Genomic DNA, 72,089 nt, shown 5'->3' on the forward strand with positions numbered 1-72,089 from the left:
GATTGGCTGACACGGTCATGGAGGACTATTGATACCGACCGGGCTCCATCCCCCTTGGTCGAGCGGAGCCTATGGTCGATGTATCAATAGGGGGGAAAAGGAGTGCGTTCATGATCGACACTGGTGCTGAACATTCAGTGGTGACTAATCTGGTTGCTCCTCCATCTGGAAGGACTATTACTGTGATAGGAGCAACTGGAAGAAGTGCTGAAAAACCGGTTCTTAAAAGTCGACTCTGTACATTGGGAGGCCACGTAGTAAAACACCAATTCCTTTATATGCCTGAATGTCCAGTCCAATTGCTGGGACGTGATATGCTATCAAAATTACAAGCGCAGATTACGTTCCTACCAAATGGAACAACATCTTTAAAGTTTAATGGACCTTCAGGTATTATGACTTTATCCGTACCAAAGGAAGAAGAGTGGCGACTCTATACAGTGTTGACTAGCCAAAACCCTAGGAGTGATGAGACATTATTCAACATACCAGGAGTTTGGGCAGAGAACAACCCACCAGGACTGGCCCGCAATATTCCACCTTTAAAAATTGAACTAAAACTTGGGGTTTATCCAGTAAGCCTACGACAATACCACATCCCACAGAAGGCTAAGAAGAACATCCAATCCTATCTGGATAAGTTCATACGGTATGGTATCCTAAAATTCTGTACTTCCCCCTGGAACACCCCATTGCTGCCTGTTCAAAAGCCCGGTACAGATGAGTATCGACCTGTGCAGGACTTAAGAGCAGTCAATGATGCGGTTGTTAGTATACATCCAGTTGTACCCAATCCATATAACCTGCTTGCTTTAATTCCGGGCGGGGCTACTTACTTCACAGTCTTAGATCTCAAAGATGCCTTCTTTTGTCTCCGAATTGCCGCAGAAAGTCAATGTATTTTCGCTTTCCAATGGGAGAACGCTGTAACGGGCTCAAAACGCCAAATGACTTGGACAAGACTGCCCCAAGGGTTTAAAAATTCACCTACCCTATTTGGTTCAGCCCTAAGTCAAGATCTATTGGATTTCGAGTCCATCCCAGGAGAGTGTGTATTGTTACAGTATGTAGATGACTTGTTGATAGCAGCAGTTACAAAAGAAATCTGTCAGCAAGCAACGCACGATCTACTACACATTCTCTGGAAGGCAGGATACAAGGTGTCTAGAAAGAAGGCTCAGTTGTGTTTGCCAACTGTCAAGTATCTGGGATTCCATATCTCTGAAGGTCAAAGGATTATGGGGCCAGAGAGAAAAGAAGCTGTCTGCCAAATACCAATACCCAAGAATAGAAGACAAGTGCGAGAATTCTTGGGGGCAGCAGGCTTCTGTAGGATATGGATTCCCAGCTATGCGATACTAGCAAAACCTCTGTACGCAGCCATCAAAGGTACAGAGCACGACCCCTTCTTATGGACCCAAGAACAGCAAACGGCATTTGAAGATGTAAAGAAGGCTTTGATGAGTGCCCCAGCATTAGGTCTACCTGATCACACACGACCATTCTACTTATATGTACACGAGCAAAGAAGAATGGCTGTGGGAGTATTGACACAGTACTTGGGATCATGGCAAAGACCTGTTGCCTACATGTCTAAGCAACTGGATGCAGTGGCCAGCGGACTTCCACCTTGTCTAAGAGCCGTAGCTGCAGCCGCCCTGCTAGTAGCTGAAGCCGATAAACTCACTCTGGGTCAAGAACTTTATGTACGAGTCCCACATGCAGTACAGACGTTGTTGGATTACAAAGGAAATCATTGGTTTAGTAATAGCCGTATGACCAAGTATCAAGCAATGTTGTGTGAAAACCCAAGAGTGCATTTAGAGACTGTAAACACCTTAAATCCAGCTACCCTTTTGCCACAACCTACTGAAAGTCAACATGATTGTTTGGAAGTAATGGATGAAGTATTCTCAAGTAGACCAGATCTTCGTGATTTTCCCATCCAGAACCCCGATGTTCAATATTATACCGACGGCAGTAGTTATGTGAAAGAAGGGATCCGCTATGCAGGATATGCAGTAACAACAATAGACAAGGTGATAGAAGCTCGGCCACTGGCGAAAGGAACATCAGCACAAAAGGCAGAATTAATAGCACTAACACGAGCGTTACAATTGGCTGAAGGTTTAAGAGTGAATATCTATACGGACTCTAAGTATGCGTTCTTAACCACTCATGCCCACGGAGCTTTGTATAAAGAAAGAGGACTACTGAATTCAGAAGGCAAAGAAATCAAATACGCAGCCGAAATCCTACAACTATTGGAAGCAGTGTGGGAGCCGAAAGAAGTCGGCATCATACATTGTCGAGCGCATCTGAGAGGAGATGGTGATGTAACCAAGGGAAATCGGATGGCAGATAGTGCAGCTAAGCGTGCTGCTGAATCAGGAAGACAGGAGTATGTGGGGCATATAGCTGCTCTAATACCAACCCCACTGTCTCAATGGACTCCAGTTTATACAGCTCAAGAAGAGGAGTGGTTAAAGACTGAACCGGGAAAGTATCTGGAGAACAAGTGGTATCAGCTAGAAGATGGAAGAATAGTTATACCAGCATCACTAGCGGTAGAAATTGTCCAAAATTATCACAACGGGACACATTCTGGGAGAGACAGTACTGAAGAATCTCTCAGGAAACATTTCTACATACCAAGATTGTCCAACTTGACTCAGGCCATTGTACGAAGATGTGTAACGTGTGCTAAGAATAATGCAAGACAAGGACCAGTAAAGCCACCAGGAGTCCAGTTTATGGGGGGACTCCCCATGTCCGATCTACAAATAGACTTTACAGTGATGCCTAAATCGGGTGGACATCGTTACCTGCTGGTAATTGTGTGCACCTATTCAGGCTGGGTAGAAGCATGTCCTACTCGTACAGAGAAAGCAGGAGAAGTTGTGAGATTCCTGCTACGAGAAATAATACCCCGATATGGACTACCCTGTTCTATAGGATCGGACAATGGTCCAGCTTTTGTTCACCAGTGCCTACAACAACTGACTCATATGCTTGGTATAAAGTGGAGGCTTCATACTGCATATAGACCCCAGAGTTCTGGTAAGGTAGAGAGAATGAATAGAACTATAAAGAACCAGTTGGCTAAAATGTGTCAGGAAACCCAACTTAAGTGGAACGTTCTCTTACCCATAGCTCTATTGCGAATCCGCAGTACCCCTACCAGAAGGATGGGCCTCTCTCCTTTTGAAATTATGTATGGGCGACCACCTCCCGTTCTTGGTAACTTAAGGGGGGATTTGAGTCAGTTGGGAGAAGGAATTACCCGGCAGCAGGTTGTAGAGTTGGGTAAGACTATGGAGGAGGTACAGAAATGGGTACAAGATAGATTACCTGTGAATATTTATCCCCCTGTTCATAGTTATCATCCAGGAGACCAAGTGTGGATTAAAGAGTGGAATAATGTACCGTTAGGGCCCAAGTGGAGAGGTCCTTATGTTGTTCTTTTGTCTACCCCTACAGCGATAAAAGTAGCAGAAGTGACTCCGTGGATACATCACTCCAGGGTTAAACCAGCAGCAGTCGATTCTTGGCAAGTTACAGCAGATCCAGAGAATCCCTGCAAGATCCGGTTAAAACGCACTACTCAGTCGGAGTAACGAGGAATTATTGTGGATTACAAATTTTATTGTTACAGGTGTGAGTGAGAAGGCCATAATAAAGCCTGTCCGCTTACCATCACATAGTGTATAAGCCAGGAAAGTCTCGAAGGGACACCTGTGAAGACGAGCAGAACTCCATTCCCTGCAGCCCTCACATCCTGGAAGCTGAGGTTCCATCGCACGGACGAAGACTGAGGATGACGGCGAAAGATGTGCTTTTGATTGTGTTTATTTACATGTGTTTTTATATTCAGGAAGGTAGAGGTACCGACACTCCTAGCTGTGAGGTATGCATTAAGACTACGAGAACAGGTAACCATATTTCCCAAACCCTAATTTGGCATTCACAATACGAGTGTAAAGGAGATGTATCGAGATGTAGATACCTAAATATAGATTATAGTGTGTGCCATTTAGGAGTAGGAGAACCTAAGTGCTTCAGTCCGGAGTATCAGCCTCGTACAATTTGGTTGACTCTCAGGAATGGAGATCCTCAGGGGACCCTAATTAATAAGACGGTATTAGAATCCGTACATTCTTCGGGTGTTCTGCTATTTGATGCGTGCAAAGCGATATCGAGTGGTAGAAAGCCGTGGAATGTATGTGGGGATCTTAGATGGGAGAGGACGTATGGGTCTAATGATAAATATATTTGTCCCAGTAGTAAAAATAAATATGTAAGTCCTAGATGCCCAAATAAAGACTATAACTTTTGCCCATATTGGTCTTGTGTGGGGTGGGCGACTTGGGGACAGACAGTAGACAAAGACATGATAGTGACTAAGTTGCCGACTAGCCCATATTGTAAGTCTATGGAATGTAATCCCATCCATATACTTATAAATAACCCTGATAAGTTCTTAGACAAATATGGCAATTTATTTGGGTTTCAGATATACGGGACGGGTTTAGATCCTGGGACATTATTGTTTATAGGAATAGAGACTGATACGGTATCCTCCCAGACTCATCAAGTATACCATTCCTTTTACGAAGAGATGAGTATAGATAATAAGATCCCCCATAACGCTAAAAACCTGTTCATCGATCTAGCTGAAAGTATTGCCGGTAGTCTTAATGTTACCAACTGCTATGTGTGTGGAGGTACTAACATGGGAGACCAATGGCCATGGGAAGCAAAGGAGGTAATGTCCGGTTCTGAGGCAGTTGACCAATTAATATCTACACAAGCCGATTATCATATGAGTGTTAGAGGTAAATCTGAGTGGAGATTAAAGACCTCCATCATAGGTTATGTTTGCATAGCAAGGAAAGGAATAATGTATAATACTTCTGTAGGAGAATTAACTTGTCTAGGGCAAAAAGCTTATGATGATGATACAAAGAATACAACTTGGTGGTCGGCTTCAAATGTCTCAGAACCATCAAACCCGTTTGCTAGATACGCCAATTTAAAGGATGTGTGGTTTGATCTATCCATCACATCTACCTGGAGAGCCCCAGCAAATTTGTACTGGATCTGTGGTAAGAAAGCCTATTCGGAGTTGCCACAGGACTGGGAAGGGGCATGTGTGTTGGGTATGCTCAAACCATCCTTCTTCTTGTTACCAATTGAAACAGGTGAGACTTTAGGTGTTAAAGTATATGATGTGAATCATAGGAAGAAAAGGGGACCCATAGAGATAGGCACTTGGGAAGATAATGAATGGCCTCCCCAGCGTATCATAGACTATTATGGGCCAGCCACGTGGGCTGAGGATGGTACTTTTGGTTATAGAACCCCTATTTATATGCTCAACCGTATTATAAGATTACAGGCGGTGGTTGAGATTATCACAAATGAGACATCACAAGCGCTCAATCTTCTAGCGAAGCATAACACCAGGATGAGGACAGCAGTCTACCAAAATAGATTAGCCTTGGATTACCTTTTGGCAGTAGAGGGAGGTGTATGTGGGAAGTTTAACCTAAGCAATTGCTGTCTTCAAATAGATGACGAAGGGCAAGCAATAGCTGAGCTTACTAGCCATATGGTTAAACTAGCGCATGTGCCTACTCAGGTATGGAAAGGGTACAATCCAAGTAGTTGGTTTGGTAGCTGGTATGAGTGGTTCGGAGGGCTTAAGGCAGTGGTAGGTGGAGTCCTACTGATTTTACTGTTGTGTCTACTCCTACCGTGTCTTATACCCTTAGTAGTTAGGTCTGTGCAAAGCCTGATAGGAAGTATAGCAGAGAGGAAGGCTGCTGCACAGATACTGGCGATATATAAATATAAGGCTCTAGATCAGGGAGAACCAATGCAGGAAGATGAGTGTTAAAAGATTCACATCATAAGATAAGTCTGGTCTGGTTCAAGGTAACTTGCGGTGTAAGCAAAACTAAGGTTAAGTGATGCCTCAAGTAATTGTAAAATATCAAGAGGCATCAAAGGGGGGAATGTGGTGGAATCTCGGTAAAAATAAATTTAGTAGGCCGAGATTACCACGTGGCATGTGTACGTGCATATGCTGACGTATCGATCAGTTGGTTGCACGAGGCAAGATACGATCAGTAGTGTACGGAGCATGTGCAAGAATACAGGATATAGTATTCCCCCTCCTCCATTGTGCTGGACAAGCCATGCGGTCAAACAGGAAGTTAATTCTTATTTGTGTTGATTGGTTAAGAGAATGTGCGGGTGGAGCTTAATATGGGAGGAGTTATATGCCTATATAAGGAGCCTGCACTATTGTCCGGGGCTCAGACTTTGCTGTATTTTGGTGACGCTAGTCCCTCTGAGTCCCGATCGGTGATCCAATAAAGAATCTCTTCCTTCCTGAAGAAACCTGTGTCCATCTCTCTGTGCTTGGCTTCCGTCAGTTTCTCCGGTATCACCTTGACTTTTACTTGTATCTGACCACTCCTTGGTCTTTTTTTTTATCTATCTTCTCAATAAGTCTCCCCACCATAAGGACCAGTAAATCTTATCTATCCTGTCATTTCTTACTTTTTTTTAGGATAACGGTCAGTTTTAAGCTCTGAATCTTGGGTCTTTTCAATCCCTTGACAATGAGAATCTCCAGTATGGTTAGTTAACTATTCAGTGTAAGTTTCCAAACCAGTAGGCTTGCCTCACTATCTTGGTTCTAGGAATCACTATCGGTAATTAGTAGAACTGGTATCAGTAGTAAAACCAGTTGTTGATTCTGGGAATATGGGAGTTAAATACCAGAAAAGATGCATGTTTTAATTCCAGGAGTTAAATTTCCTCCCAGTTCTCACTTGCTCTATATATTTGACTTTGTGAAAAGTATCTACGCTTGTCTCCTGAAAGATTGAATTGCATTTGAAAGAGTACATAATCCTGACAGGTTTAGATCATGCAGTGAGGTAAATCAATGCTGAATGCATCAGATAAGTTAATTTCCCACTTTATTCTAATAGCCTACAAAAGGTGATTGATTAAGTTCTCAACTGATAAATCAATAAACTAATGAAACTAAATTTCTCGCACTGACTATAGGCTTTCCATATTTTAAAAAAAGAAAAGAAAAATACATTGCAATTAATTTAAATTTTAATCAATATCATGATAAAATGTTCTTCCTAATGTAAAGTTGTTTTGGTAATTTTCACATATGTTTGTGCAATCTGCCAATTATAATTCAGATTGAATGGGACATGTGGACACTACCATGGAAATTTTTAGATAAATATTTCATTGAGAAAATGATGCATAATATGTCTACGTGCAGGAAATGTATACATAAACACTTGAATACATACAATTCAAAGACAGAAAGTTAATAGAGTGTCGCACACTGGTAGAGCATAGCACTGGAGCTCAGTAGTAGAGGTCTGCTATCCCCCAAAGTACATCAAAAGTGAGAAGCAACAGGCTACACAGTGTATCATGTATTCATGATTAAGGCTGCACGGCTGAAACGTCATATTTATGTATTGTTCTTTGGATTAGTCTAAATAAATTAATTCTTCACCCTACAATGTGAAGCCTGTGGCTTCTCACTTTTGATGTACAATTCAGTGACAAGTAATGCCGCATCAAAATTATTTCAAGTGTACAGTAATGTTGTAATAAATTCAATCGAAAAAATATATGTTCGCTAAAGTATAACATTTTAATTTTAGATTAAAAACATACTTTCAGATAAAAAAAAAATTGGCTTTAAACTGGCCTTATCAAGTGCTATGCATATTTAAATGTAAAGCATAGCTCCCAACATTGGTGTCCCGAGAATTAGGAGGCAGGTGGGTGGGTTAAAAGGGGGAAGGTCAGTGATGCGTATCGTGTCACTGGTGCAGTTTAAAGGGGGCAGACCTGTTTGGATTCGAGGCAGGTCTGACCGAATTACATGCAGGTCATCCAGGACCCTAAAAGGGGAATAATTGGGAGGCCTGTAAATTGGAAATATTTACTCACATTTGATTACTTGAAATAAATGCACGTTATGAGTCCTCTTGAGGATTTACAGTAGCTTTTAAAAAAGACCTGTGGACTTCTAGATATTGGCGGTCAAATAGTAGTTTTTCAGCACCAAGTGCTTTTAGAAAAAATATCTTACAATATAAGAAGTGGGTGTTTACACTTTCACTGACAAGTGGTTTGCAGAAAAAACATCCCCAGAATCTGAGTATTTTGAGCGTCTTGGAAAGTTATGTTTAAAGGTATTTTTCATTTCAGTATTGCTAGATAGCACATTATTTCGAGGAAACAAAATGAAAAATGTTATGTGAACAGAAATTAAAAAGAAAACATTTGCTAATTAATGAGGTTACAGATAGGAAAACAGAGTTTTAAGTAAATGTTTTTTTTTCTACACATGGTCTATAATCGTCTCACCTATACTTTGTCCGATATACACTCAGTGCTCAGTTGTGTGTATGTATGCATATACAATATCAGCCAATATCTAGAAGTAGGCTGTCAATTAGTATTATTTTAAAGACTATTGAAGATCATTCTTCCAAGCTATTTCTTTCCAGTGACCCAGAAGTTCCTATAAAAAAAAAAAAAAAAAATGAATGAATTGCATTATACTTACAAGGCCTGTTGATGACAGGAGTGGTAGTTTGTTTGTCCTTGTAGCTGTCCCATGTTAATGTCAGGTGTGACTCAGGAAGCAATGGTGGCCTTGTTGAAGGTCTACCTGGAGTTCCATGGCTCGGATTTCCTGGAGGCGATTCTTTTTTTAGTATGATATGTGTCTTCCTATTGGATTTGCAATCTCCTGTTCTTTTTTATTAAGGTTTTTAGGTTGTTTACAGAGGATATTAAGGAGCTGGAGAGGAGTGGACCATCTTTATCTAATTTCAGTGGAGTTGCTGTGGTAGATGCGGTCGGTCTTACCTAAGGTATGTTTCATGGATTACAAAGGCTTGGTGTTTCGGGTGGCATTTTCCTTATGCTTTTTGGGTGGGTGAGCTAGTTGCACCGAATTCAAGTTCTGCATCGCCATCTTTGTCATACATGAAACAACCAAAAAATTTTGGTTTGGCGATCTAAAACCGATCGTTCTGGTAGCTTGAGTTCATATTGGGTCTTTTGGCGTATTTTGCCCGGTGGGGTTATTAAGTAAATATTTGGATAGTAGACGTGGGTGCGGTGGTTCTCTTTTGATTCATCAGAATGGGACCCCCTTGACACAGTGGCATGTGGAGTGGATGCTACTAATTGTTCGGCGCATTCATTCCTCATTGTGGCTGCTACTTTGACCAGTGTTTTAGGTTATTCCTCAACTGCAATTAAGCATTTGGGAGTTGAGTCAGTTTCTGAATGTATTCTGTATTCTGAATGTTTGGATCTTCGCCCAGGTTTCGAAAGGTGTAACTAATAAAGTGGCCACGTAGGGTAAAACAGCAATTTATGAACAATAATATACACATAAATGCAAAATACAACATGCTACACTCTAAAACAACTGTTAAATATATGAAGTTTCATAAGTCACATATATCAAAAATAATGAGATAAAACAAACTAGATGGTAAAGAAGAAGAAAAGAGTATTTAAAAAAACCAAAAAAACATATTGACTTTACCATGAATGTTGGGAGATTCACTTGAGTATTCAACATTTGTTTATTGTACTCAAATAGTTAACCAATAGTATAACCACATTATCATTGCTAATATTTAGTCAATGCATGTTTTTTATCAACCAATTGAATAAAAAGCTTAATTTCTGAAAAGAATGTGGAATTACACCATTTGTCAATTGTTCAGAATTTATACATGTAAAATAATGGCATGTTTTAGCTAATTGTAACATCTGCTAGAAAGGTTGCCATTATGATATAGAAAGTACAATTTTTATGCAATATTATTTATAATTCCTTTCTTTAAATACAAAATTTGGCAAATGACCCAATGCCCTACAATGAGATATCACAGGCAATTTCATTCTGATCATAAAACATATATTTTAAGTGAAATGGCTCTTCTGATAAATGACAAACCCATTAGTACTCGTATAATTGCATAAAACTGTCATAATATACTTTACCAGTTTAGAAGTAAAATTAATCATAGTGGCCTCTTTTACCCAAGTTCTTCGATGGATTGTTATTGAACATGCATATTTTTGCATCCGAACTCTTGACATCTTTTAATTGCTGAGGCTGCTTTTTTAAGATTCTTGCCTGAAGACATATATTATCCAATGTATTCAATCATAGCATTTTTAATATATAGATAGCCAAATGTTAACATTTGTTACTAAAGAAAAGTATGTACCATAATAAATGATGAAATACTTCCTGAAAATGTTTTTTAAACTTAACGGAAGATAAAGGGGGTAAAAGAAGACTGCTCAGCTATTGGATGGATGGTGAGGTCCAATGGACCTTTCTATTAATTGAATTATTTTACTTTTCCAGCACCATGGAAAAATAACTGCCGACTGCACAGATGTCTTCTGTATCACTGAACAGGTTTACTTGACTTACGGTCAGGTGGCTTGGCTTTCAGTGCAGAAACAAAATCTTATGTAAGGTCTTAAGATGTACAGAATTTCCATCAGGAAATTGGCTTGTATTTGTACCTGTAAACTGCTATAACATCTAATAAACATGGTATGCCACTTATAGTTTTATGGTTTCCCGTGGTTGTATTTGGATTTTAAACTTGAACTTTTATGCTGACATAGTCTACACACTTTGTAGCAGTAGGTGAAAAAAAAGACCTCTTATAATTGACCCAAACATGTACTTGAAATTGTCACTTGCAATAACAATTAAAAGTTAAAGTTCCACTGAAACTAAAAGCTACTAAACATGCAGTAAATACTTTACACTACGGCAAACGTGATTTATATCATTAAATAATTAAATCCCATTAGGTCAGATTCACACTTTCTTAGAACTGCCATTGTAAACATTTTACGGCTGAGAAATTAAAAAAAACAATCAATAAAAATAATAACGGTTCCTAAAAAACCTTGTTTTAAAAGTAGAACCTTTCAAATGAGTAAATATAACTTTTGACAGCTTCTTGTTGGGATCATTTTAGCTATTGATGCATTAGGTCATTATTACAATAAGTAACTTGTGTTTTATGCAGACACGTCGCCTTATCTGAAGTTGCAAGCTTTGTTTTAAAGACTGGAGAAATAGAAAATGTTGGCAAGCAAAGTTAGTTCTTATGCATTGGCTTAGTCTTACAGAAATATTACTAATGGCGTGGGCTATGATGAGAGGATACAACGTTTTGCCCCTGGCTGTTTTTTTCCCAAGAACAGAGCCAAAGCCGCTCTGTTTCCTGCTGTTTTGTGGCTGTAGATCCTTAAAGACTGGCATTATTGTAGCTGATGAACAGTTTGTCCCTATTCAAATGGCTGGCGTAATGACCCACAGGGGAGGTAACTGTTAGGCGGTACTAACAATGTGACCAGGTGTTGCAACATAAGCATTTCATTAAATATTGAAAGAATGATTTCCTGTTATAGTCGGTGGAAAAAAAAGGGAATCTGGTTTAAATCCAAATGAGTGGCCATGTTTTTTTCCCTTTCATACTTATCTAATCATATTTTTTGCCTGACCTTTCTGTTGTTAATTATCTTTCTTCTTGAAAGGCATCATAGGCAATAATATCCAAGATTAACCAGTACATTATTTCATGTTTCATGTTGTTCATTCATTCTTAATGTATGGTATAAATAATGGATTAAGTGAATAGTTTTTCTGTGAATATGAAATAAGCCAGTCATTTAAAACAGCTCTAACTTGAGAATTCAAGATTCACAAAGAAAAAAGAATGGAAACTTCATAAACCCATTCCTATAACCTCTATACAAATAAACATTGATACAAACAATGATGCTAGCAAAGCAGAACGTGGGTGTAAGAATGTAATACGAAGACGTTTATTATTTTCATTTTAATTCATTTTCTCTTTGTTTTTTTTTGTTTTTTAATGTATTTCTTTAGATAACTCCATCTTGATATCTTTCTGAATTTAAAGACATACTCCACAATGGCTTTTATCACCCATTCTTAATGTGTAATAAATATAAGTAATGCAGTAAAAAATATGCATTCATTTATAAATTATAAAAAAAAAGATATTACTTATGAATATCTGTAATGAACAGGTCCCCCCCTAGTCTTTAATTTGTTTCATCTGCTGTCCAGTTCAAAGTAAGAGCGCGTGAGATATATCAGTCATTAAATAAAATATTTTTCAATTACATTTATTTGAACACATTATATGTATTTTTGCATATATGGAATATTTTATTTGAAAATGACTCAAACACCTGCATGCTCATTATAGCATGTTCAAGAAGCACTTATGGGTCAATTTACAAGTGTTTTTTTTTTTTTTTTAAACCCAATGTTGTGGACATAAAATATTAACCTAATTCATGTTAGTAAAATGTCTATTTACTTAGTATAACTTCAATCAGTATTATTCAGTTTATATGTGATTTACCCAAAATGGCTGCTAGGGCCAGGGAGTTTCCCTTTGACATCGACTAACACCCTTACTAACAAGATGGCGCTGCAATCTGGGGGAGACCTGCAAGATACCAGTGACATCACACCCGGTAGGAAGAGCAATAAATCAACCACTTAACACATAACCAATTATTGATGAATTATTTCATGTTATCTCTGACAAAGCATATGATGTAATTTTGCTTTATAAGGGGCATGCCACCCCCCCCTGAATAAACATTCCTCAATTTTTTCATTAACCTGAAACCTGTGTCTGGTGTGAATTACTTCAGGAGCGTGCACACATTATTTCTTTAATTTGGCCGGGGGCAGATACACAAGATAATCAATTGATTGAATTGATATCCACTTCACCCAAAGACCCATTGAAATCACACATAAAAAATTTACTGCAAACCACAGATGCTCCTTTAGATTCAGCAACATCCACAGTCAAATCTTGTTCTACCAAAACATTTTGGCAAATTTTTTATTTATTTTCCTCGGCAGAACTTTGTCCGGCTTGGACAAATTTTGATACTGAAACAAATTTAGAAAGGCCATTCAGACAGCCAGAACAGAAGGAAAAATTCTACCTTTGAATATGCTGGCATGCAAAAATGGCTCCACTATCGCATGGCCAGATGGCTATGCAACATCAACCATTTTTGCAATGCTAATTCTGGATTCCTTACCTAACTTATTTCTATAAGACTATTTGTAATTGTTTTGCTCTCTTGTATTAAAAAAAAAAAAATGGGAGCAAGCGCCATGTTCAAAAGAGGGGATTTATTTCCTAAATAAAATAAAAAGTTAGTGGGCAATTGACCACCCACTAACCTGAGAAGAACAAAACCGTCCCACACCAGTCCAGTCTGTAGCACCAGAGACAGTTTTTCATTTATATTTAATTGAAAAGAGGGTATTTTTTTTTTTTTAATTCTTTATTTTTGGTATGACATTGTTACTTCTATTTGTAACACAACACGCTTTACATAACAAGTTCCTCCGAGTACATTGGTTTGGTTACAATTTGCATTGGAACGCACCGCGTCTGCGGTTCAGGTATAGTTTCTCGGGTTTGTTAGTGTTCGCTAATTGGTGTCATATTTATACATTACGAAGATTGTACATTGGAAGAGTACAGTGAAAAAATGGAAAAATTCAAGAAAGAGAACGACAAAAAGAAACACATTATAAAGGAGCACAATATAGAGGTGCATAGTTAAACTTAATTAAACTAGTTAGGATCATGCCCGGAGGGTCAAGCCTCGTAGCTTAGACCTTTTCTCCGAGTGTAGCGTATCCACTCATATAGCATCAGACAATGCGCGTTGGCTGGATACTTGATGAGCATATCCTCTCGATGTTGTGGATGAGTAGACTTAGTCTGTCCCTCATCTTCTCAGTTATGGATAAACATAGGGGGGGAATAGTCTGGGGGGGGGAGCATATTCTCATGGTGAGGGTCGGAGCGCCGTATAGGAGGTGGCTCCCTTTATATCAGTTTAGGATGGTGCCGGCTAAGGGCTTTGGGTCTGTGGGGTGGCCCTAGTATGGACTGCTTACGATCCCCAATCGCCAGCCATCCACATTTCCCAGATTTTTTCGTAGGTTTTTATATTACCTCTCACTCGTGCTGTGAGGTTGTCCATAACCCGTATGTCTTTTATTTTATGAATTACTGCGGTTACCTGGGGGATTTCTGGTTTCAGCCATGCCTGTGCCATGGTAAGTCTGGCCGCTAATGTGATTTTATGTAGCAGTTTTTGTTCTTTCCTTGGCCAATCGTCTAGAGTTCTCGAGAGCAGGAACACCCATGGGTCTATTGTTATGTGTCTGTGAAATACTTGTTGCAATAGGTTCCCTATATCTCTCCAATAAGCCTGTGCTTTTGGGCATTCCCACCACATATGAATGTAAGTCCCTTTATGTCCGCACCCTCTCCAGCACAGGTCGTCTGGGGATTTTCCCATGCGGTATATTTTTACCGGGGTCGTATACCATCTCAGCATGGTCTTGTAGGCCTGCTCTTGTTGGGTGACGCATACTGAGATAGCTCTGTTCGCTTCCCAGATTTCTCTCCAGTCTGTGCCCTCTAGTGTCTCATTGAGGTCGGTTTCCCATTGTGTGGTGTAGTGGAGGTTGCCCCAATCGGAGCTGTTTGTGCAGAGGTGTGCGTAGAGGTTAGTGATAAGACCCTTTGGGGGATTTTCTTTGAGGCACATTCGTTCGAAACCTGTGAGTGCAGTGGTTGCTGCCGTTCTTGCTAATTTATGTTGTGCGAAGTCTCGAATTTGGACGTATCTAAAGAAATCTGAGGGGCCCAACCTGGTCCTTTCTGTCAGCTTTTCGAATGGCACTATTTGATTCCCTTCATATAAATGTATCGCCCTCTGTAGACCCGCCTCTTCTATGTTTTTGAAATCTTGGGCCCTCATTCCCGGTAGGAAAGCTCTATTTCTTAACAGGGGCATCATTGGGGAGGGGGCCGTGGTCAGTTTAAATTTCAGGGCTGTGGAGTCCCACACCCGTAGGGAGTTCAGTATGGCTGGGCAGCCTGTGCGCAGGATAGCCCTGTGTTCTCTGGGTAACCAGATGTAGAATTGGGGAAAATCAGCTCCTGTTAAGCCAGCTTCTAGATCTGCCCATCTGCGGTCGCCCGGTGATGAATGCCACATGGCCACTTGTGCCAGTTGAGCCGCCAGATAGTAGTTATAGAGATGGGGCAACCCCAACCCCCCTCCATCTTTGGGTCTATATAATATGTTACGGGCCACTCTGTGTCATTTGCGTTGCCATATAAAATCTCCGATTGCCCTTTGTAAGGGGGCTAGGTCCTTTTTAGTAACGGGAATGGGGAGGGTTTGGAAGAGGAAAAGGAGCCTGGGGAGTATATTCATTTTTATCGTGTGTACTCTCCCTATCCAGGATATGGGTTTATCTGTCCATCTGTCGAGGTCCGCGTCCAGGGTCTTAATAAGGGGGGGTGTAGTTTGCCCCGTAAAGCTTTCGGGGTCAGCCGTCAGATGTATCCCTAGATACTTGATCGTGGTATGTGTTATGGGTATGTGGTGGTGGTTCCTAATGTGCGTTGTGTCGTTTGCTGTCATGGCTATTGGGAGGGCAGTGGATTTTGATAGGTTGACTTTGTATCCCGAGAGGGTTCCGTATTCTGTTAGGTCCCTGTCTAGTGCCTTCATTGAATTTCCTGGATTTGTAAGGGTGAGAAGGACATCGTCTGCATATCCCGAGACTTTATACGTTTGGTCGCCCACTGTGATTCCCTCAATGGACTTGTTTGATCTGATTGCTTGTAGTAAGGGTTCTAACGTAGGTACGAACAGGAGAGGTGACAGCGGGCAGCCTTGGCGTGTGCCATTATGCAGTGTGATGGGGGATGTCTTGGCGCCAGGGATCCGAATGAGTGCCCTGACGTCAGTGTACATGGCTTGGATTGTTTTTATATACATTTCGGGGAACTGGAGATGTCGTAAGAGTTCAAACAGGTATACCCACTTAACTCTATCGAACGCCTTTTCGGCGTCGAGAGAAAGAATGAGCGTTGGGGTTCGTGAAGTCGTCTGTGTCCAAATTAGGTTAATGTTGCGTCTGGTATTTTCAAATAGTTGGCGGTCGGGGATGAATCCCACTTGGTCGGGATGTACTAAGTCATGTATGTGTGGGGACAGTCTGTCTGCTAGTATCTTAGCTAGTATTTTTACGTCATGGTTGATCAACTAAATGGGCCTGTAATGTTCCGGGTACGATGTGTCTTTCCCCGGTTTAGGTATTAGTACAATGTGAGCTGTGGACATTTCTGGGTCGGGGCGTCCGCCCTGCATCAGGTGGTTGAACCATTCTAGTAGGTGGGGTATCAGTTCCTCCCTGTATGTCTTATAATAGCTGCCCTCGTACCCGTCTGGGCCCGGGGCTTTATGTCCTTTAAGGCGGGTGATGGCTCTATCTATTTCGTCTGCTGTGAATTCTTCCCCTAGGGTTTCTGTTATTGAGGGGGTCAGTTTCGGGAGGTTAAGTTTGTGTAAATATTGTCTAATCTCATCCTGCATGTGCGGTGTGTTGCCAGTGTCTCTTTGCGAATAGTCTCTTTAATAACTGGGTCTTGCAGAAGGGAGGTGTTTAGTTCCCAATTCCATTGGGTTCCCGTGCACAGGCTGCCCAGTTCTATGGTAATGTCAGCATGGTCGGACCAGGTGATAGATCCTATTGATGTCTTAGTGGTTCTCTGGATGGATTGGTCATTAACTAGGAAATAGTCTATGCGGGAATATGAGTCGTGGGGTGCGGAATAGAATGTGTACTCGACCTCCCCTGGGTGCTGGGCCCTCCACGCGTCTATCAGACCCGATGAGTTTATGAAGTCATGTACCAATCTATCTTGTCTCCCTCTGCCGTGCGAGCGTGGTAGACCCCTTATGGTCCCCCTATCTGTAGCTGGGCACGGAGCAGCGTTAAAGTCGCCTCCCATTATGATCATGCCGTGTTGTAGGGCCCGTAACTTGTCCGTCATTTGGTCCCAGAAATCTCTGGTTGGTTCGTTAGGTGCATATATATTAATCAGGTGTATGGTGTGTGCATATAATGTCCCGGATAGTATAACGTATCGCCCGTCTTTATCCTGATTAACCCCTGTGACCCGTAGTGGGCAGCGTTTGTGTATCAGTATCGCAACTCCGTTGCGTTTGGAGTGTGCTCTAGCTTCATAACCCGTGCTGTAAATATGGTCTTTGAGGGATAACCCTAGAGACTTTGGGAGGTGGGTTTCCTGTATGAAGGCTATGTCTGGGCTTAGTCTTTTAAGTTCCCTGTATAGGAGTCTGCATTTTTTGGGGGCGTTCAACCCTTTGACATTCAGGGAATTAATTTGTGTGGTCATAGTGGTGTGTGGATTGCGTGCGTGTGAGTTGACTTACGGGTGTTGCCTTCCTTCTGATTCTAGGGTATTGTCTTTGGGGTGTCCCAATTCTTTGTTGCCTTGACCTCTTAGGTTGAGACGCTCCGGTCACCATGAGGGGGGAGAGGGAGGGGAGGGAAAGAGAGAGGTTATTCATCTTAACATAGACATATTTACATAAACAAATACAAATAACATCTAATAAACATAAAAGAAAGATAAACCGTCTGGTCTTATCGTTTGCCAGACTCGTGTGGGGCGTCTGCATCGGTGCTGCTAATCCTGCAAAAATGGGACTAGTGCACCGATACAAGGTCCCGAACTTGTACCAATAAGTCCGATAGGCCCTGTGGTGAAAGCTTGAGCACGGTTGTGGGGGTGTCTCAGCGCCCTGGCAGTCCTGTCTGCCGATCTGTGTGCCGCTCTCGTGGACTTTCCGCTTCTCATCTCGTGTATGGCTGGGGAATGATCTTTTCGGGCATCTCGACACCCAGGAATCTCCCAATGTCGGGAAGGGGAGAAATGAACCTCTCAACCCTGTTATGTATGCGTCCACTGTCCAGCAGCACAGTTCCCTGTTACCCCAACGTACCCCCGATTCCCCCCACCCCAATCTGTCCGGGGTCAAATGACCAGGTGGTTTACTGCTTTCTCAGGTTAGCTGTGGATCATCTCTACCACTTGGCCGGGTAGTCCACTTCAATTTGTTAGATTTATTGTTCATAGTTTGTTTTTAGAAGTGGACATAACCTGTAATATTCTCGTTGTACTTCATGTCCCCTTTTTGTTTTGTTTGGTCTTTTTTCTATTTTTTTTTTTTTTAAAGTTAGTTTTCTGTAACTTTTAAAGTCGTTTTGGTTAACTTAATATTTTGATTGAGTTTGTAATATTTTTGTTTTTTGATTATATTTGCTTTTTTGTTTACAATGAGATACGTCCTGCCGTCTTTGGGTTTGGATACTCTGGGGAGATAGGTACCCTTTTAAACTTTCTCATCTTTTTTAATTAGCTAACTTTTTGTCATACGGACACATATTACTTTTTTTTTTTTTCCGTTAATTATAGTTCTCGGTTTGTAATTCAGGCTAACTGGGGGGGTGGGGCAAAAGGGTGTCCCGGGGGGGGGGTTATGTTTGCCCATGGTATCTCTGCATACCTCACCCTTCCGAGGTGGCATGACCATGCGGTGTAGACCTCGATGACAAAAAGCATGAGCATAGGTATTCAGTCATGGGGGTCGCCTCCTCTATTCCCCCGCTGTATACCATTCTCTGGGTAGCTGCTGGAGGTCCGTCGGGTTTGCGGTCTGCCATTGTATGTTTGGCGGGGCCTGTATGTCCAGCGTTCGGAGGAAGGCCGTTGCGTCCCCCTCAGGCGCCAGTGTCCTCGGTCTGCCATTCTTGAATGCCATGAGCTTAAATGGGTGTCCCCAAGCATATTTTATATTGTGTGTTCTGAGTATGTCTGTGATCGGCCGCCATTCCTTGCGCCTCTGGAGGGTCTCTGGGGCCAGGTCTTGGAACAGGAGAAATTTAGCCCCCTTATAGGTGACTGGGCCTTCCCTGCTGCGCTTCATTATGGCTTCCTTTGTCTGGAAGTTTTGGAACCGCATTATGACATCTCTCGGTTGTTTAGTTTCAGCTTTCCTGGTGCCCAGGGCTCTATGCACCCGGTCAAGATGCCATTGGTGTTCAGGGATGCTTGGTGCAAGGGGCTTTAAGATTGCCATAACTATGTCATGTAGGCTTCCCTCCCCCTCACCTTCAGGAAGGCCTCTCAGCCTAATGTTATTTCGGCGGTAGCGGTTGGCCAGGTCTTCAAGCGCGATTTCAGCTGTCCGCAGCCTCGTGGTGAGGTAATTTACCTGGCTGGTGACCTCGTTATGTGCTTTGACGGTAGTCTCCTGTCTCTGTTCCAGGATGGTCGTGCGGTGCCCCAGTGCCGCGATCTCGGCCTTGACCTCCGCTGTGGTTCTATTGATCTCGCCTGCCAGGTAGGTTCTCACTTCTAGCAGTTGTGCGAGGATCTGGGAGGTGTCCCCTTTTGGTGAGTTGGGGCTCTGGGGAGACTCCGGTCGCAGCGGCGTCGATGTGGCCTTAGGGCTGTGCCGGCCGCCATCTTGCTGCTCTGGCTGGGCCGCGCGGGAAGCTGCGAACATGTCTGCCACGGACGTACCCGCTTCTGTCGGCTTCTTGTTCGTTTTCCGCTGGAGTCTTTTGTCCATGCTGCTGCACCGGGTGAGTTTTTGCAGTGGTTTTTAGCTCTTTTAATAGCGATTGTGTGCTTTGGGGCCTAATGTCGGCGGGAGCTCAGCTTACATGCGTCCACTCGGCATCACGGTCAGGCCACGCCCCGAAAAGAGGGTATTTTTAAAACAAAAAATGAAAGGATAGAATGGGTGAGTGGGTCATCAATTGCCCAGTAACTTTATAGTTTAATTTGTTGAAAAATCCCCTGTTTTTAAATTAGATTAATCTTGCTGCTGCTCACACTTCCAAATGTCTTTCATTGTGGTGGGTTTGCCCTGCCTGGCTGAGTGGTGCCTGCTACTTTTACAGATGCAGTTAGTAGAAGCTGATGAGAGGGCACTGTTTTTTCCCCCACTGAAAGAAGGTCAATAATGCTACAGACTGGATGTATTGTAACATTTTGTTCTTCTCAGTATAGAAATGGTGAGAAGTTGGTCAATTGCCCATTCCCCTTATGTTTTCATTAGAAAAATAAGTGTCTGTCCTTCAGTGTGGGAAAAAAAATCAATGCCCTATTAATGTCTCCCAATTGCATTTGTGGATGTGTCGGGCACAAAACACAGTCAGGAAGGGCATAACCACAATGAAAGACATTTGAAATAGTGGGAGCAACAGCAGGAGAAATGTAATAATTGTTTTTATCTATTTATTTATATTTTTAAGATTGATAAACAGGGCGATGAACACCAGCACCACCAAATTTTGGAACACTTTTTTTTTCTACAAAGAGTTAAAAAAAAAAAGACATGCGTCATTCGGTATGAAATTTTTACACATTTTTTTGTTTTCTTTTTTAATTCACAGGATGATGAGGGTTGTGACCATTCTTGTCCAGCCAGCTTCATCATCTACTGACACTATCTTCACCATCCCCCTGTTTTAACTCAGGTGATAGTAGCAGTGGATGAGGTTGCACTGGTGGTAGGTTGTGACAACTGCACAGAATCAGATAAAGCACCAGTGGCTGCTGTGTTTCTTCCCTAAGTAATACAAACTTATATACATATATATTTGCAGATGTTGCCTCATACGAGCACTAGTGAGATGACTCTTCATTTGCCCTTTATTCACTTCCTTGCCAGGTAATTTGCACTTTACAAGAGGTGCTTGTTATGGTAACACTGACACTGTGTAAGCTATATATCTCAGTTGCAGCAGGAGTAGCCAGTTGATGTTTCCACTGTCTCTCTTGGGTAGACTTGGAGGTGGGCAAGATGCAGCACAAGGTATACTCTAGCCACCAGAGAAAATACTGGGCTGCCTCCTGTCCTCTCCACACTCTCTTCTTCTAATTCATGTGGCACATCATACTTATAGTTGAGTAGCTCCTGTGCTAGAAGTAAAAGTGCTATGTTTGCAGTAGTAGAGGAAACATAATTATTACCACCTGATTCATTACCAACACCAGCAACATCAGATATTAAGCAACATCAGACATTAGGGACCCTGCTAAGGTCTCCAGAAATTGTTGGTCTGATAACCCCCACAAAGAAGACTCTGCTTCATTGTCCTTTTGTTGCTTATTGGGGAGACAATTAGGGGTTATACACTGATTATACACTGATCAGCCACAAAGTTAAAACCACCTGCCTAATATCAGAGTGTTCTTAGCCTAATTGCAGGGCGGGGCAAGGCTTTATAAGCCTTCCCCCGCCCTGCGTAGCTCAGTCTGCGCTGAGCCCTCCATGGGCGAAGATGGATTTTTATTTTGTGCTCAGGTTTTTTCTTTTTCGTCAGGTTTTTTTTTGCGCTCGGGTTTTTTATTTTATTTTAAGTTCGTCGGGTATGATGGCTTTTTATTTGGCCTTTTTTGGGGCTGAAAAATGAAGAATTTAGAAAAAAGAAGATGTCAAATGGTAAGTGTAATTTTTTTTTACAAGTTAGTTATTTTATTCCCCCTCACTATTTTCAGGATGAGGGGGGTAGGTAGGGGATAGCTTGATTTGGGTGGTGGGGGGGGGGGGGGTGTGACTAGGGGCTTGGGACTCCTAGTCACCTTGATTGGGGGGGGATTTTCATTTAGGGCCCCCACCCGGCGCTCAGGGGTGGTAGCGTTACTCACCTTTCCCAGGGGCCGGCCGCGGTCCTCTCTTCAAGCCGCGTGCGGTCCTGCGGCTGCACGAGCCACGCGCGGCTCATCCGACGCTTCAGACAGGAAGGCGGGCAGTGACCGCGAGATGCACTCTGTTTTATATGCCCATACTATGACTTTAAACATATCGTTATTTGTATAGGTTATTTAAGCTCTATACTATGTCATTTTAGGAGCTCTGTATTGGATTTATACACCAATGTGGTGATTGGCATTGTGGCATCCATTTGGGGCATTGGAATTTCCATGCCCCATCCGTCTGCCCTTTTGCTTACCCATATTCTTGTATAATACTAGTATATATAGTTTAATTGTTTCCATAACTGTATTTCGTGGCGATAATTTGCCATTTTTTCGTTGATCTTTATTCTCTATTAATCTCTTTGGCGACATTCCGCCAGGTGTGTACATTTTTCTCTATCATTTAGATCCCCACGCATGCGCATTTAGGTACTGGTTCTTATAATATGTTTAGAACTCTTTTTCCGATTACGCATGCGCAATTCAGACGGATGGACGTCACAGGAAGTACTACTCTGCGTTCCAGTGTGGAACACACGCTGCCGGTGAACGGCATCAAGGAAGATTGAATTGGATATAAAAGTTCCCACATACTCGAATCCACTCATATCCCTGAAGAAGTCCTCCATTTACCACGGACGAAACGCGTTGGATATTGAACTTTTTCGGACTGTTTCTTGATTTTATTTGTTTTATAGTCCTTTATTGTTCCTGTACTCTGCTACTCCGATTGGATCTGTGTCTGGTATCTACTATTCTGCCTTCCAGTTCCACTGAGAGTGGAGACATGCTTACTACCACTTTATGTCTGTAAGTGTACCAATAAATTCTCTTTTGATATTTTTTTACGTACTTTCACTATGTATGGTTCTTTCTTTCTCATATCTTTGAAGACATTCTAACACCTGGATCTACTATCAAGTCCCATACTACATATACCCCAGGGGGGGTGAGAGGCCTGATTTACACTTTTGTTTGTGAGTGCATAACTTACTCCACATTTTATTATTATTATCTTACTGTGTTACGCTATGATATACACTTTTTTTCATTCCAGATTGTATAACATATTCATATAGAATATTCAAATTTTGGATATATTCCCCAGGTTGTATTTTATTATTTTTGTGAAGGTGGTTTCCGCTTTATTTCTTTCTATAGTGCAGATAGTGTCATGCTCTTATATTACCTCCTAATGATTTATGATTGATTTATATTATCTCTCTGATTTGTGCTGATATTTGGAGTTAGTAAAGAAAGTTCATAGCAAAATACTTGCCTCCTGTCATTACTAAAATTATGTCTAATGCTCACCACCTGCACAATTCACAACTGCGTAACCCACTCTCTGGCACTCAATATTCCGCCTTTGGAAATAAAAAAAAACTATTGCCAAATTCACAGGATATCTCTCTATATTTTTTTAGTAAATTCTAAAAGGAACAATCAATCAGAACAATGGGTCACATAAAGTAATATACGTTGTATCCTTGACTGCAGAATCTCTAACATTACTTAATATTAAAGGAATACAAACATCTATTCCTGACACTGTAGTGTTAAAAACAGCACCTACCCCAGACCCAGGAAGCATCTCTAGCAGCCGTCTGAGGAGTGGCCAATGGAGGTATCCCTAGGCTGTAATGTAAACACTGCCTTTTCTTTGAAAAGACAGTCTTTACTGAAAAAAGCCTGTAAGGAATGATTATACTCACCAGAACAAATACAATAAGCTGTAGTTGTTCTGGTGACTATAGTGTCTCTTTAATGAGAGTTTTGATGTTGGTCAAATACAGGAAGTACTGAGAAACTTATTAGAAAGATTATAGAAGTTTCCTGATATACTTCAAAGGAAGTATAGAAATGATGTGATCATTAAATCTTTGACACATACAGGTCAAATATTCCTGGAAGTCCCTGTTACCTTTCACACTACCACGGTCTACAGGTGAGTTATATGGCCCCAAACAGATGCAGAATATGTCATGCATCTTGATCCCTTGTATTAACTTGCTAAATTTACATGTATTATTATTGATATTTTATTATTATTAGTTTAATATTTTACACAAGAACATTGGACTATTAAACTATGGCAAGGATTGCCTCAATTCCCCACCTAATTAGATTAGATGGAATTAGAGTAGATCCTGGTGCCCTAGGTAATGTATTAGCCTAGATAAAATTATTTATTTTCCTGAACATATTCTTAGGAGTATTTTTCACACGGGACACAAATTGTAACAAACATGTGAAAAGATTTGCTGGAATATGATTTTAACTGAGGAATACATATTCTTTCTATGCTTTCAATAAAGACATTTTTCGAAGCAGGATGACAGATAGGAGGAAACTCTGTAGAAGTTACTGAGGGGCAGTGAAATTAAAAAGAATAATTAAAGATGATCTATCTGTACAGATCTGATTATTCCATTGAGTTTTGAAGGGAAATCTGTTTTTTTTTTCATGTCAAGTTCAGTATGGATGTTTCACGCTGACCACTGGGATTTTTTTACTGACTTGGGGTGGCTATAAAATTTGCCATTTTGAGTTATTTTAAAATAAACTTGATAATCATCTCGAGGTTATTTATCGGTTACATACTTAAAGGGTTACTACACCTAAAAATTATGTTGGTTTTTTTTTTTTTTTTTTTTTTTAGAAAACATGTTTTGGTTGGAGTAACCCTTCCTAGCCTGGATTGCTCCTCTCAAACAAACAAACTAAAACGCAACTTACTTTCCAACACTAAAGCCAAGTTCTTCTTCAGCCCTGCCGTCCTATGCTGGTGCCAATCCTCCTCACTCGAAGTGTAAGGAAGACAGGGAGGGTGGGCTGAGGGAAGGGCATAGACCACATCGAGGGAGGCAAAGCCACCATTGGCTCTCTGGCACCAGCATGCCGTGTATGCTTGGATTAAGATGCCATTTATGCACAGTACTGATGTTAACCAGACCAGAATTTTTTATTCCCAGCTGGATAATGATACCCAATGACGCTTCCAAAGGTGGAATTACACCTCAGACAGCTGAGAGTTTTTTATAGTGAACATCGGCACATGCAGACTCTAGTCACCATAACCACTTCAAATCACTTAATATTGGCTAAGTATGTGCAGCTACTCACCTTGGGTTTAACAGGAAACACCTCGTAACAGACTTATAACCATTATCTGCCTATCTCGCAGGTTATGATGCTAAAAGGGACTATACACACCAATTCATTCAAATCTAATTTTTCATTTTTATTATTTTAAAACATTGCTTGTCAGCAAGTGTTTACTTAAGATAATTGTTTAGAAATGTACAGCGGGAGTACAAGACATGAATAACCAATCTATGTTGGTTAAGCCAGATAATTACAAGCTAGAACTATACTTATAATAGCAAATTTACTTTTCTTTTAGTCCTACATGACTTTACTATTTAGGGCAGTATAAGTTGGTTGCGGGTAGCTTTGCAATTGACTTACCTATAGTAAGCAGCTGATTTGAGGACTTTTTACCATGACTACTAATTTTTGCAGCGTAGCATATGTTTTTTGTGCTCTGCTCAATAAATGCTAAGTTGTTAAAAAGTGATATTTGACACGCAAAATGCACACCAATGTTACTGATTTTAGAAAAGTAATTTTTTTATTTTTTTACATCTTGGCTATTTTGTGCTAACCTTCTTATAGTTTGTAAACAACTTATTTAGATATAGCCCAAGTTATTAATGTAACTATAGTAATATATTTTTCTTTATTTGTTAGTTTCAGATGCATAAAATATAACACAAAAATATGTTTACTTGAACATCTATGTTTTATAATTTTTTTATGGACTTATGTGTAACATATTTTACACTTAATTTATTAAAATAAGGATATAGGAAAGGGGCGCTTAAGAGTTAATCTTAAGATTTGCTTTGTCTTTACTCAATTTTTCTTTGCATGCCTTAAAGCCAAGTCTTGTTAAGGTTATCCTTATCATTCTGCTATTTTCTGTAGGCTATTGAGGAAGTGGTTGATAGTTCTGCAATTATGATACCAATACATCTTACATTCATGCAGGCGATTTTTATTAGATGCATAAAATTTTAGATTGTTTTTGTATGAAAATGCACTTTCTAGATTACATCATAAATGTTGAAATATTTCTCAAAATGAAAGGAAGTCAGATTTTTATGAAAACACTGTATAATACAATTTAAGGTGACAATATTCATTGCACATTTGCAGCTTTGTTTTTTTGGGTTCTCATTTTTATTGTTGTTTAAATTGTATTCATCTTTTATTTAAGTGATTTCCAAATACATAATTATATAAATTACATTTTATTTGAACATGTTTTTGTATAAATTGGTGTTGAGGAAGTGGAGCACTCACTATAAAATCGTTTTATTTTTCGGCAACCCAACGAAAATTTTTAGGGTTACTTTCATATTATTGTGTTATTATACACAAATTGTCTCAGTCACTCTTTCTACTGTCAAATTCTTTAAATAGTTCATAGATAATTATACAAGTGATTCTATGTATAAAACTTTCCAACCACAAGGAAGCAAAACTAAAAGCAAATGCTTTATTTCGAGAAATGTGAATAATAAAGTTTCTTTAGAGAAGTTTAATTATGTATAAAAATGTTATATAAACCTATGTGTCATTTTTTTTTTTTTTTACCTCTAGAAAATATTCTGTTTTAGCAAACCAGGTCTGTCTCAAATCTGTTATTATTCTTGTTTCCTAGATCATGGCTTTGACTTGTAAATGAATTGTGTTGGGGGGGAAAAACAATCTAGTTTTATTGTTACAATGTGATTTTGTTATCGTGTCTAGGTGCACCTTGCTATGCTTACGTATAGAAAGTTGTATACACCATTTCATATAATTAATTAATACTAAGATAGCGCTAATGGCTTAAGAGCATCACATACACTGATCAGCCGCAACATTAAAACCACCTGTGTAGTATCCCCTGTCAGTGAGTTTAATTGTGTGGCTACTCAGTGTATATAGTTTTGAGTAATGGGCCCATAAAAAGTCTTTAATGTTTATAGTCTGGATTCTCTTAGAGGAGTATGGTTTGCTCTACTTACTGAAAGGCAATTGTTCAATGTACTTCATTAGAGAATTTGCTATTCTCTAAATCAACACTTACTCAGATAAGAGAATCCAGCCCTATGTGCATTTGTGTATGTCAGGTTTTGGTGATTAATGTTAGTATCGTCGAAGGTTTATCAGATCTCACAGTTGTGTTCTAGATTGGATGGTACAGCTTAAAGTCTTGTATTATGGAAGATGCAGAAAAACTGCATGGATGCCAAGATCCCTGCTGATACAGAAGATACATTTAGTAAATAGATTCCAACGAGCTCAGATAGTAACATGATATTGACTGACATCCGTGGTCAGGTTCAAGGAGGAACAGGCATCAGGAGTGTTTATCCCCCTCTTCATATTGGCATTTTTGTATAATAATGAAAACTGCTTTTGCGTAGTTTTTACTATAAAATAGTCTCTGGGTTTGGTTTTCAAGAATCATGATCTGGGATACCCTTCCCATTTTGTGAGCCCAGGATGAAATACGCTTTCAAGTGTCCTCTGCTGTTTTCAGCCCTCCAAACTGTCAGCCCACTGCTTGAAACCAAGCATCCTCAGTAATTTTCCATTCATTCATATCTCAGCAAACATTAAAACATTCACACACAAACAAAGGCACAAACACAAATGCACAAATGAAAATAAACTGTTTACATAAAAATTAATGCAGGGACTGACTATACTCACCAGAACAACTTCATCAGGCTGTAGTTGTTCTGGTGACTATTGTGTTCATTGAAGACCAAAATAGCCAAACTCAAAGCATAGCTGACTTGGATAATTTTTTCAGTTCAGTTATTTTAGCCTAATTTTGAAACAGACACATATGCAAAAAAACTAATATTTATGATCTTAGTCTAAACAAAGTCTTAGAGCAATTGGAATTGTCGGAATAATTATCTATTATTCAGCAGTTGAAGAGCTTATGTTTAATTAGAGAAATGTTTACAATGTAGAAAAGGCAGATCAAGAGCCTACATTGGCACATATGGGTCACAGCTATCTACCCTTTGAGTACAGAAATCAAATCTCCTTGTGCCTCGAGAGTGTAATCTAGGTCATTTATAACTACAGACATATGACTGAAGGCCACCCAAAGTACACAAGGCCACAGGGATCATAATGATATTTTGTTTGTAGAATGTTTTCTTAATTTTCCAAGTTTAAATCCTGCCAAGACCTAATTTATTGAAACATATTGATGGATTTTGCTTCAGCTCTTATTTTTGTATAATATTGAATTGATCAATATTCATAATTATGTAGAAGCAATGGTGCTCACAGAATGTCCAGAATAGTGATATAGTACATATGGCAACATGGTAAAACATATTGAACATTTGTGTGCTGCAATTTCTTTAATTTTTATAGCAATAGAAATAACCTTCTTGCCTTTCTTTGACATTTTACAATGCAATGTATTAAACATTCAGAATGTCCTAAATGTATTATATCCATTACACTGCGTTTTTTTCTGTTTCTTACACATTATTTTTCAAAAACCAAAGATAGGTAGGTTTCTCTAGCGCTTGTTGTGCAGTGTGGAAGGCAGCTAGAACAACCCAAACCAGAGTCTCGCCTATCTGGTCACAAATGCTTGGTTTAGACGGGAAAGGGAAGTCCTCAGATCAAAGTCAATATGAAATGAGAGCTAGAGGACAAAAGGAAACAGCATGGTGTAGTAGGTTGATAATTATGATGTAGAGGAAAAAATAAGAATTGCACTTACTTTGTATGGAGCTATTAATTTGCTCCAATTGATGAGCAAAGGTGGTAAAATCCCCATCTGTGTGTATGGACTTGGTGTTTTGGTCCAAAAAGGTGTAGTCCAGGTATATAAAAAAGCAAGCAGAAACACTAATATAGTATAGTATATCAGGTATCCAAGCAGTGTATAAAAATATACAAGGTGCACACTCACATTTAATGGAGCCTTCTCATGGCTCCTTGTGCAAAGCTTGGAGTGGAATAATTCCCACTCTTGGATACATGTATGGTTCTCACTCTTTATATATGTAGGTTCAAATCCTCACTGTGATGTATATATATAAAAAAGAACTAAAATATAGTGCACACTGTTTAATAAAATGAATTAAAATAACAGGAGATATACTCAGAAGCTTAGAGCAAAAAGTAGTTTTGCTCAAACCAAAAGGCATAGGTTGTATATTCCCCACCAAGGAAAATGATGTGCAGACGTCAGGATGATAACTTGAAGGTCCAAAGGTAGTAAACATACATTAACTCTATTTACGAATTAGTAATAAAAACAATAAGAATAGGAAAAAGTAACACTTAATATTCTTCATATAGCTCCAAAATACAATTCCTCAGAGTATATTCATGTATTACAAATATGGAAAAATTATAAAAACATCTATTTTATAGATTGTTTTTAACCAACTGCTTTTGTCTTGTTCATCGCTTGAGTAAATTTAAGCAATTATAAAGTGTTTTTTTTTAAGATTAATGTAGTTCTTCTAAGTCACAAATCTCAAATTCTGTCCCCAAGAAATTAATGGCCTACAACTCCCATAATCATTTGCATGCAATACCTAACTAATGATGGGAATTTTAGTTCAGCATCATCTGGAGAGCCAGACTTTGAGATGCCTTCTCTAAATGTATTCACATAAATATATAATGGCTATATGTGGGGGTGTGGCTATCCCCATAGGAAAGCATTAAATAATGCTTTCCTATGGAGAAATCCTAATGCCAGTGTGGCCATTGCCACACATGCGCATTAGGTCTTCCCCGTCACTGGGGGAGGAGCATGTGCGGAGCTGAGTGAACGCAGAGGGCTGGACCTAGGTTATTAACCCCTTTCTTTACCACAGAGGGGGGAGAAGAAGGAGCCTTGAGCCTTGACAGAGGCGGAAGCTATAGTGCAAGTAAAACTAATTTTTTTCCCTGGCACTATAGTTTTCCTTTAAATGAAAAGGACTTGGGAACAATTAGAGAGTGCAAATTTGGCAACAGTATCAGGGCCGGCACTTCCTATAGGCAAACTAGGCGGACACCTAGGGCACTGCTTAGAGAAGGGCACCGGCAGGAGCTTTACTGCTCTGCTCGTTTGGCCACCCCTCTATGTTTGAATAATTAAACAAATCATGCTGCTAGCCATGTTACCAGGCGCTAGGGAGCACTTACATGGCTGTTGACTAGCGCCCGGTGTAACACTGGTCCATAGACATCCACTTCAGCTGGCTCAGCCAGGACCCCTACAAGGACTCCCATTGCTGCAACAGCGTGAGGGTGCTTCAATTTTTAGCTCCCGCCCATCAGTGTGTGTCTGTATGGATTAGTGTTTGTCTGTATGGGTCAGTGTGTGTCTGTATGGGTCAGTGTGTGTCTGTATGGGTCAGTGTTTGTCTGCATGGGTTAGTGTGTGTCTGCATGGGTCAGTGTGTGTATATGTGTGTGCATAGGTCAGTGTGTGTCGGCATGGGTCAGTGTGTGTCTGCATGGGCCAGAGTGTGTCTGCATGGGTCAGAGTGTGTCTGCAGTATGGGTCAGCATGTGTCTATATTTGTCAGGTTGTTTCTGCATTTATCAGTGTGTGTCAGTGTATGTGTCTGCATGGGCCAGTATGTGTGTCTGCATGAGACAGTGTGTATGTGTGTGTCTGCATGGGTCAGTGTGTGTGTGTGCGCGTCAGAATGCATTCATCAGTGTGGGTGTGTGTGCCTCAATCTGCATTCTTTAGTGTGTGTGACTCAGTCGGCATGGGTCAGTGTGTGCGTCAGTCTACGTGTGTCAGTGAGTGTGCATCAGTCTGTGTGGGTCAGTGTGTGTGCATCAGTCTGCATGGGTCAGTGCGTGTGTGTCAGTCTGCTTGGGTCATTGTATGTCAGTCTGCATGAGTGGGTGGAACAAATGGGGTGACAAAAATCCTTGCACCGGCCCTGAACAGTATGCAATGCCGGTTTGCCGTTGCAAAAGCTAGTAAAGTGTTTTCATGTATAAAAATGGGTTTTGATTCACGTGATCCATATATAATTTTGCCTCTTTAAAAATCAATGGTAAGACCCCACCTTGAATATGCACTGCAACTTTGGGCACCAATTTTAAAGAAGCACATTGCAGAACTATAAAAACTGCGGAGGAGAGCTACAAAACTAGTAGAGGGGATGGAAAACAGTTATCAGGAAAGTTTAGAAAAAACTGTAATTGATATGTATGTAAACAGGTCGTTGATCAAAGGAGACATCTGATGGACATTATGGAGTCGAGAATGAATTTTCTACCCTTTTGTGACATAATTGGAAATGGTTACGATTGACTGCATAAAAGAATGGGCTTTATGGTTGAACTTGGTGGCCTTTAGTCTTTTTTCAACCTAGACAATAACAGCAACAACTTTGCAACCTTCTGTACTCCACATTTTGTGGACTTCATCTCCCATAACGCTCTGATAGACATAATGCCAGTAAAGTATTAAGGTAAACATCGTCCACAACATCTGGAATGCCGAAGGTTGGCGACTCTTGCTCTAGAGGCTACCTTTTTAGGTAGAGTTGCATTTTGTCATACAAAAACCACCTGTATTTATAGCTGCTCCATACATATCTGTGAGGCAACGTCAAATATTTACACTCAGTATCTGAGGCACTGATGAAAACAGAGACCAGTAATTTTTCATAGCTACATTGTAATTTTATGTCAAGTATAGTATTTATGTTGCTTGAAACATCATAATTTCTCTTGTTCAGTAGGTATGGACCCAAGCCAGAGGCATTGCACTTGGCAACATTATATGTATGTGCAACAAAGTGCTGCTTGTCCCTGACATTTATTTGACATGTACTATATCTTTCTATTTAGTACTAACAGAGATTATTATTGAGGTATAGCTATATATCATGTATGTGGAGCACAAACAAACACTATATATAGAAAGATGGCATTTACAGTATGTTATTAATTCATTGACTACTGCTACCAGTCACATATATTAAGTACTTTATTTTAACTAACCCTTGTTTTAAAATTATTTTCCATTTAAATAAAGAAATATGTATGTTTAACATAAAATTATTGAATATTTTAATGGCTCCTGTTTCAACTATCAAAGAACTGCTGATATAACCATTCCAAATACCCAATGATTTAGAAAATTTAGCAATAAAATTATTTAACGTGAAACATATTCTAATGTAGTTAAATAATGATAATGAACTTTAAAAATCTAAGGCAAATTTCTCTGCACTGATTTTAAAATATCTGTATTCATTTAAATATGAACGATCTGCACCAAATACGTTTAACACAAACCAATCAAGTGCATTTTTAAAAAAAAAAAAATACATTGTGACAAATTATTCATATGTATCAAAACACAATTAATAATAATTACACATATTTACTAGGCACAAAATACTTCCAGGTGTATATTGTGCAAGCTATGAAAGCTCTAAAAAGTAATTAACACAAAAGGATATACTGTGCATAAATGTAAAAAAAATATGAAACATTTAATAAAAGGGCGTACGGCGTGACCATCAACTTTTTCAAATAATCATGCAGTGTAACGTCAACATCATTTCAATTAAAATGCATTTTCTTCTACTGTAAAAATCATATAAAAGGGAGCAAGATAACTTTCTACATTTATGCTTTTCCCCCCTGTCATGGGTATATTAGTAATACACGATGCATACTAATTATAAAGTTGGCTGTTACAAGAGTTCCTCTTGTGAATCCATTTAAGAATGGATTGTTTACTATCTTTTTCTGTAAGTATAAAATTTTAATTATGTCGCTGACAGGAACTGTGTGTGATACAGTGCTCTACATTTATCACAGGGAAAGGGCCGGTTTCAGAGCTGTTTGACTTTGGAGAAATCATGATGCGCTTGCAATGTTGAGCAGCAGGTGACACATTATTATGTACAGAAAAGCAATTAGGAAGCATATTGGATGAATGGGGAGTGCATTAATATTAGCAAGTACATTTGTCAGTGGTTTTGATGTAAGTCTTTTTCTTTTCTTTATGCAACATTAAGATTGTGGCTGTCATAAATTTTTCCTTTAAATTGCCATCTGTTCCCTTGTCATGCAGTAGAGAGGTGGAGAAAAGTGTGTGTGTGTTTTTTTTTTTTTTGTTCTACAATTCTTTTCACTTGAAACTAAAACAAAGAATACTCCAAGTCAGAAACTGAAGTTACTTAGTTATTTGAAAAAAAGAATTAGATGATCAAGCTATATACAAAAGACATGCTTTTCAACCTTGGTCTTTCAGTTATTCTTGTTAATCTACATTCCCAAAATTGTTTGTCAGAGCTTTGGTAAGAGGTGATTGTGCCTGTTTAATCACTTCTTGTTTAGGTTGAGATGAATGGAAAAAATGTTTTTGTAACTATTTTACCTGTAGAACAGGCAGATGTGATGGACAAAGAAATCATCTGACATATGTGCATACATCTGTGAAGTATGGCATGTTATCAGTATGTAACATTGGAACGTTAACGACTAACGATGGAGAAGGCTTCCTGGAACAATATAAATATGCACGTATTGACGTTTTATATCATTGGGAATTGTCTGTCTATCTATCTTTTTATCTATCTATCTCGCTCTCTCTTTCTATTTATCTGACTATCTCTGTCTCTCTCTCTCTCTCTAGAAGTATTTTTTCGATAGATGATAGATAAAATTTCCATTCCAAAATGATATACATGATTTTGTTTGCAATGTATGTTTCTAATATGCAGAGAAAAATGTGTCTCAACAATAAGATAAAAATGTACATTTACTCTTGCAAGTTCATTTTTATATCATTGTTAGGAATAGTTTACGATAAGGAAAGCTACATAACCTCTAGAATTTTTTAAAATAAATAAATAGTTCTTTGTTTTTGCTGTGCAGGAAGGACAAACACCTACTTTGCTACAACAGCTACAACAGAGTAGGCACATTAACAACATTTCGAAACATCGGTATGGCAAAAGAAATGAGAGCACATTTTTTAAAGTAGTTAGAGCAGCTGACCAAGCCACAACTGCGTAGGTAAGCAATCATAGTTACAGACAAGATACAATGCGGGTATGGCAATTGCTGGATCTGCACTTTTTTATTGTGTTAAATACAAGCTATAGAAGCATGTCTAGGTATAGGTTAGAGTAGTAGCTTGTGTACAGATAGGCTTTCTAGACATGTAGACAACAAATTTAGATATATAGAGACCACCAGGTACTTGTCAAAGCTGCACCATCAGCAGAGCATTAGTTGCTAGAAGGTGTCAGAGGAGTAGTATGACTATAGGTAATGCATCTCATAATTAAGTAAAATAATAAGTAGCTGACTAATAAGTAAACCAAAAGAAAATTAAAACAAAACAAAACTTTTTAGCTGACATCAAACTAGTGTGCTAAAGCTGCACATAATAGGCTTCAGGAAAGTCAGTGTCCTTATCTCAGCCAATTCCACAAGCATGTTTCAACTGGTGTCCGGCTCGGCTTCCAGTTATAGATTGCTGTATGGTTCTCCCCATACCTCCTTGCCTCACCTGGAGGTCACTCAAATCGCCATAGGTGATATTGCCATATTCCAGGTTCTCTGCTCTCCAAGCCCAGGCCAGCACATGAACCGGTGCCTTTTCATCACTAAGCTCCTTATCTTCAGAGGGCTGATGTCCTGCAAGCAGTCCCACAGGGTTGTCGATGGCTTTCAGCCCAGAAGGAGAGCAGTGTGCTGAGACGTGCTGGGGACACCCTCAGTCACAGGCTGGCTAAGTAATGGCCTCGCCTGGCTGGACTTGATCCAGGTCCAGAAAGCTGTGCATATTGCATCAAAAGCTGCATGGAACCTTGATTCCCATTGAGACAGTGGGTGCTCAGGTGGCTTGTTAGCAGATCGCCCAAGTGCATAGGCCTCAAAATCTATTCCGGGCTGCTTGTGGTTCAGAAGTGCTTTAAACTCTCAAAAAAGAACTCCTGAGAGGTTACAATCCAAGCAGAATGTTTAAGTTTCAAGCTGTATGTGAAAAGCTCACCAAGAACACAGCCATCCACCATGCTAGCCAGGCCCCGCCCCCCCATCTCTAGAATTTTGAACCCCTTTCTTCCTATATTATGATGCACAAGCATGAACACAAAAGTTCTGTACAGGTACAAAATGTTACTTATTTTAGTAGTAATGGTTTTGAGCAAGTACTTATTAGAATCATACGTTATAACTGTTACCACAACCAGCACATTTTGGAAAGATTTAGCTTAATCTAGTTGACATTTTTACAAATAGTGTTCCCCTTCTGACAAGATTGTAAGAGAGAGATTATTTCTATTATTTTTAAGCTTGGCCATAATTAAAATATGTGCTTTGGCTACTATACTCAATAAGACTAATTCTTGTTCAGATTTTCAAGAATGGCTTTTTGATATGGTTCATTGTTCTTTTAAAATGGCAATTTCACCCTACATTTGAAAAACAAGGTTGACTGAAATATGGCTTGCTGAAGTATTAAATAGAGTTTGTTATTTTTGTACTATCCATTTTCTCATCTTTACTAAAATTAATTACAATTCTTACTGAATCCAAAGATAAAAAAATCTCATTGATAATACTTATACCACCAACACTGGGGGGTACTTTTTTTCTAGTTTAAGTGATCGAAAGTTTTGGGCCAGAGATTAAACTCTTATACTGTATTCTGAAAAGGATAATATGTGTTCTATTTTTTTTTTTGACATTCTTTATTTTAGTTTTAATGTTATTACAGAGATATGCAAGTTAGATCAAGCTTTGTACATCCATATTACAAGACATTGCAATGTTTGGAAGCTCAGTACACTTGAGTGAGGCACCGTCGACAAGCCCTGGGAACTACAGGTGATACTCGAAAAATTAGAATATCGTGCAAAAGTTAATATATTTCAGTAATGCAACGTAAAAGGGGAAACTAATATATGAGATAGACGCATTACATGCAAAGCAAGATAGTTCAAGCTGTGATTTGTCATAAGTGTGATGATTATGGCTTACAGCTCATGAAAACCCCAAATCCACAATCTCAGTAAATTAGAATATTGTGAAAAGGTGCAATATTCTAGGCTCACAGTGTCCCACTCTAATCAGCTAAGTAAGCCATAACACCTGCAAAGGGTTTCTGAGCCTTTAAATGGTCTCTCAGTCTGGTTCAGTAGGAATCACAATCATGGGGAAGACTGCTGACCTGACAGTTGTGCATAAAAACATAATTGACACCCTCCATAAGGAGAGAAAGACTCAAAAGGTAATTGCGAAGGAAGTTGGATGTTCCCAAAGTTCTGTATCACAGCACATTAATAGAAAGTTATGTGGAAGAGAAAAGTGTGGAAGAAAAAGGTGCACAAGCAGCAGGGATGACCGCAGCCTGGAGAGGATTGTCAGGAAAAGGCCATTCAAATGTGTTGGGGACTCACAAGGAGTGGACTGAGGCTGGAGTCTCAGCATTAAGAGCCACCACACACAGATGGATCCTGGACATGGGCTTCAGATGTCATATTCCTCTTGTCAAGCCGCTCCTGAACAACAAACAACGTCAGAAGCATCTTACCTGGGCTAAAGAAAAACAGACCTGGTTTGTTGCTCAGTGGTCCAAAGTCCTCTTTTCTGATGAGAGCAACTTTTGCATCTCATTTGGAAACCAAGGACCCAGAGTCTGGATGAAGAATGGAGAGGCACACACTGCAAGATGCTTGAAGTCCAGTGTGAAGTTTCCACAGTCTGTGTTGATTTGTGGAGAAATGTCATCTGCTGGTGTTGGTCCACTGTGCTTCATTAAGTCCAGGGTCAACACAGCCGTCTACCAGGAGATTTTGGAGCACTTCATGCTTCCTTCCACAGACAAGCTTTATGGGGATGCTGACTTAATTTTCCAGCAGGACTTGGCACCTGCCCACACTGCCCAAAGCACCAAAGCTTGGTTTAATGGCCGTAGGATTAAACGGAATCTATGGGGCATTGCCAAGAGAAAGATGAGAGACATGAGAACGAACAATGCAGAAGAGCTAAAGGCAGCTATTGAAGCATCCTGGTCTTCCATAACACCTCGGCAGTGCCACAGGCTGATAGTTTCCATGCCATGCCGCATTGAAGCAGTAATTGCTGCAAAAGGGGCTCAAACCAAGTACTGAATCCATATTCATGCTTATACTTTTCAGAGGTCCGATATTGTTCTATGTACACTCCTTGTTTTATTGATTGTATGTGAAGGATAGCATAAAATCTAGCCTAATAAAGGTTAGTGAGACGAACATAGAGTCCATTTGGGTTACGTTAGAATTTGGTAATCACACAGTAGTTCGTGTAGGTGTGATTTATAGGCCCCCAGGACAAATTGAAGAGTTAGATAATCTACTAGTTGAAGAAATAGCTAAAATGACAATGAAGGGGGAAGTTATCACCATGGGTGACTTTAATCTTCCTGATGTGAATTGGAAAACAAAAATAGCTACTTGTGCCAGAAGCACACATATTCTAAACTCCCTACTGGGATTGTCTCTAAAACAAGTCGTTGAGGAGCCAACTCGTGAAGAGGCCATACTAGATTTAGTGTTAACAAATGGAGATTTGGTATCAGATATTACTGTAGGTGAAAGTTTAGGATCCAGTGATCATCAGTCAGTGTGGTTTAATATAAGAACAGTGACTGAGTCACACCACACAAAAACAAAAGTTTTAGACTTTAGAAAAACAGACTTTTCTAAAATTAGAATATGTGTAAAGGAGTCATTATCAGACTGGAGCAATTTAAATGGAGTCCAAAATAAATGGGATTATTTAAAAGCTGCACTACTGAAGGCAACAGAAAATTGCATTAGGCTTGTCAGTAAAAGCAAAAAATTCAAGAAACCACTGTGGTACTCCGCAGATGTGGCCAAAATAGTAAAAAACAAAAAGTTAGCATTTAGTAATTATAAAAAAACCCAGAGTGAGGAAGACAGAACGACCTATAAGATTAGGCAGAAAGAGGCTAAGCAAGTTATAAGAGCTTCCAAATCACACACAGAAGAGAAAATAGCACAGTCAGTAAAAAAGGGGGACAAAACTTTTTTTAGATACATAAATGAGAAAAGAAAAGTAAAACAAGGATTAGTTAGATTAAAAACAAAAGAAGGAAGGTATGTAGATGAGGATAAAGGTCTAGCTGACTGCCTCAATGAATATTTTTGTTCGGTATTTACAGCTGAAAATGAAGGAAAGGGACCTCTGTTAAAAAAAAGGATAAATGAGTCATTTATTACACGTGAGTTTACAGAGGAAGAGGTTCTATTTCAACTGTCAAAAGTAAAGACAAATAAGTCAATGGGACCTGATGGAATACACCCAAAGCTATTAAAAGAGCTTAGTGGTGTACTAGCAAAACCATTAACAGATTTATTTAACCAATCATTGTTAACAGGAGTAGTCCCAGAAGATTGGAAGTTAGCGAATGTTGTGCCCATTCACAAGAAAGGTAATAGGGAGGAGTCGGGCAACTATAGGCCAGTAAGCCTTACTTCAGTAGTGGGGAAAGTGATGGAAACCATGTTAAAGGATAGGATTGTTGAACATCTAAAAACACATGGATTTCAAGATCAGAGACAACATGGGTTTACTTCAGGGAGATCATGCCAAACTAATCTTATTGATTTTTTTGATTGGGTAACTAAAATTATAGATCAGGGTGGTGCAGTAGACATTGCTTACCTAGATTTCAGTAAGGCTTTTGACACTGTTGCACATAGAAGGCTTATCAATAAACTGCAATCTTTGAGTTTGGATTCCAATATTGTTGAATGGGTAAGGCAGTGGCTGCGTGACAGGCAACAGAGGGTTGTAGTCAATGGAGTATATTCGAAGCTTGGGCTTGTCACCAGTGGGGTACCTCAGGGATCTGTACTTGGACCCATTCTCTTTAATATTTTTATTCGTGATATTGCAGAAGGTCTTGATGGTAAGGTGTGTCTTTTTGCGGATGATACTAAGATATGTAACAGGGTTGATGTTCCAGGAGGGATAAGCCAAATGGAAAATGATTTAGGTAAACTAGAAAAATGGTCAGAGTTGTGGCAACTGACATTTAATGTGGATAAGTGCAAGATAATGCATCTTGGACGTAAAAACCCAAGGGCAGAGTACAGAATATTTGATAGAGTCCTAACCTCAACATCTGAGGAAAGGGATTTAGGGGTGATTATTTCTGATGACTTAAAGGTAGGCAGACAATGTAATAGAGCAGCAGGAAATGCTAGCAGAATGCTTGGTTGTATAGGGAGAGGTATTAGCAGTAGAAAGAGGGAAGTGCTCATGCCATTGTACAGAACACTGGTGAGACCTCACTTGGAGTACTGTACACAGTACTGGAGACCCTATCTTCAGAAGGATATTGATACCTTAGAGAGAGTTCAAAGAAGGGCTACTAAACTGGTTCATGGATTGCAGGATAAAACTTACCAGGAAAGGTTAAAGGATCTTAACATGTATAGCATGGAGGAAAGACGAGACAGGGGGGATATGATAGAAACATTTAAATACATAAAGGGAATCAACACAGTAAAGGAGGAGACTATATTTAAAAGAAGAAAAACTACCACAACAAGAGGACATAGTCTTAAATTAGAGGGACAAAGGTTTAAAAATAATATCAGGAAGTATTACTTTACTTAGAGGGTAGTGGATGCATGGAATAGCCTTCCAGCTGAAGTGGTAGAGGTTAACACAGTAAAGGAGTTTAAGCATGCGTGGGATAGGCATAAGGCTATCCTAACTATAAGATAAGGCCAGGGACTAATGAAAGTATTTAGAAAACTGGGCAGACTAGATGGGCCGAATGGTTCTTATCTGCCGTCACATTCTATGTTTCTATGTTTCTATGTTTCTATGTTTCTATGTTTCTATGTGCTAGGATAGGAATGACAGGGCAGACATACCAATATCAAAGAACAAAAATATAGACAAATACAATAAAGTTATAATTAGTGCGTAACATGAGAGACTATAGTTTTATCAAACAAAATTATAATAAGCTTTTCAAATGATTGAACATTTTGAAAAACATTTTACTATTTTAATGTTTTGATATTGTTGATAAATTTTTTATATGATATGTTTGTTCATATTTTAAAATTAAAAATATATTTAAAAAAATGCTGGGGGCGGGGCCGGACGCCGAGCTGGACGGTCGCAAGACAGACCAGCTCCAGCAAAACATGAGCTTTTCAGCGATTAATCTGCAGTTTTGGCCACATATTCCGACCGGCAGTGGCGGCCCTCGATGGGCATAGTGCCCGGGACCCAGGGAGAGGCTAGCTCGCTGAGTTTTAGTCCCCTGGGAGGGTAATCTTCGAGGCTGAAATTGAGGCCTACTCCAGCGGTGAGCGGAGCGGACGGCCGCTGCCCCGCTATCCCGCCGAATGGTACCCAGCCGGGGGCCTGGGCCCTCGAGGAACCGGCCCTGTTCCCCCCCCCCCCCTGGACCGGGGGGGTGATCCCGGTCCTCACCCTGAAACCCTGGCACCCTGACCGCCACGAATGGGACGGAGGCCTTGCAGTACTGCCAGATCTTAAAATGGCGGGGAACACACTTAACCTCAAGATCTCGGCAGGAGAGAACTACCCCACGACCGCCGCATCCAACGCGGCTCCATAGCGCTGCAGGATCAAACACCCATAGACTCCAGCCGTGTACCTGCAAAAAGGCACCATACTGGGACACTTACCTCGTGGATCCCTCCTCAGGCTCTCAGCTCCGGTAAGGAGAGGGATCAGCAACCAGTGGCGGGAAAAAGGGCACAACGCACCAAGCCTGCAACCACCAGTCCAGCAGAGCATATCAGCCCTCACTCTGCACCACATCACCACTTGGACACTCCGGGGTCCAAGCCCAGAAAATCCGATGTCGCAAAGCACCCCATGCAGCACCGGCTAGCCAGCCCACAGCAGCCGCAACGCGAGCTGAACACCAGACAACAGGGAGACCAAATTGACTCCACAGAAGGCAGGACTTTCCAGACACAAAGGGACCTTCTAAGCATGATCTGAATAGTCCTTACCCTCCCTAGTGTAAATATAACGAAATGCTACCTGCCTTACTGTATTTTAAGTATTTTCTGTATTCATGTATAGCTATCAGCGGCTAGGGCTTGACAGTATATCTCTCGAGCGTTACCTACTGCATCCATGTGTGGCTAAGGGGAGTAAGGGGTGAAAATAAATCGTTCATACCTAAGCATGTACTTACCTAAAATAAGCTTATTACCTGCACGTAACCGTATAAATCTAACGCAAAGCTATCTTCCTGTATATTTTCTTGATATCTCATAGAATCGCAATCTATACAATACCTACTCAGCATGATTTAAGCGTGATCACATATATATAAAAAATAGTGCACAGTACTACTACACCCCAATGCTCTCTATACTATGTAATCTTTGTTTTGCAATATACACGTGGATTGCCTTTGGGGTACCATGTGCTTGTATGTTACCGTCATATGCACTACAAAAATAAAGAATTAAAAAAAAAAAAAAAAAAAAAAAAAAAAATGCTACTAAATTATTTACAAAATCTATTCTATCACATTGTACCAGTTTCTGTAGTGGGACATCCTCCAAGTGGATGTAATGGCTAAAGTTACTTATATCGGGTTAAATCTATTTTTCAAACAATTTATCTGAATTAGCTCTCTTTTTTTATTTTACCATATTTACTTGAATCTTTTAATAGGGGCAAACATGTAATTTTAGAGTCTTTTTGAAGTCTTTAGTTTTGCACACTGTTGTAGGTTATGAATTAACTATTTAGGCAAAATTGTGTTTGAAAACTTAATATCAATACAGTAATACGTGGTTGCTTTTATTGATAAGGATTTCAGTAGCTTTACAGTACTTATGCTGTCTACATAAATGCTACTGACAAAATTGTGCTATATTTTATGCATTAAATTTGTATATTGTCATTTGTTGAATATTATTGCTTCTGCAATGCTGAAATGAAATCCTGAAAAACATTGGATTTACATGTAGTCTAGAAATATAACCAAAAGTAAGTCCCCAGCATGAGTAGAATTTTAACGTTTTAAATTTAGCACAACTTTTTAAATACATAGTATAAAGTTTAATAAGTTTAATCACAGCTAACTCAAATTCTCTTCTGCAAATTCTACAGTGCCAAAACACTCCAAAATGTGTATTCATCTTTTCAAGGGAAAAAAAAATAGAAGAAAAGTACTAAATAGTTAAATAATTTTTGTGATAGCGCAATCAAAGAAAATTGGACTATTAGCACAATTTCCTGCAATTATGAGAGAAAGTCATTTGTAAGTCAGGGCCTTTGTTCTGTACAATATATAACAAATTATGCAGAGCAAAGACAATATAAGCACTGAACAAATGTATAAAAGCTTGTTATTTAAAGCACACATTATTTGAACCAAATTTATTGTACAGTCTAATTATGTTGAATTTTAAAATTGAAGTATTTTTTATTTAGCAAAGTCATTTCTAAACTGTAAGTTACTGGATCAAGAGGAAGGCATATTTAAGCAATGTTGACATTTTGAACTAAAATCAATTGGCAACTTATTCTTGTGCTCCAATGTATACTCCAAACCAGCAATATTTTCACATATGGTTCTAGCCTACATAATATAAGACATGGACATAAAATAGTAAGTGAAGTACAAACCAGCAAATTAAATATTAATCTGAATGTGTTTGCTAAAAATAAAAAATAAAAAAATGTATTTATGCTTGACGTTGTTTTTGGTCATAAATTACATATAAACTCTGTCAATTAATTGTTATGACTTAACAATTGTGATTTTAACATGTTTGCAGTTAGACTATATATAAACACTGCTATTAGTAAACCCCATACATGTTCTAAAAATTAAGGGATTCAAAAAGTTATGCAATATTTATTGTTTCAAAAAATTCATGTTTTAAATTAATGAAAATCTTCAACTTGTAAATTCCTATTCTTTAGGTGCTCCAAGACTTTTCAGGTCACAGGTTAATTATTATTTCATGATATCGAAAATAAAAAAAAAATATATATATTTTTACATCATGCTGTGACACATGCCCCTGATATGGATCTCCATAAACATTTACTGGTATGGGGCGTGGCCAAGCAACGCATGGAAGCGGTCGTTTAATCCGCGAGCTCCTCCGATCTGTGGATAGCACAGTGTGAAACACAGCCAAATAACCACACAAGCTGCACCAAAAGTTGACAGGTTGATCCCTCCACACTATGGTGACAAAATCCAGCAAAAACTCAGACAAAAAATTTAGCTCTGACACCAATGCTGGAGACAGCCTGAGGGACCCCACTCCTACATGTCTGAACGATGCCGTGGATGCCTCAGTGAGCAATATGCTGCAAGACCTAAAAGACATCATGAAAATCGCATCAGATATGGGGGCAGATATCCAGGCCATTGGTGACCGGACGGCACACCAGGAAGAGAAGACGGAGGGGGTGCTGGAGGCACACAACACACTAGTGGATGCCCACTCAGCCCTGGTTGACAAAGTAAGATTTATAGAGGGGAAAATAGCGGATAATGAAGACCGCGATGGGAGATATCTCATTATTAAAATATAGGTTCCTAACTAAGACCTAACTAAATTTGTACAAGAGTTATTCAAAACTCTCATTCCTACATTGGAAGATTTCGACCTCTGCCTGGATAGAACACACAGGCTTCCAAGACCTCAGAGAATAGAATGTTCCCATTGCCCAAGAGGACAACCCAGGATCTCCTAGCAATTCACCGCTGAGAAAAATCACCAAAGTCTGGCCTCATGTCCCATGGACTTCAACAGCAGCATTGAACTGCAGAGCTCCTCACTCATAAATGATGTATCCTTACCGCAAATGGGCATATTACCTAATCAAGGTTATGTACCTGACAAACTATTTTATTTAAGGCTGTATTCACAGCTAATGTGACTCACAGTCTTAAATCCATGATCGGTTGCTTTCTACATATTATTGAAATATTACCTGACATATGCTTAAATGATTGTACAAGATTATTCACAAAACTTACCACTTGCCCCAAAGGTGGCTTTACAGATTAAGCCAATCAATACCAGTTCTGTGAAGTACTGTGCAACATCTGCATGGCTAACGGAATACTGTACATAGTTGTTATATTTTCTTTTCTGTTCTATTTTACTATAAGTTATCTCACTACAGGTCTCAACACATATTGGGACCAACCCAGCCCACTGCCTCTTAACGCAGCGTAACAGCTACACTTTGCCATATATACTAGGCTACCACCATGACTATAAAACTATTCTCCCTAAATACTAAAGGGCTAAATTCACCCAATAAATGTAGGCTGGCCATCTGGGACACCAAGAAATAGGGTGCTCACATTGCATTTCTCCAAGAAAAGCACCTTAAGTGGGGTTCCAGGACTAGGTTCGATTCCCTATGGTTCCCCTAAGACTACCACACCTTCTACGGCAGGAAAAAAGGGGAGTGTCCATATTAGTAAGCAAAATTCTCAAAATAGGAGATAAAAAAGGAAGGAAGGTATCTTATTCTTCAGTGTTACATAAACAACAACCCCTATACATTGGTAAACATATATGGCCCGAATGATGACCAACACCTGTTTTTAACCAATGTATTTGCTTTACTGAATATGTACTACTTTGGGGAAGTAATTCTTGGAGGCGACACCAACTTTCTCTGGATAGTGCCATGGACTCATCAGCTTCGCGGACGGTGTCCTCTCGTACATCAAAGAAAAGGCGCATGCAATCCTCTCAAGTTGGCCAAACACTTATGTCTCACAATTATGTAGACCCATAGAGGATAACACACCCTTCTGAAATTAATTACACCTGCCACACAGCAGTGCATAATAGCTACTCAAGAATAGACAGATTCCTGATCAAGGCCACCACTCTACCAAAAGTTGCAAACACAAATATCGGCCTCATTTCATGGTCTGATAACAATGACATTAACAGAATAATTTCCCTTGAGTGGTCAAACCACCTCATGATTGAACAAACTACTACTAAATGACCCAAATATTGTTTCACAGATTAGACAGGATCTCCAAAACTACTTTGAGGAGAACAAACTCCCTGACTCACCCCAGACCAGATTTGGCTGCCACACAAGAGGGCTATCCATGGCTGTTTCATAAATATGCCAGTTATGCTTAAAAACAAGGCCAAGCTCAATACACTTCCCTGACTGAAGAATTTACAGATCTTATGCACACAAACATACAAAACCCTACTGCCATTACACAAACCAAACTGCTTAACCCCTTAAGGACACATGACATGTGTGACATGTCATGATTCCCTTTTATTCCAGAAGTTTGGTCCTTTAGGGGTTAAGCTGAAAAACAAACTTAGAGACATAGAGCTGTCCAGAACTACATACCTGCTCCAGAAATCTAAACATAGATTTTTTTGCATCAGGGAATAAAGTAGGCGCAAAACTGTCCTCATAAATAATAAAAAAATCTGTCACCTCCAGGATTGCATTCCTAAAAAATGATAAGTGACAACAAGTACTATTATTACCATAAGTTGTGCAATCTGAAAGAGGACGTACAAACTGTTATCCCCACCCAAACTGACATTGACCAATTTCTGGCAGATGTCCACCTCCCGACACTGTCACCTGAAGACCTAAACACCGTACAACAACCTTTTTCCCTATAGGAAATTACCAAAGTGATTACCCATCTGCCAGCCCTCAAATCTCCTGGCGCAGATGGTCTCCAAAACCGATACTACAAAGAGTTCTCCCAAGTGCTGTCCCCTCAATTACTGTCCTTATAAAACCACAGCATACAAAAAGGAACACTACCGGCTGAAATGCTGATGGCCCACATCTCCACCTTACCCAATCTGGGAAAAACACAAACTCAGTACAAAAACTTTAGGCCCATCTTTCTCCTCAACGGAGATGCTAAATTGTACAATAAATGATTCAGCAACCAACTTGCTCCTACAAAAACTAGTGCATAATGACCAGTCAGGCCTCATTAAAGGTCACCAGGGCTCAAACTACAAAGAGTTCTCCCAAGTGCTGTCCCCTCAATTACTGACCTTATAAAACCACAGCATACAAAAAGGAACACTACCGGCTGAAATGCTGATGGCCCACATCTCCACCTTACCCAATCTGGGAAAAACACAAACTCAGTACAAAAACTTTAGGCCCATCTTTCTCCTCAACGGAGATGCTAAATTGTACAATAAATGATTCAGCAACCAACTTGCTCCTACAAAAACTAGTGCATAATGACCAGTCAGGCCTCATTAAAGGTCACCAGGGCTCAAGAAATGCATGGAAGATCCTGAATGTACTGGCGACAATGGAGCAGGGGAAGGTTGGGGGCCTTTTCCTCGTGCTAAATGCTGAGAAAGCCTTTGAAAGACTAAACTGAGACAAGTGCTCCTCAAATATAATTTCCCACAAGAAGTCTATCTATTTTTATGATTAATTTGTCAGGTTATGTGGTCACTCATTATATCTCCTTCCTTTCTTTTTCTTCTAGATTTAAGGAACATGTAAAGTGATGCCCCCTCGGCTACTGCAAGCTTCCTATTTTATTTGAGTATTGGTTATTAATATATTTTTGTATATTGTTTGTTAACTCTTTATATATATATATATATATATATATATATATATATATATATATATATATATATATATATAGATGTGAGCTCAGATGTGAGTTTAGGCTTGAAAAAGACCATGTGATTTCATCGAAACATTGCCAACTCCACTCTGCTGGAATGAACTCCTCTACTGAGACCTTTGATGTTGTGGCTCATTATTCTTCATTTAGTGCACTTTTGGGATTCACAGAAGGGGACCTCTAAACTTGCACCCATTTATACATGTGTCAGTAGTGCTGGTCCCTCTTTACCTCTAATGTATAGGGGGATTGGAGGGACACATGAGTGACATGAGGGAATGAAAAAACTCATGAGGAACATAGGCGAGATGAAAAGACATGGTGTACTGGCAAATTAAAGAGCTGTTAGTGCACGATGAATTAATGTTTTGGGGGGAATCAGTCAGGGAAAAAACTGCCAGGGAATTACAGATGAAGAGTGGGGAATATGGAGAAAGATAATAGGGTAATAGTTTTTGGGGAGGTGGTTGGTTACTTTTAGAACAGCAGTGGGACATAAATAATCTGGTACGTCCCAAGGTTAATGGTAATTACACTATATATAAATAAAACATCTAAGCAATGTTGGCTTACATAAACAGTATGCAAGTATATAACCCTGTTTTATTTAACAAAGAGCATAGCTTTAATCTATCCATATAAACTACTTATGACGATGGTATACTTTTAATTTTATGTTGTGTGAACAACTGCACAGGCTTCCAAATTATTCTATTTAACGCACAGTACAGCTTTGTTTCCTTTTGTTGATAGGGATATTAAAGTACTTGTGCTGTCAGTGTGAGTATATATTACTTCCGTGCAGCTCAATATACACTCTTGTGCCATCTCTCTTTATTAAAACTGTAGTATACGGCTACATAAAGAGAAGACAACCAAAAAAGAGTCTCCAAGTTACATGAAAAATTACTATAATCACTATTTTGGAAACACAAAATGGCAAAATGGCTTATCCTCTTACAAAGCCTTTAGAAGAAGAAGCACTAATTAAAAAAAAAAAAATCAGACTCCATGGGTAATGGTGAAGATTAACTCTGTCACTTTAAAAAAAATCAAATTGATGTCCTGAAGGGAAACATTGTAAGCCATGTAAAGTAGCTATTATGAAAATGTTTAGCCTTTGGAATGTATTTCAGGCAGGGTTTGGGTTGCCAGATTTGTCAGCCAAAAACTCACTAAGCAGATTTGTCAGTAGCTGAGGCCATAATCTGTAAAACAGACATTGGCATAGAGATTAAAGATCAAGGGAATTATACTGCTTTTGTTACTGAACACTGCAATTCCTTTGTATTAAGTTTATTTTATGTGGTCTGTTACTTAAGGCAAAGATCAGAGTTTAGTTGCTTCAATAAAGATGAATTATTTGTGATATTTATTTTTCCTTGCAATATAAGAATGCACATAAAAGCTCCAAAAAAAAAAAAAAAAAAGATGGTTTGTCTAATACATTAAATCAGATCAGTGTGTCATCACACACAGATGTTAATTTTAAGGCTAGGACTTTATAATTGTAATTTAAGTTACCCTTGCCTAAGGAGCTGCAATCAAATTATTAGAGTGTTGCACTGAGAGTATCTGGGTCATAGCTGCATCTTTCAAAGGGGGTTCTCTTACATGATGAGAAACCGTGGCTTCTCCTGGGAAGCAATTGCACCATTATGGTCTTATTAAGTTCTTGATTAGATTTTCCTGTGATTAGTGAGTAGACATTTCTACAGACAATAATATAGTATTTGTCTCCCTACCCATATGTTTTTTTTTTACATGAAGGATATCATTTAACAAGCTTTACATAACATTTACATAGTTTAGATCCAGATATGTCTGCCGTTTCATGTGCTATATGAACCTGGAGATATCTATCCAGTGAGTTTTTCAGACAAGCTGATAATGCAGCTCTTTCCACAATACATTGTATTAGAGCTATTCTGCACACTGCATGATTTACTATGCTAAACTATTTACTAAAGAAAACATGATTGCTATACTGTGTGCATTGTTTAAAATGTAAAGTTTGCCTTTATTTCAATTTTGTAACTTTCGTAAATGTTACTCTTCACTCAAGCTGTATATCCTGACATTTTGTTACTGAATTGTACTAATTAGAAGAATACTTGTAATTCTCTGCCTAAAAAGGTTGTGTTATCAGATTTTATAGATAACTTTAAAAAAAGGGCTTAGATGCTTTTTTGAATAAACAGAATATGGAAGGATATACTTGATTTGCATGTAAACAGGTTGTTGATCCAAGGAGAAATCTGATTGGCATTATGGAGCCAAGAAGGATTGTTTCCCCTTTTTGTGGCATAATTAGAAATAGCTACAATTTTTTTTTGTGCTTTCTTTGGATTACCAGCATAAAAGAACGGGCTTCAAGGTTAAACTTAATGTACTTTTGTCTTATTTCATCCTAGAAAACTATAATTATTTTAAAGCTAGAAAATGCAGATTCGTTTTTCACAAAATGTAACAATGTTAAGAGCTGCTTGTTTGTATCTTCATAGCACTACATTGAAGCGGGGGAAAAAAATAGTGCCTAGCACAAATACTTATTTTCGTTATTTATAAACGTAATTTTTTAAAACTATTTTTGTAATCACAATTTGTCTTGCTTATCTTGACTTCAGAACCAGTAACACCGCTTATATATTTCCTGCCTTGAATGCTCAGTCTGCACTGGATGGTAGTTAATTTGTAGTGCTGAGAGTAGTTAAGCTAGTAGCTAATATACCTTTTTGATGATTGAAAAAAGAAAATCTGTAACAAAGTTATTGGCAGGTAAGTATTATATATTTTTTAAAATGTTTTAATTTTTTTTAGATATTAATGCCCCCTCTCACTATTTAATATAAATGTGAGGGGGAATAGATAGGAACATTAATAGACAGGGAGGCAAGTGGTTTGAAAAATCCTAGCCACGAGGGGGGGGTAGGTAATTATGAATCCAGCCTCCCCTGACCCTGTGGCAAAATAGTGGTTAAAACACAGAGGCTAGGATATTGAAACCCCATTGACAAATATTGGGGCCAGCAGACTACAGATCTCCTAATACCCTATGGCAATTTGGGGAGGAAAAGACCGGGCCCTTCCACCCAGGTAAATAATACAAAGTACTGGTTTTCCCTTCCTTCACATTTACTATCATGCAGATGTTAACCTTTAGAACCTTTGGAAACCTGTTGGTATTTTTTGACTGCAAATATCTACTAGCTGTTACTAATAAATGCAGCTTAAAGGACCACTTTAGTGCTAGGAAAATATACTTGTTTTCCTGGCACTAGAGTGCCCTGAGGGTGCCCCCACCCTCAGGGTCCCCCTCCCGCCCGGCTCTGGAAAGGGGAAAAGGGTTAAAACTTACCTTTTTCCAGCGCTGGGTGGGGAGCTCTCCTCCTCCTCTCCGCCTCCGTTCCGCCCCGTCGGCTGAATGCGCACGCGCGGCAAGAGCTGCGCGCGCATTCAGCCGGTCGCATAGGAAAGCATTTACAATGCTTTCCTATGTTCGCTTGCGTGCTCTCACTGTGATTTTCACAGTGAGAATCACGCAAGCGCCTCTAGCGGCTGTCAATGAGACAGCCACTAGAGGCTTTGGGGGAAGGCTTAACCAATTTATAAACATAGCAGTTTCTCTGAAACTGCTATGTTTATAAAAAAATTGGGTTAACCCTATCTGGACCTGGCACCCAGACCACTTCATTAAGCTGAAGTGGTCTGGGTGCCTAGAGTGGTCCTTTAAGGCTGACATTTACTGGATATTTTGAAATTGAACCTGGAGAGTTTAGCTGAAAATCTTACTAGTCTTACTTTGGGGGTTACAGAGCATTGGAGCTGTCTCCAAAGTGATGACTATTCATTTTTGTCTCTGAATCACTTTGGCTGTGAAAAAGAGGACATTTCCGAGTTATTCCTAGCTTGAAGTGTAAATTATATATAAATATATAAAGCTAAGGTTGTACAATATATCTTGATAAAATGTGTTCCTTTACGTAACATGAGGCAACATATGTGTCATCCTTCACTAAACAAAATTGTAGTTCTAGTGCTCATTTGATTGTTTGTGTGTAAATGTCCCTGCTGAACGTTATACCTGTCCTGTTTAAAAAGCTATTTTATTTTAACCACTACTTAAGGGTAATGAGTTATTTTATTTACCACAATGTGAAAAAATCTTCACATGGAGAGTCATGTGAGGAAACTATGCAGCCCCAGGGATGACACAGTGGGCTTTATTTAGAATTGATTATGCAATTTTAGATTTTGGGCATGTTGGGATTATATTCGATCTACTATTTATATGTGCAGTTGTGTAGCAAAATGTTATTTTTGGCTTTTGTTAGTAGCATTTGGAAGACCTTTTCATGAGTTAAAAGTTTTGTTTTTACTTTATATTTTTTTTTTGTCTGTCAGAAAATTTAAGAAAATATTAAAATGGTATTGCCATCCTTACATCCACAAATTACATAAAGACACCATTCACGTACATTGAATTTTTTGAAGATAGGATTGTTTGATGGTAACTGATAAAGTCATATTTATATATACTATTATGCATATTGACAAATAATGTGACGCATTTATTTATGTGAACATGACACAATCATGCCTAAAGCATACATTTATTTTCTTTAAACCGTAAACTGTATGCTTACAAAGAATAATTTTATTTTAGAAAAATAATTATAGACCTTAATGGGACACTATCGTCAGCAGAACAACTACAGGTTAATGTAGTTGTTTATGTGTCGATAGCATGTCTTTTTGCAGTAAACACTACCTGTTCAGAGAAAAAGGCCTTTTTTACCTTATTGCCTAGGGATACCTCCAGTGGCTATCACTCAGATGGCAATTAGAGATGCTTCCTGTGACGTTTGGTGTCTCCATACTCTGAGGAGATGCTGATTGGTGCAGCACAGCATTTTGCCTCATGTATGCATTAGCCTCCCAATCCTTTCCTGTGGGAAAGCATTCGATAGGCTCAAATCTTCAGTTCTGATGAACTTAACCAAGGGGGTGGAGCTAGTGCTGGTGGATCCACAAGGCACTGGAATAAAGGTAAAGTATCATTCTTTTTAATTTGTATTCCTGAACCTATAGTGTTCCTGTGATCCAGTGCAGCATTGGACACAACCCTTGCTTCAGGCTTTACCTCTTTATGTCAACGTTTTCAAAAGTGTCAATGGGTATATTGAGTTCTGTATCATAGATTTCACTTTATTCTGTGGTTTACCTCGAGTTCTTTCATTTGAATTCCTGTGCTATACTCAAGGTGCTCAGAGATAAAAAAAAAAAAATGAAGTCCTGTCACAGGCAAATGTGTTTCTCTAGATGAAGGATATAATTTATCACAGAAACAACATGCGATAAATGGTGCTTTACGGGCTAAATGTAATTAGTATTGCTTCGCGCATGTACACACATTGTTGGTAACGTGCTATGGAACATGCCCCTACTGGTCTATTGGCAGATATACTCACTCAGATAATGTAGCAATCTTAAAGAGAGAACATCACTATTATCAAATAGTAAAATTATCAGATAGTAAAAACTATTAAAATATATTCCATTTTTTTTATAGAGAACAAACCTATTGCTCTCATTTGTGTTTGGAAATGAAAAATATATTTTTATTTAAGCAATTTGAGAATAAACAACAATAAATTACAAAAATATTTCTGTAATAAAGTTATTGCTACAGGTGTTTTAAATCCATTGTTGATGTAGTTGATGAAGTACCAACACATCCAGCATTGCACATATGCCGGCTGCCACTTTCTTTTCTGATGTGGAATAGTTCGAGTGTAGGAGTTTTCTCTGAATTTGCACAGAAATATTTTTTTTTCCGTGAAGTGCTTCTTTACCAGATTCTTCACAATTTTTGACAATGAGCTGACCTTGGGTTTAAGCCACATGCCTGCCAGATTAATTACTTCTAACATTGTTAACAGTACTTCTAACATTACCACTTTGAATGTTAATGGCATTGAACATCTGCCCTAGTAGCACACAAGTGGGTCAATATTAAAAACGTTATTTTGGCATAGTTTTCTGGTTTCCATGTGTGTATGTCATACTATGGTGGTAAAAGTCTTCTCTCTAGTAGTCCATTAAAAGATCATTATGTATTTTTCTGCAATAACGCTATCATTTTCAAGGTTAAATAATCAAACCATAAATGAAAGAAAGGCTTGTTGTGACTGGCTTTTTGACTAATACTTGACTACTGCAGATGTGGCTATATCCACTACCAGCCAAAACAAAATACAAAATGCTCACTTTAAACAATATCAATTTCTTTACCTTCACAATTGTAGCCAATTAATGTCAGAAGGACCTGAGGGGAACTCTGACCTTTTAAACCTATTTCCAAATACTTTTTGGATATAGCTCATAAGCATTTTATGATAAATGTTGCTTCTTGAACTAAATGTTGCAGGATGTTCACATTATGTATGGTTCTATGTGCTATTTACCTCCACTCCCCATACTTTTCCTTGGATCACAATAAAGTGAACAAGAAACTCAGTGAGCATATACAATTAACAAATTGGATATCAAAGTAGGTATTTTTCCAATCTTGATTGAAGATCTCAATAGCAGCCAGCACAGGTTTCACTTCTATTGACAAATGACAAAGCAATTGCACCTCATCAGGGTCACCAAACTGAATAATTGAAACAGAAATTGTAAATAGAAGATATTAATTTGATATAGAACACTGTGTGCGTCCTTTCTTACCGATGTCACAATACACACATATATCTATAAAAAAAATTGTGCAGTAGATAAGTTGGCGCAAAAAATTAAGATAAAATATAAATAGGTTTGCAGCACCCACAATATACCCAGGTAATAAGGTACAGAAACAATCACAAAACAGAAAAGTGCTGGTGCGCATACATATGTACAGAACCCCTCAAGTGTTGAGAAGTATTTACAAACAGATAATACAGTGCAAACAAGTGTGATCCCTTATAGGGTGTCTACAAGCCCAGGTGTATATGTGTATATACTTATAGCCTGTTATACTGTACAGTTGATATCTGTAGTTTAAGGAGACAAAAGTAGGGGGGAGGGAACAGAGAAAGCACTCCTAGTGCAATACAATTATTAAAATGTAAACTAAAATAAACTGTCTCTTTAAGAATGCAACTCACAAATGTAGAGTGGTATGAGCCCCACTCTAAGCTATCTTGCCCAGGGAGGATCAGCCCCTTGGGTACGTGGGATCTGATAAATGCTCATGTGACTCCAGTGCCAGGCAAAAAACATTTATTAAAAATAAAAACAACTGATAATCAGATAATAAAAAAGCACAGTCCAGCTGCAGCTCACCACACCATGGGGAGTTTGATAACAGTTCAGTGTAATCTCTCTCCTTCTGGGGCCGGTCCTGCTGGCTGGTGTGTGTATTCAATTCCTTCCTTGTATCCTGATACCAGGTCACGTGACGCGTTTCGTCCCGCCTCTTGGGACTTTGCTCGTTTGAGAAAGTCCCAAGAGGCGGGACGAAACGCGTCACGTGACCTGGTATCAGGATACAAGGAAGTGAACTGAATACACACACCAGCCAGCAGGACCGGCCCCAGAAGGAGAGAGATTACACTGAACTGTTATCAAACTCCCCATGGTGTGGTGAGCTGCAGCTGGACTGTGCTTTTTTATTATCTGATTATCAGTTGTTTTTATTTTTAATAAATGTTTTTTGCCTGACACTGGAGTCACAGGAGCATTTATCAGATCCCACGTACCCAAGGGGCTGATCCTCCCTGGGCAAGATAGCTTAGAGTGGGGCTCATACCACTCTACATTTGTGAGTTGCATTCTTAAAGAGACAGTTTATTTTAGTTTAAATTTTAATAATTGTATTGCACTAGGAGTGCTTTCTCTGTTCCCTCCCCCCTACTTTTGTCTCCTTAACTACAGATATCAATTGTACAGTATAACAGGCTATAAGTATATACACATATACACCTGGGCTTGTAGACACCCTATAAGGGATCACACTTGTTTGCACTGTATCATCTGTTTGTAAATACTTCTCAACACTTGAGGGGTTCTGTACATATGTATGCGCACCAGCACTTTTCCACACATATATCTATGTTTGCATATATTTGTATTTATGTATGTATGTATGCATAAATTTGAAAATCTCGGAAAACCTATCTTTTTTTAGAAATTACACTGTATTGAGATCACTGATGTATTTATTATTTATTTATGAAATATTTTACCAGTAAGGATTCATTAAGATTTCTCTCATTTCCAAGTATGTCTTGGACCCACAAACACTGCATTGTTACAATAGGGTACAATATAATAATACAAAAAATAATTCAATATACAATATATACATATACACATATATAAATGTTACACATAACAGGTAATAATTATAGTCAACCATGACAGGTGCATTCTGTATTGAGGTATGTTGCCATAGATCTCTTAAAGGATTTTAGATTGATTGAAGATGTGACTGTGACCGTGACTGTGAGGTTAATCCATAATTGCGCTGCTCTGTAGGAAAATGAGGATCGAGACACTTTATTTTTGTATAGCGGCATGCTAAATAAAGTGCTGGTACTGGATTGGACACTATAAGAGGTGGTAACAGCTGGGGAGAGCATTCTACTCAGGTAGGGTGGCAGCTTCCCAGAAAAGCTCTTATGCACAAGGCTGGAAAGATGAAGATTGCGTCAGGATTCCAGCGATAGCCAGTTTAGCTCTTTTAACATGTCACAAAGGTGGGTCAAGTAATTACATTCTAGTACAAAGCGGCAGAACGAATTATACAATGTATAATACCTTTCTGAAGGTGGGCTTGCAGTATATGACTACTACTACCACAATATTTGCATCAAAATCATGATCTGTCCATCCATCCAAATGTATCTGTCTATCTGTCTATCTATCTACATAATTCTTTCTCACTTCTCTTAGATTTCTGTAGTATACTATTATGACCCTTACATTATGGTTTTTATGTCAAGAATCTGTTCGTCCTCTTTTCTATTGTTTTGAAGCTGAGTTTTTCCATTTGTATGCTGTATTATTTCCCATATTACGCTTTTCATTTAACAAAAGGCTGGCCAGCTATAAGTGTGATGCTTTAGAATGCTGGTAGTCCAATAAATCAGGTATTACTAAATACTGTAACACATTTTTTTATACATGTAAATCTACACACATATATTACATTGTCTGTGTGTAGTAAGCCTTTAAGTAATAATTACAAAAAAAAAGTTAAACAGAAGTCAGGATTTACATGCAACTTTGGGTGACAATTAAAATCCCTCTTCTTGTTCCAGTGAACAGTAATCTGTGCATAATTGCATTCAAATTAGATATTAGCATTTTTTGTGCTTAGTCTTTGTTAATTGTAGAGTTCATTCACCGTGGTGATGCTTTTGATAGAATCAGGCAACCTCAGTGACCTGATGCTGCAAGGCATGTTTGGAATTTCGTCTGTAGCCTTCATTTTTTTTTATTTTGGCATTTTCTGGAGTCCTGCTGCTTTTATTACATTCCTGACACTTTTGTTAATAAATCATTGCAGAGTTAATGAAAATTGCATTCAGGCATATCCAAAATAATTGTGTCCTTTGTCATGCTAATAAATTGAAAGATGTTGATCCACTGGGTGAGTGCCTGCCCGTTATAAAAAAGTTTGTTATTTATGTGTGCCTGTTGCGTTTTACTTTTAGCTGGTCATGTCATTTCATGTCAAATGTGCAATCAGAAAGGGTAATATGTTTGATTCCCCAAGGTAATCACCTAATAACTCTGAAAAGAAGAACAATATTTGTGTATTAAACAGTGAAACTATTTCTATTGAAATGTTCCATGGTTTACATTTAGAATAAGCTGAGATGTATTATTAGGTCTTCATATACTTGGAGCAGACTTAAACAAACTTAGTGCCAGAAGCATCAGCAGCACACTGGCACTTCAAGGGTTGAAATTATGGGAAACATGTTTTAATTTTTTTTTTTTTTAAATATGTTGGTCTGACAAGTCAACATATAGTCCACCGTTAACAAAAAGATAGTAAGAATTACTTGCAGTATGCACTTCTGGGGTGCTTATATTGCTCCTTACTGAAATATATATGCAAATATGTATGTACAATCTCCTTTGGAAACAAGGTATTCCTGGTATTGTCTCTATCATTACTCCATGAGGCTACTATTGAATACAAGCAGCTGTAACATTAACAATATTAATGATAAGACAAAAAGGACCATATTCAAGGCACCAGGTGAAAATCATTTATGCAAAGTAAGAAAAACCAGCAGAAAATGGGTACATGGTAAGAGTTTATGAGTACGAGGCTATGGGTGAAGACAAAAGCCAAGGTAATGGATGAGAATTCACAATACAGTCTCGCAACAGATTTTGTGGCCACCACTACTGAATTATCAATTTATCCTTCTCAACGCAAATACTGGATATGGAATTATTTTTTTGTACGATTGTGTTATGTGAGAGAGAACTAAGAAGGAAAATAGGTTTAGTACCTTTGAAATTATAACACTCTGTGCTCTTCTTCGACAAAGTCTCTCTAGAAATATTTCCGTTGACAGAGATTTGTTTACAGAAACTTCATATAAGATTTGTAACATTTGGTTATTCTGGGGGTACACAACATAAGTTACTAAAGGACATTTGCAGAAATTCCGATTTATACCCATCAACTATAGGATATGCCTTACCCACGCAACTCTTGAGGCAGATATTCAGTCCCTCATGAGCAAAATTCTGACAGATAAAGCTGACATTGGCACTAGAATAGCTAACTTGAACACAGCAGTAATTAAAATGTGAAGGTGTACAATAGTGTTGATACTGATGGAACTCGAACATAAGCTTTTACAAAGTACTTATAAACTGACAAATTTAGAGGAAAGGGAGAGAAGGAATAATTTGAGGAACCACAAAGTCCCTGAATTGAGAAGTCCACCAGGTTCAACAAATTTCTGGGCTTGCTAATGTCAATTCTGTAAAAAAAAAATGTACATCTGATGTCATTATATTCAGGGTCCCCGTTGAAAATATAAAAATGTGCATGGGTGCCCTCTTTCACCTCTTATGTTTGCACTGGCAATCATACTGCTGGTGATTGCTCTTAAATTGGGTTCACCGTACACAGAATGTAGGGCTATTTGTTGACAGTGTTATTCTGGTGGCAAGCCCAATGTCTTCCTGGAAAATCTGCATTTCTTTCATGACACTTTTGGGGTATTATCATATTATAGTTGAACCTTAAATATTACTATAAATATTAATCTGTCAGTGCAGGTTCAATTTCAACTATAACTGGAAGGGACCCTGTTTATCTTTCCTGGAAATTAATCTTTTTAACTGTATAAAGCCTACAAACCCTATTCCAACATAATTGTATATCCAAATAGAAATACCTTAAATAGGAACTTAATCATTGTCAAGTTATCCAGGCTGGGGAGAATAGCAGCAGCAGTAGTGAAAATTACAATTATGCCCAAACTCAGAACCCATTACTATTCCTTTGGACTTCTTGCAATTGATCTAAAGGAAATGTTTGGAAAACAAATTCATGCTGGGAAAACAAAAACAAGAATTAACCACAACATTGTCTCAAGAAGACTAAGAGGGTTTGGAAACTAGCAACAAACTGGGAAGATCGTCACCCTGTTCTGGTATATTTGAGCAAAATCCAGAGTGTCCCATACACTCAATATCTCCTAAGTAGATTATTTTGTATTTCTTCACTTCTCTTCTATCTTGTTTTCTTCAGCTTTATATGCTTACTCAGAACTATTCATCTCACTGGTCCTATGTCATTTTTACATTCAGTTCAAAAGAAAGCAACTACATTCATGTGGGAAAGACAATCCAAATTAAAGGTACATGCTGAGCACCAGAACACATTTAACTCAACCTTAAGGCTGTTTGGGCATTCTATGTCATTCTATATGAAGTGGGCTTTCAAGCTTGTAGGGTAGCATAGAACACCATGCATATAAATGGAAACCTGGAGCTCCCTCTGTCTGCTGGGGCTATTTTTAGTGGCCCCACATTTTTTGATGAGCTGTTTGCAGTGCTGGAACCCAGACAAACAGCTCATTAAATTGTCATTTAAATGCACCTTAAAAGATAGTGGTGTGAGCAGGGGTTAAATCTCTGCGCACACCGCTAACCCCAGGTGTCAATGGATACATGGGGTTCCTGTAACTCAGCTAGGTCCATTTTTAGTTGACCCAGACAGACCAATAAACTCAGTGCAGCACTGGAAGAAAGCTCTACACAGACCTTTAACTCTCTTCATAAAACCACAGCCGAGAAACCGCACTCAGCCGTGGTATTATGAATAGAGATTTTTATGTGGTGCAGGCAGTTTTCGGAAGACCTTCCAGGGTCTGAATAAACCTTGGCAGGGTCTCTTAGCCTGTCCCGTGTCGATATAAACTAGTTCTGTGCTTTGCCAGTTGCCCAGCAATGATCTCTACATAATTGGCTTGAACCAAGCTCATTTGGAAATGCAGTAAGTGTAATTCTGAAAACAGCCAGTAGATGGTGGCAACATACCACCATCAGTAAAATTTCTAATATCAGAGGGTTGAGGTTAATGGTGGAGTTAGGGTTAGAGTAGAGTTAGGGTATAGTTAGGGTTTGATTTAGGGGTAATAGTAAGGTAGGGTTAGACTTAGTGTTGGGGTAGGGTTAGGGTTAGTATAGTGTTAAGGTAAGTGTTAATGCTGGGTGTGGGTTAATGCTGTTTTAGGGTTAAATACAGTGTATGATTGAAGTTAAGGATAAGATTAGGATAGACATACAGTTAGAGTTAGTGTGAGCATTAGGTAAGTAATACGGCTGGTATAGTGTTTTTGCAGCATTTGGTAAAGGCTTAGCGTTAACTATGAAAAATGTATAGCTAAACATATTAGGTATTTAACCTAATGAATCAAGACTGGTATATGAGTCTATTTTGAGTTATTTTTTATTATTTTTATTATTATAAGCATAAATCTATAAATAGACACTTAATTTAGCTCCGTCACAGATAGAAGAAACTGTATTTTTACTTTAGGTTCGAACGTGTGAGTCACATCAGGGAAGGTGTAGCTAGGGATGCATACACAAAGTGGTTTATCTCTTAAATAGCACAGAGCAGAGTAGTGAGACTGCAGAGTCATGGTCTATACAGTAAAATTGCATAATTAAGCAAATAATTTGTTGTGCTTAAATTGTCTCTTTAACACCATAAAGCGGAAGCAATTGTCAAACTACTAAACTAAAAAATAAAACAACAGAATTTGTGCTATGGATTCATTTCACTCTAATTATAGGCACCCAGACTACTTTATCTCATTGGTCTGTGTCAGATTCAATCAAGTTTTAATAATTTTATATGGAACTACAAAAAACCTAGAATTACTCAAAAGATTCTAACCAAAAAGTTGAGTAACGGTGGTTTAAATTTCCCTAGCATTGTATACAGTTATCAAGCGAATATTATTAGGCATATCTATCTTCTCCAGGATCCTAAACAGGTTTCTGAGCCCTGGTATATTATAGAATCCAAAGTGGCTCATTTGGACAAATTACAACATTCTATGTGGACAATTACAAGGACCACTCTTATGAATTCACCCCTAACCAGCTCGTTGATATTATCTCAGACTCTGGAAGAATGGCTTTATATCAAGAAAAAATTAGGCATAAATAATCTTATACCTAAAACATGTACACTTGATATATTGGAAATTCTGATAGAAGACTTCTCGTTAAAGTATTGGAATAATGTTGATAAACTTAGGATTGCAGATATTATGCAGGGAGATAAAATTTCACCTTTCCAAATCATTATAGATACTCTCCACATTCCACGTGGAGAAATCTTTACTTACCTTCGCTTAAAAAATTTCATCTATAAAAACGTTATTAAAACATCTAATATATTTGCAAAGAAATTGGAATTTATATTTCGTAGTCAATCTATCAGAAAGATCTCGTCTGTTGCAGCGTCCTTGTTGGAGCAGCTTAAAGAATCCCCTCATAGACTGATTAAAACGTGGGAACTAGAATTAGATTTGCAGATTTCTGTAGAAGAGTGGAATTCCTCTCTAAGTCTGGTAAACAAATATATACACTGCCTTAACTTGTCTGAGTGCCATTTTAAAGTTATATATAGATGGTACTACACTCCAGCCAGACTGGCTAGAATATATGATTCTACTGATCCAACGTGTTGGAGATGTGGAAGTCAGCCAGGTACTTATACACATATATGGTGGACCTGTCCTGTTGTTAAATATCTATGGTCATGGGCTTTTAATATTTTTACAGCTATGACGACAAATAGAATTGAGGAGAATGCCACTTCGGCCCTCTTACATCTAAATCTGATTTTCAATTCCCAGAAGGAAGTTTGTTTTGCCATTCATTGCTTAGTCGCTGTTAAAATTATTATTGCGAGACATTGGAAATCATCAAAGCCGTTTGATAAGCGGCTACTGATCGATCAGGTCATGTTTCAAATGTCAATGGAATATGAGCTGATCAATAATTCGACTTTTATGTCGAAGAGGAAACAATGGTATAAAGATTGGTTAAAAAAATATAAGGGCTTATTTGGACATCCTTCTATCTAGACAGTTTTTTATATCTGTATTCTATTGTGATATATATGTTGGTTTTACTAAGTGATAAATCAAATAGAATATAAAATAGACGTGGAGATATATAGACTAATGTCGAAGAAAATAATTGATCATGTGCTCTAAATTATGTGCTCTAAATTTTGGTGACGGTTCTTGTCTTTTATTTTGTTTTAAGTGTTATTTTATGCTGGTTCCTAGGTGATTATTGTGATAATATGTTTTTGTATAATGCCAAATAATGTGTAATAATTTATCTAAATATTTATTTATTTGTAACATTATATACGAATTGAATCTCTTAGGCCCAGCATAATTGTCTTTCATTAAAAAAAAAAAAAAAAAAAAACTATGAAAAATGTATAGCTAAACATATTAGGTATTTAACCTAATGAATCAAGACTGGTATATGAGTCTATTTTGAGTTATTTTTTATTATTTTTATTATTATAAGCATAAATCTATAAATAGACACTTAATTTAGCTCCGTCACAGATAGAAGAAACTGTATTTTTACTTTAGGTTCGAACGTGTGAGTCACATCAGGGAAGGTGTAGCTAGGGATGCATACACAAAGTGGTTTATCTCTTAAATAGCACAGAGCAGAGTAGTGAGACTGCAGAGTCATGGTCTATACAGTAAAATCGCATAATTAAGCAAATCATTTTTTATGCTTAAATTGTCTCTTTAACACCATAAAGCGGAAGGAATTGTCAAACTACTAAACTAAAAAATAAAACAACAGAATTTGTGCTATGGATTCATTTCACTCTAATTATAGGCACCCAGACCACTTTATCTAATTGGTCAGTGTCAGAGCATCAGTTGAGAAACTGCAATGATTACTTTGCAGGGTTAACAACAACTTTAGTGCCTGTCTTCCATTCAGTCACTAGAGGCACTTCCAGGTCCCTAACAGAGTTTTACTCAGTTAAACAATGTTGGAGTATGTCTAACATCTTTATTAAATGCTTTTCTATGTATATGCTTTAATGCACCCAGTGAGCATTTCACATGTGAATTAGGTCCCTTTGCCATGACATCATAAGAAGAGGAGACCTAGCAGTGCAGAGGGAGCTCTGTAAAAGAGGTAAGATAACCCTTTAATCGATCACTGGGGGGGAGGGGGGGGGAGGAGGGTGAGACCTACAAAACTAGGGACAGGTATACTATAATGTTGGGTTGGTATTCCTAACACTGTAGTGTTCCTTTAATAAGTTTATTTTTGATTGCACTAATACATATGATGTATATGTATTTTTAAAGGATAGAAGTGGCTGTCTTTAAATATAGTAAACGTATTCCAACACAACATTAATTAAAAAATAAATAAATGGAAGAATATTTTTTTGACAGTTTTGCTTACAATAATATATTCACGTCAAGTGCAAGTAAAGAAAAATAGCTCTCAATAGATTCATATATTAGTCCTAAATGTTAAATGCCTCATGTTTAGGATCTAAATTAATTTTAATTTATTTTAATAGTTAATGCTAATCCTATACAACCTTACCCTTGACCCTACACCAATTGTACCCCTAACCCTAGCTTGCACTAACTTTACACCTAACATTACTTCTATTTTTAACCCTGCACTCTCCCCAGCTCTAACCCAGCAATAACACTAACCCAGAATTAAACTTTACGCTATACTAAGAAACACAGAAACATAGAATTGGATGGCAGATAAGAACCATTCGACCCATCTAGTCTGCCCAATTTTTTAAAAATACTTTTAATTAGTCCCTGGCCTTATCTTAAATCTAGGATAGTCTTATGGCTATCCCACGCATGCTACAACTCCCTCACTGTGTTAACCTCTACCAGCTGGAAGGCTATTCCATGCATCCACTACCCTCTCAGTAAAGTAATACTTCCTGATATTATTTTTAAACCTTTGACCCTCTAATTTAAACCTATGTCCTCTTGTTGTGGTGGTTTTTCTTCTTTTAAATATAGTCTCCTCCTTTACTGTGTTGATTCCCTTTGTGTATTTAAATGTTTCTATCATATCCCCCCTGTCTCGTCTTTCCTCCATGCTATACATGTTAAGATCCTTTAACTTTTCCTGGTAAGTTTTATCCTGCAGTCCATGAACCAGTTTAGTAGCCCTTCTCTGAACTCTCTATAAGGTATCAATATCCTTCTGAAGATACAGACTCCAGTACTGCGTACAATACTCCAAGTGAGGTCTCACCCGTGTTCTGTACAATGGCATGAGCACTTTTCTCTTTCTACTGCTAATGCCTCTCCCTATAAAACCAAGCATTCTGCTAGCATTTCCTGCTGCTCTATTACATTGTCTGCCTACCTTTAAGTCATCTGAAATAATTACTCCTATATCCCTTTCCTCAGATATTGAGGTTAGTTGGGTATCAAATATTATATACTCTGCCCTTGGGTTATTTTACGCCCAAGATACATTATCTTGCACTTATCCACATTAAATGTCAGTTGCCACAGCTCTGACCATTTTTCTAATTTACCTAAATCATTTGCCATTTGGTTTATCCCTCCTGGAACGTCAACCATGTTGCAAATTTTAGTATCATCAGCAAAAAGACATACCTTACCATCAAGACCTTCTGCAATATCACTTATGAAAATATTAAAGAGAATGGGTCCAAGTACAGATCCCTGAGGTACCCCACTGGTAACTAGACCTTGCTTCGAATATATTCCATTGACTACAACCCTCTGTTGCCTGTCATTTAGCCACTGCCTAACCCATTCAACAATATTGGAACCCATACTTAAAGATTGCAGTTTATTGATGAGCCTTTTATGTGGAACAGTGTCAAAAGCCTTTCTGAAATCTAGGTAAGCAATGTCTACTGCACCACCCTGATCTATTATTTTAGTTACACAATCAAAAAAATCAATAAGGTTAGTTTGGCAGTATCTCCTTGAAGTAAACCCATGTTGTCTCTGATCTTGAAATCCATGTGATTTTAGATGTTCAACAATTCTGTTCTTTAACATGGTTTCCATCACTTTCCCCACTACTGAAGCAAGGCTTACTGGCCTGTAGTTGCCCGACTCCTCCCTACTACCTTTCTTGTGAATGGGTACAACATTCGCTAATTTCCAATCTTCTGGGACTACTCCTGTTAATAATGATTGGTTAAATAAATGTTTTTTCTAGTACACCACTAAGTTCTTTTAATAACTTTGGGTGTATCCCATCTGGCCCCATTGACTTATCTGTCTTTACTTTTGACAGTTAAAATAGAACCTCTTCCTCTGTAAACTCACATGTACCAAATGACCAATGTGTCCTTTTTCTTAACTTAAGTCTCTTTCATTTTCATCTGTAAATACTAAACAAAAATATTCATTAAGGCAGTCAGCTAGATCTCTATCCTCTTCTACATACCTTCCTTCATTTGTTTTTAATCTAACTAATCCTTGTTTTACTTTTCTTTATCACCCTTATCACCCTTGTGTCCCCCCTCTTAGTTTAAATACATCCTAGCAAAACATCTGAACTGCTCGTTGAGAACATTTGTTCCCTTTTGAGAAAGATGCAAACCATCTGTTTTGTACAGTTTATTTCCATTCCAAACAGAGCTACCACGAGAAACAAAGCCAAATCCTTGCTCCCGGCACCATCCACTAAGCCACAAGTTAAAGTCCCTAATATGCATCCACCTGTCATTCTGAATGTTATGCACAGGTAGAACTTCAGAGAATGACAGTGTGGACACAACCTGCCGTATATCATTGGCAAAAATACAAAAAACCTCCTTAACCTCTGAAACCTCATTACAAGCCAAATAATTTGTCCCATGATGGACAAGTACATCTAATTCCCCTTCCTGCTTTGCTTGCTTAACAATATTACAAATACATCTCCTGTCTCTGTGAGCAGTAGCTCCAGGAAGACATCTCACAAAGCCACTATTGTTCAACTCTACACCTCTTAAGATAGAATCCCCCCCAAAAAACAGCTTTCTTTTTTTTTTTAATCATATTTGTTTTTATTTTGTTCTGTCTCGTCATACAAATATTAATATCAGCATTGTACAGTGAACATTGTTGACATTGCTTAAGTTACATGAATTCAGCCATAGGTGGGGCAACACATCTTCAGGTCATTACATTAGAAGCATACAATACGGTGACATGTATTTACTTGCTGTGCTGTTGCTCGGTGGGAATCCGGGCTGTGAATGCGTTGTGTGACCTTCGTAAGTCAGATTTTAGCTACCAGTTTAGTCGCCATGGCGCTTATGTGTATCTGGTACATGGCACAACAAAGGTGCGTTCCACAGCTGGCAAGCAATAATATAATGAGGGAAGGGGAACAAAGGAGAGTTAAAATCAACTAAAGTTAGAACTTTGATCTGGGATTTCTGCGTCATATATTGGGGTTTGAGTTTTGAGCAGGGGGGTATGCTCGTTGCGTTTATAATCTTGTGTATTATGATCGTGATTGTTGGGCCAGGCCTGCAGTGGGTGTTCCTCGGTGCGTGAGCGAATCGCGCCACAGCACCTCATGCTGCTGCACTTTCCCTTTCATCTTTAGAGCCATACGCTCATATGAGCAGACATTGTCTAATCTTTTTGAGATCTCCTCCAGGGAGGGGATCAGTTTAGTCTTCCAGTGGAAGGCTATAGCCATCTTAGTGGCCGTTAGAAGGTTTACGATCATGGGCGTGTGGTGTTTCTGATACAAAGTGGACAAAATGTGTAACAGATATCCCTCAGGTGTCAGTGGAAGGGAGGCGTGGGTTAACCTGCCGATCAAAGCTTGCAAGCCTAGCCAGAGTGGTCTAATTGCTTGGCAGTCCCAAAAGACATGCAGTAGGGTGCCCTGGGCAATTTCACATCTCCAACAAAGAGGGGAGGCAGTGTTGTACATCTTGGCTAATCTCATAGGTACCAAGTACCACCGCATTATGATTTTACTGTATGCTTCCCACATGGAGAGGCTGCTTGATGCTTTCTTGGTAATGGAAATGGCCTTGCGCCATTGTTGTAGAGTGAGGTCCTTTCCTATATCTCTCTCCCATAGTGTCATATACTGGAGCTTGTGCGTGGTAGCAGCTTCCCACAGGGTGTTATAGCAGAGTGAGAGGGGCTTAATTGTTCGGGAGGTCAGCAGGTGTTGTCTGCTGTGGGTTGTGAGCTGTTGTGTGGTCCCCACCCTCTGTTTTTTGGTTTGTAGAATGTTTTTGACCCTCAGGTATAGGAATAGGTCTCTAGGGGAGAGGGAGAATTCCTTGCGCAAAGTCGGGAATGGTTTCAGCGTTTCTCCCGTGAACAGGTTGTCTACCCTCGTGATGCCCTTCTCCTGCCATCCGTGGGTGTCTAGGTCGGAAGTATGGGCTTGCAGTGCTGTTATTGGGGCAAGCCTGATTAGTTCCCTAGGGTCCACTATGGTTGAGGCCCACGTCCTCCATGCCTGCAGTAACGTTTTGTACATTGTAAGATTGGCCTTTTTATAATAGTCGGGGCGCCCACCCACAAAGCCCGGGTTAGTTGTGTCGGGTATATACAGGCATCCTCGAAGGAGAGCCAGATAGGGGAAGGTGCTGTTGCGGAAGCCCTGAGCACTCTTAGTCCCTGAGCCAATAAGGAGGCTCGGTAATAGAGCCTGACGTCTGGCAGGCCCAGTCCCCCTCGGCTATAATGGAGACCCAGGGTTTTAGTTGCTACCCGAGGTGGCTTTCTTTTCCAGACGTGTGCGTTTATAATTGATTGGAACCTCTTAATGAGTCGGGATGGCAGCTCTATAGGAATGGTTCTGAACAGGTATAGTATATGTGGGAGAATCATCATTTTAATAGAATTAATGCGACCTAGCCAGGAGACCTCGAGGTCTTCCCATGTGGATAGTTGGTCCTTGAGTTTCTGGGTCAGAGGAACGTGATTCTCTTGTGGCAATATGCGTACTGATTTTGGTGAGTTTTATTCCCAAATAGGAGAGTGACTTCTTCCTCCAATCGAATGCATAGGTTTTTTCAAGTTGTGTCGTGATTGTATATGGTAGTAGGATGGGGAGAGCTTGTGTTTTTGCAGTGTTGTTTTTGTAGTAGGATACATCGCTGTACTTGGCTAGGAGGTTATGGAGCATTGGGATGGAGCGTGCTGGGTTTGTAATGTATAGGAGGATATCATCGGCGAACAGTGCTAGTTTTTGTTCGCCTCTTGGAGTAGATATGCCCTGAATGCCCGCAGTTTGCTTTATATGTCGTATCAGGGGTTCTAGGCATAGAATAAAGATGAGCGGGGATAGAGGGCATCCTTGTCGTGTGCCATTTCGGATGTCCAGTGGAGCTGATAGGAAGCCTGTGCTGAAGACTCTTGCTGAGGGATCTTGGTAAAGGGCCAGGATACTGGTTAGGAATGCTGGGGGGGATGCCCATTTTAGTGAGTGTTAATAGCATGTACCGCCAGTGTAAGCGGTCAAACGCTTTTTCAGCGTCCAGCGCTAGTAGGACTCCCCCTTGATGCGTGGAATGGGCCCATTCTGTGAGGTTAATGAACTGTCTAGTGTTATTGCCTACTTGTTTGCCCGGGACAAATCCCGCCTGTTCTTCAGAGATCAGGGTGGGGAAGAGTGGTTTGAGTCTAATAGCCAGTAGTTTGGCATATATTGTGACGTCTGCGTTGAGTAGGGATATAGACCTCAAATTGGCGCAGATTGTTGGAGGTTTGTTTGGTTTGGGTAGCGTAACTATGAATGCTTCCAGCATTTCTTTAGGAGTTCGCCCGGTGATTTTTATGTGGTTAAAGAGTTTGGTGATGTGTGGGGTTAGCGTGTCTTTAAATTGATGGTAGTAGTAATTTGACAGCCCATCTGGGCCGGGCGATTTATGCTTAGGTAAAGTGGCAATCGTGTTGGCTACCTCTTCGCAAGAGAACATGGCCTCTAGATTTGCTTGTTGTTCCGATGTGATGAATGGAATGTGGGTTTGGTTTAGGAAGAGGGTAATTTCCTCATCTGATGGTTGGTGTGTGTGCGGATCTCTGTCGAGCTGGTACAGGGAGGCATAGTAAGTTGCAAGTTCCTCAACAATGTGGTGTGGGTTATGTAGTTTATTGCCTGTCTGGGAAGTGATATAGTGAGTGTGTGCGGATCTCTGTCGAGCTGGTACAGGGAGGCATAGTAAGTTGCAAGTTCCTCAACAATGTGGTGTGGGTTATGTAGTTTATTGCCTGTCTAGGAAGTGATATAAGGGATTTTCGTGTGTAAATATTTCTGTTTCAGCTTTCCTGCCTTATTCCCTGTGGAGTAATGGGTTTGTTTAAGATATCTCATGTGTTTTTCTGTTGTAGCAATCCCGCCATGTGCCATTCGGTGGTGAGCTTTCTTTGCAACTTCGGGTCTTGTGGTGGTTGATCAGACGAGCGGAATAGTCCCCATTCTCTAAGAAGGTGTAAGCCGTCCTCCGGTTCTTCTATAACAAAATTTTTGTTGTTTCTCCAAACAAGGATTTTTGTGGGATAGCCCCATTGGTACGGTATGTTATGGTTGGGGAGAGTCTTCGTGACTGAGACAAATTCCCTCCGTCGGCTCATCGTGAGAGCTGATAGATCTGCAAACAGTTGCACTGCTTGGAACGGCTCTGGCAATGTCGTGAGTTTGCGCGTTGCAGCAAGCAGTGTGTCCTTTGATTTGAAGTAGTGGAATCTGACCACTACGTTGCGCGGAGTATCCGCTGTGAAACGTTGTGGCCTAGGGAGACGGTGCGCTCTGTCCATGAGCCAGTCCGCAGCTTCCAATGCCGGCATCACGGCTTGGCATAGATCTTTGATGTATGCGGGCAGTGCCTCATGCGTGACGCTATCAGGGATGCCTCTAAACCTGACATTGTTGCGTCTAGAGCGATCTTCCATATCTGCAAGTTTTCTTTTTATTTGTGTGTGTTCCTCACTGAGGGCTTGTATCTTTGTCTCCATGTCATTATGTGCAGTACAGATTTCCTCAGTGCGCATCTCTAGGCGGTCTGTCCTGTCACCCAGCTCTGTCAGTTCCCGCTTAAATTCTGTTTTCATTTTCTGAAAGTCTGTATTTAATGTGGCCCTCAGGTCCTGCAGCATTGTAAATATCCTTTTTTCACTTACCGGGTTGTCGGTGTAATGGCCTGAGGAAGCCTCCATGTCTGGCAGATCCTCCGAGAGAGGGGCAGACATCATGCCTTCGTCGCCATCTTGGCTGGACCAGAGTCGGTCTTTTTTGACTGATCTGATTTGATCCGTGAACTTCATTTGTTTTGAGGGTGCCATGAGGGTGACTGCCGTTCAGCCGAGCACTTTGGGGTCGTTTTCGGCAGGATTGTGCTGGCTATCTGTAGCTGTCGGGTCTGTCAGGCCTGGGAGCTCCTACTCCATGCGCCCTTCTCGTTCGGCCGTTAGCCACGCCCCCCCAAAAAATGAAAAAAAAAAAAAAACTGGTTTCTATCAGGCTTCACGTTGTCCTTTTTGTCATTGGCTGCACTCTTGCTCACCTTAGGCATAGAGGATGGTGGCTCCACAAACTCAGTGCCTGAGTCTGTCTCCGTAACACCACTAAAATCTGAAAGAGCAGAAAAAGATACAGGCTGTACAGTATGTCTTTTGTCCACATCTCTAAGTCTACCAGATCCTACATTAATCCATCTGCCATTCCTAGGACATCTTTGCGGCAGTGGATTTGCAATAGTCCCAGAGTGAGTTTGTTTAAAGGGACACTCTAGTGCCAGGAAAACAAATCGTTTTCCTGGCACTGCAGGTCCCCTCTCCCTCCCACCCCCCCATCCCATGTTGCTGAAGGGGTGAAAACCCCTTCAGTGACTTACCTGAGACCACCGCAGATGTCCCTCGGCGGTGGTTTAGGGTCTGCTTACGCTCCTCCTCCGCCAACGTCAGTGGCTTCCGGCGGGATGACAGCCACTAGAGGAGGAGTTAACCCTGCAATGTAATTATTGCAGTTTATGAAAAACTCCAATATTTACAGTTGCAGGGTTAAGGGTAGTGGGAGTTGGCACCCAGACCACTCCAATGGGCAGAAGTGGTCTGGGTGCCTCGAGTGTCCCTTTAACAGATAATTTACAAATCTCAGACTTCAAAAATACAATCTCCTGCTGCAATATAGAGAAGTGTATACAGATTAGACAACATCAAAACCTCCAAAAAGTGGAGCGTGAAACAAATGAACAACAACTATTACACTGAACTAAGTCTACCATTTTAATGAAATGAGGAGTTTAAATCAAACAAATCTTTCTTTTTGTTTCTTTTTTTTTGTCCACCTTCTTTGTACCTCAGATTACCTCCATTTTATTTTCAGAATATCTCCAAATACACTTTGTAGCAGCACTTAGAAGCAGCTGCCAAACTACATTAGCCAAGCTAATATCTACAACCCTTATATACACTCCTAACGGCACTAACCCTAACTCAGAAGGATTTACTCTGCAGATGCCAGAACTAATGCTGCAACTCTTTATGCTGTCCCTGCCCATCAAATAGTGTCTGGTATTAGGCAGCTGGCACAGCCCAGGACCATTCACTAGGATACAGGCAAACCCCTCTGTTTAAAGTATCATCACAGCTAAACTCGATTGTTCAGCTGCAATGATTTAAACGGATTTATAGGACATATTCACCACTCATTTTGAGCACTGCATACAGCTTATCTGTCAGTCTGGAGCCACTAAATATGGCTTCAGGTGTTAATTTATACCTGGGTCTCCCAGGGCAAGCCAGGATTTAATAATGAATAATAATAAATATAATAAGAAAAAAAATGTGTTCAACAATTCCACATGTGGAATATTATTAGCATTTATATACCACCAACATATTCCACGGGCTTTACAACTATGGAATATTTGGAGGTGAAGAAGGTCCTGCTCAAACAAGCTTACAACCTAGCAGGACATTAAGGTGAGGTGGTCTGAGCAGGATTCCAACCTGGGTTTCCAAGTTCTACGCCAGTGATGTTGCTACTGCTCTAACCAGCCGATGACGTTATTTTAAATGGTGTCATGAAATGTCCATGTATGGTAGTATGTAGAACACGTCTTAGATTCTATGTTCAGCATATGTATTTATAGAATATCTAATCCTGCGGGGCGTGAATTCACCTTATCATTTATAACATTTTTATGAAAAAAAATAAAGATATTAAATTGTGTTTCGATTCACATTAAAAATGAATAGAAATTATCCTTTGAATTAAACGCAAGTTACAGCACTTCTGTCTTTTTCATGTCAAGTTTAGAGAAAGAAGCAATAACCCCCTGCAATGTACACTTGTATTTTGTGGGAGTGTGACCTCCTTAACTAATTTTTTATGCATCAAAGCTATTTGACATTTACCAAAACAAATTCATATGCCTCAGAGAGACTTTATGACAAAAACACAACTAGTCTGACAGCTTGCTCTATAGGGAAGAGATATGGTAGGTAGGATTACAGATTTAATGCCTCCAAAGTCCTTTCTTTTTACTAGTCCCAAGGCAGATTTGCTGGGCCCAGACTAAATGTAATACAATAGTGGCAGCTGGGAGCTTGACAGTGTTTATGAAGAATTGCAACTGATGATCAGTGAATTGTTACATTGTTTATGACAGTGATGGAAATTACTGAAAGGCTAAGAAGAAGATGCCCTACTGTTTAGTCTACAGATTGAGCACATTAAAAAAAAAAGTTTAAATGGTAAAAATGAGATTGATTTTCATTAGCCAACAATGGATCTGCGAGCATTTCAGCACCTAAAGCTGAAACTTGTACGTACTTTTAATTAAATATGAATATACTTAGAAAATGTGGATACGATTGGAGTAAAACTACTAATATGTATTTGCCTTTATATGCCTTTATATATGTATTGGGATCAAATATTATTTCTGTAACAAGTTAATGTGCTAAAGGAAATCAATAAATACATAGATATAGACATTAGATATTTGAAATTTCACATGG

The sequence above is a fragment of the Pelobates fuscus genome, chromosome 2 (genome assembly GCF_036172605.1).
Source record: "Pelobates fuscus isolate aPelFus1 chromosome 2, aPelFus1.pri, whole genome shotgun sequence".
In the NCBI taxonomy this organism is placed as follows: Eukaryota; Metazoa; Chordata; class Amphibia; order Anura; family Pelobatidae; genus Pelobates; species Pelobates fuscus.